The sequence below is a fragment of the Haliotis rufescens genome, unplaced genomic scaffold (assembly GCF_023055435.1).
Source record: "Haliotis rufescens isolate VD_foot unplaced genomic scaffold, xgHalRufe1.0.p SCAF_1, whole genome shotgun sequence".
In the NCBI taxonomy this organism is placed as follows: domain Eukaryota; kingdom Metazoa; phylum Mollusca; class Gastropoda; order Lepetellida; family Haliotidae; genus Haliotis; species Haliotis rufescens.
Genome location: NW_025963779.1, coordinates 14,266,111 through 14,323,683, shown reverse-complemented (window position 1 = coordinate 14,323,683; position 57,573 = coordinate 14,266,111). Strand labels below are relative to the sequence as shown.

Here is a 57,573-nt window from a genome sequence, read left to right as displayed (position 1 = left end):
CGAAGTTTTGATTGTGAGGCAATATACTATTTCATTTACTGGGTCACTTAACTTACTCTCTTCCCCGGTGTACTTGTTGACTGCCCTGTCTGGTGCTAGGTATTAAATGGAAAAACAAGGACTGGTCGGTTCGGAGTGAATATGCTGTCTGAGTGGGATATCAGCTTAGCACGAGGGACCAACACAATGTTCTGGTTTTCAGATCTGAGGCTTCGAACAGGCTTGTAAGTAGAGAGAGGTTCAGTAAGGTATGGATGGAGGTGTAAGACCATGCTTACATTTGTATGCTAAGCACAGGGTCTTAAACTGTCATCTATGCAGAAGTCCAATGTATAACTTAAGAGAACACTGGTATGATTTGGAATCCAACATGTGATGGATGTTTATTTGTTTGTTGTTTAACGCCTCACTCAGCAATATTCCAGCTCTATGACGGCGGTCTACTAATAATCGAATCGACAATACAGCGATTGACATCATGAGCATCGATCTTTGCAATTGGAATACGATGACATGTTTGTTTTGTGTGTTGTTTAACGCCGCCCTCAACATTATTCCAGCTATATGACGGCGCCATGAAATGTATCAACCAAGTCAGAGAGCCGGACCACCCGATCCCGTCCGTCGCCTCTTACGACAGGCATGCTGAAGACCAACTCTAAACCGGATTCATGGTCAATAATCAAGTGAACATGTTCATAAATAATTACTAGCATCAGTACCTGTTAGACCTTTAAACAACATTCCGTAAAGAAAGTAATAAGATATGTGCATAAACACGCACGCGATCCGTGCACCCACTGTCACCATGGTGACACGTGTGTCATGGGTCATGCACGGACGAGAACATGAAAGATTGCCAGATGTGAATTATAAACCATACAAATTAGCTGAAAGCCGTTAAAAACCAATCTAGTTAATGAAAATGTTACTGTTAATTATCCGGTTTTAGCTTAACATGCGTTTACATCGACTTTGGGGTGATATACTGATCCCATTACACCGAGGTTAACAGGCGCATGTGCATTTCCATAATCCAGAACTCATCCGTGTTTTACATTAATAATTAGTAACTGTTATAAATTAAAGCGTATGGATAAAAAACAAATTGTGAAGTATATTTCCCAGGGCCGTAGGAGAGATTGGGGCATGTCGCTATAGTCAGATGGTACCAGATGCGTGGAGGTGATTATCCCGAGGGTGTTACATGCGATGTTGTGGACAGAGATTCTGGGAATGAAATCTGATGATTACGATAGCATGGAAGATGCATATATCAAGGCATATGGCATCAGATGATGTGGACGATGATTCCGGAAATATTACACGTCACTCCATGCGCAAGGGGACGTATGCATCAGATAATGAAAACTCAGAAATATGACATCCAACGGCGTGGTGGCGCCCGATGACGTGGACCATGGTGCCAGACATGTGACACCTGATGACATGGACAATGGTGCCATACATCTGACACCTGATGACGTTGACGATTGTGCCACACATTTGACACCTGATGACGGGGACCATGGTGCCAGACATGTGACACCTGATGACGTGGACCATGGTGCCAGACATGTGACACCTGATGACGAGGACCATGGTGCCAGACATGAGACACCTGATGACGTGGACCATTGTGCCAGACATGTGACACCTGATGACGAGGACCATTGTGCCAGACATGTGACAACTGATGACGAGGACCATGGTGCCAGACATGTGACACCTGATGACGAGGACCATGGTGCCAGACATGTGACACCTGATGACGTGGACCATGGTGCCAGACATGTGACACCTGATGACGAGGACCATGGTGCCAGACATGTGACACCTGTTGACGAGGACCATGGTGCCAGACATGAGACACCTGATGACGTGGACCATAGTGCCAGACATGTGACAACTGATGACGAGGACCATGGTGCCAGACATGTGACACCTGATAACGAGGACCATGGTGCCAGACATGAGACACCTGATGACGTGGACCATTGTGCCAGACATGTGACACCTGATGACGAGGACCATGGTGCCAGACATCTGACACCTGATGACGAGGACCATGGTGCCAGACAGGTGACACCTGATGACGAGGACCATGGTGCCAGACATGTGGCACCTGATGACGAGGACCATTGTGCCAGACATGTGACACCTGATGTCGAGGACCATGGTGCCAGACATGTGACACCTGCTGACGAGGACCATGGCGCCAGACATGTGATACCTGATGACGTGGACCATGGTGCCAGACATGTGACACCTGATGACGAGGACCATGGTGCCAGACATGTGACACCTTATGACGAGGACCATGGTGCCAGACATGTGGCACCTGATGACGGGGACCATGGTGCCATACATCTGACACCTGATGACATGGACCATGGTGCCAGACATGTGGCACCTGATGACGTGGACCATGGTGCCAGACATGTGGCCCCTGATGACATGGACCATTGTGCCAGACATGTGACACCTGATGACATGGACGATTGTGCCATACATCTGACACCTGATGACGAGGACCATGGTACCAGACATGTGACACCTGATGACGAGGACCATGGTGCCATACATCTGACACCTGATGACGAGGACCATGGTGCCAGACATGTGGCACCTGATGACGTGGACCATGGTGCCAGACATGTGACACCTGATGACGGGGACCATGGTGCCAGACATGTGACACCTGATGACGTGGACCATTGTGCCAGACATGAGACACCTGATGACGTGGACCATTGTGCCAGACATGTGACACCTGATGACATGGACGATTGTGCCATACATCTGACACCTGATGACGAGGACCATGGTACCAGACATGTGACACCTGATGACGAGGACCATGGTGCCATACATCTGACACCTGATGACATGGACCATGGTGCCAGACATGTGGCACCTGATGACGTGGACCATGGTGCCAGACATGTGACACCTGATGACGGGGACCATGGTGCCAGACATGTGACACCTGATGACGTGGACCATTGTGCCAGACATGAGACACCTGATGACGTGGACCATTGTGCCAGACATGAGACACCTGATGACGAGGACCATGGTGCCATACATCTGACACCTGATGACGTGGACCATGGTGCCAGACATGTGACACCTGATGACGGGGACCATGGTGCCATACATCTGACACCTGATGACATGGACCATGGTGCCAGACATGTGGCACCTGATGACGTGGACCATGGTGCCAGACATGTGACACCTGATGACGAGGACCATGGTGCCAGACATGTGTCACCTGATGACGTGGACCATTGTGCCAGACATGAGACACCTGATGACGTGGACCATTGTGCCAGACATGAGACACCTGATGACGAGGACCATGGTGCCAGACATGTGACACCTGATGACATGGACGATGGTGCCATACATTCGACACCTGGTGACGTTGACGATGGTGCCAGACATGTGACACCTGATGACGAGGACCATGGTGCCAGACATGTGACACCTGATGACGTGGACCATTGTGCCAGACATGCGACACCTGATGACGTTGACCATGGTGCCAGACATGAGACACCTGATGACGTGGACCATGGTACCAGACATGTTACACCTGATGACGAGGACCATGGCGCCAGACATGTGACACCTGATGACATGGACGATGGTGCCATACATTCGACACCTGGTGACGTTGACGATTGTGCCACACATTTGATACCTGATGACGTGGACAACGATGCCAGACATGTGACACCTGATGACGTGGACAACGTTTATGACGTGGTTGATAATGTCGGCATATACCATCCAGTAGAGTTGATATCCAATGTATTTATGTCCATGTCGTAGCGTACTAGAGTATCTGATCAGGACCGCGTTGCATTTTTTCATTTATTAAATTAGCATTATTGGTAATTCATAGAAGTATGCTTATATGCCCCGGGGGCATCGCCGAATCGACTTCGATATCCAATTGAATAAAAGCTCTCGTAAAATATGTCCGTAACCCATCGATAATTTCCTTGTCGGTGCGCTTTTACTGGCAAAATGAAAGCTTTGTATATACAGATAATTACAAGTCACATATAATTAACACTTAGTGGTAAGTTTTCACGTCGTCTGCTGGTCTCTTAAGGACCCAAGAGCATATATGTAGCAAAATAATCCCCTCCGCTGTTCCATTTATATCTTCCGCTCAGCTCCAGCAGCCTCTACTCAACCCCTTTCCAGTTATGATTTGTTTGTTTGTTCTTTAACGCCGCACACAGCAATATTCAAGCTATATGACGGCGGTCTGTAAGTAATCGAAGCTGGACCAGACAACCCAACGACTGACATCATGAGCATCGATCCACGCAGTTGGGATACGATGGCATGCATCAACCAAGTCAGCGAGCCTGACCATCCGATCCCGTACGACAAGCATAGACGTCTTTTACGGCAAGCATGGGTTGCTGAAGACCTATTCTACCCCGGATCTTCACGGGTCTTCCAACTATGAAGTTGGGACTCTGGCTTGAGGGTTCCTTTAATACTCGTTGGTTCTTTTGTAGAATTCGTTTCATTTAACTTATGCAGAACTTTACTTCGGGGATTATATGTTTGTCTAAATGTCTTCCTATGGGGAAATATGCGTGATTGTTTCACGGTAAACATAATTTGTGCAGCCCTTTTCCCTGCGGATGATGCTCAAAGTGCATCAGTTTTACACCAGTCACTTGATAAGTGTGTACTCGAATTACACTCTCATCTCCCTGGGGAGTATCAGTGTAAGAATCTTCAATAATGGGCAAAATATCTAATATCCTCAATACATACATTTATTGCAACATCTATCAAATATCTCAATTACATTAAATGCTTCTTAAAATATGTACTACGCGTTCTGTTTTGAACATAATAAGAATCTGATTAATACATTTTCAGACATTTTGTAATGAAACATAAAAAGCCAGGGATGATAAGCTACACGTAGTCCTATCTAAATGCTTATCTTAACAACTGGACAAACCTAGCATTATGCTGTGTCATGCTTCCTTAATAACATGGACCGTGTGAGTTGGCGGGTGTTCTCCGTCAAGGGAAAACTGACGCCACTCGGATCTGTCAGTAATTAACTGTCTCAACTACTGAACCTAAAAACATACCTATCACCTTGAACGATCATCGCCTCAAACAACACTGAAATGTATGGTCCAGTTTCATGCCACATAACAACCCACTGTTTGAAACGTTTCGATGCATTTCCATCTCATGTTAGCCTGTGGAATGTGGTTGGGGTGTTATCAATTTCGTCCATCTTGCATACTTGAATTTATGTACTTGTCGCTGGCTGGATGATACGAAAAATGGCGTAGTTAGGGTTAACATGTTTATTGATAACATCACTCATTCAGTAACAGTAAACTTAATGAAACATTTACTTCAATAGCATATGATATCACTGCTTACGGGGAACCATTTCGTTGAGCAAATCTGGTATTTGATCAGAAAGACGATACGAAACCCCCTTCCATTCTTGATTCGTTTTCGCCAAATTCAGATTTTGAACTGTACCAAGGTTGATTTTGTATAGAAAAAGATGAAAATCCATGGAAGCTTTTTCTTCGTTCGTAAGCTCAATATACATTAAAGAAACGCCTGGTATCAATATTCGTTATTGCCTGTGGTCGTGTTAACAAATGACAATCACACACGTTAACACATTAAGTAAATGGATCAAGTTACATTATGTCTTCTTAACGGTCATAGACTCGGCAAATGACTCTGGGATCCTTTCACCAGCATATGCAATTTTCAGATTTTCTTACAAATTTCCTTTCTCATGCATGCACGCTCTTCTTATTCAACCCCACTTCACACTGAAGGGTAATGCGTTGCCGGTTCCTTTAACCCATCGTGGGAACTGTTTCGTCGGTCTTGCACCGAGAGTCACATCTTACGTCTAATTGTACGTGTTTTCAAACATGAAGTCATCTGGTGTGGTGCATTACACGTGCGTATGGTTTTCTGGTTGAGATATAATTAAAACAGGCTCGAGAAGGTAGAGCTAATTCACGCGGTTTAACTAATGTGTAGTTTGTATAAGATATCGCGGTGAGTTTTGTTTGATTACCTAGGAATGATTTGTTTCTTTTTGCCATGTTCCAGGGTGTATTTATTTTGTGGTGCCAAATATATTTTCAAACAGCCATGAGAGCAGACAAGAGAAACAAACATCACTTGTGTTGACATTAGTTAGTTTGATAAGTTGTGAAAGGCACATTTTCAGTGAAACTCTAATGTGATGCATGAATTTACATCTGATTTATTTTGTCTTTCAGCTGGCGCCTTCTGTAACGGTATATGTCCGATGCAATATACAGAGGAATCTAACAAAACATGGGACAGCCTATCCATATCGATGAAAACGCGTGTCATCACTGTGGCTTTCGATTCTTCCTTCGTGTTCTCAATATGTCTGTTAACTTTCATTTTATGTGTTTCATAGATGCATATATATAGAGGCATTATACATAGATGCATATAAATAGATGCATATACATAGATACATAGATGCATATACATAGATGCATATACAAAGATGCATATACAAAGATGCATATACATGTACATAGACGCATATACATAGATGCATATGCATGCACATAGATGCATATACATGCACATAGATGCATATACATAGATGCATATACATAGGTGCATAAAAATAGATGCATATACATGCACATAGATGCATATACATGCACATAGATGCATATACATAGATGCATATACATGCACATAGATGCATATACATAGATGCATATACATAGATGCAATATAGGAATATGAATACCCAAGAAGCATTGCCGTTTTCATTCACATGACCTATGCAAATCAGTTTTGGCAACTACTGAACATCATTACATAAAAAACCACTGGATTTGTATGTCAGCTGGCTGTAAGTTATCAGTTTGAATCATTATGGGAGCTGATGAAAAGACAATACAACAGTGTTCGCAAAGTAATAATTTCAAACACATTATTCTTTCGTATTATTGCCGTGTCCCTGTGACGTCTAAGCATTACTCACTGACACATTACAGTTTTTATTTACGTTTGTGATGTAATTGTGCCAACATGTTCACAACTGTAACAAAATAATTTACATAATAGACTCCCTTATCAAAATATTGACCAAAGTTATTTTCATAAATTCGTTTTTATGATGATCATTTCATCAACAGGAAATACCAATTCACGTTCATTTCAGGTTCAGAGACATTATTCACAGACCTGCTACAAAACACATTCTAAAGGACAAACTCTCACTCCTTAAATTTCTCAACAGGCACAAGCGATATCAGGGGTTGCAGACATGCAAATCGATGCAACATGATATGCATTCAAACATGCCAGACATGTAAGGGAGTGCACAATCAAATAGCGGTCAAAGCTGTCTGGTGTCACTGTTTGTTGGTTTACTTATGTGCACTCATTTGTTCCCCTCCAATCTCCATCTATAACCACGTTCTCACCAAGCTTCCACCCTCCGTGTTTCCTTGTTAATGTCAAAACATCCGGGCATTAGGGGCTAATCGGTAATCATGCACTTCGTGGAGTATAACAAATCCTGGGTCTACACTGGAAGTACAATAGTGGCATGTTTTTACACGAAAGGTTGAAATACGTTACTGGGACATTTTGTAGGAAAAAGGGCGTTTTGTATCGACACTCGCACTGCATCAGTGAAAGCAGCGTTAATGGATGTTTCACATTTCATTTCAATGTAAATGTTATACGATCTGTTAAGTGCAATTTGGGGATTACGTATCTGTATGAAGAGTTAGACATGCTCTGTTGAGGTTCATGTTGTTGAATAAAAATCACTTTATGTAGAAAGCGAAAGGGCGTAATAATGTGTATTTGGGTTACGGAAATCTAAAGTTGTAAAGTATTGATGGGACTTTTCAAATATCGATAATTCGTCAAATTTTATCAACAACTGATTTATCGGAAAAGTAAACTTTCTGAATTGTGTGCTTCCTTTACTAAACGTGGGGGGGGGGGGGGGGGGGGGGAGGGGGGGGGCAATAGGAAGAATACTGAGTTGGACTTTTTTATGTAACTGAATATTGAAAAACATTTGTTAAATTTGATTACGTCTATCTAACCATCACTCACTTCTGGCTGGGTAATTTTGGGTAAAATTAAATTGATACAATGAAGACCGCATGACCCGTACCATGTTTGAATTTTGAAAAATTGTGGGTGCGTGAGTATGGTTTTACGCCGCTTTTAGCAATATTCCAGCAATATCACGACGGGTGTAAATTTGTGCCGATAAAGCAAAATAATTGATTTTCAAATATATTATGTGTTTTAAAACATACAACCAAGTAGAGGTATTCTTTGAGTGTTGACTAAGCACCAGTAAAGTTCTTTTTGGGCATATTACAAGATATTTTCAATTAAAAATCAAACATATGATAAAATCAGCTGAGAGATGTAGTTTCTTTTACACCTCGTTTCATAAATCCTTCTTGATATCATGTTCCAGTCATTTGGCAAGTCTATAAACATGCCTTTTATTTGCCAAGTAAACACTGAAGGAAATAATAACCAAACAACACTACACGGTAATATTGTTTAAGAGGATTGTTTATTTACCCATGCTTGTGTGCCATGAAACGAGAAATGCAAAGCCTACTACAACAAATACATTATACATGTACATATATACTTGCATCCCAGTCAAGAAATAACACCAAAAAAACAAACTCAAGAAAACAAGTATTTCTGCATCCCAGGCAAGAACGAGCTCAAAAGACAAGTCCCATGAATCACCCTGATGGGACAACGGGTTTCCGAGCTAGCAAACCGTTTCCTCGTGGTTAAAACCATAACAGTGAGTGAGTGAGTGAGTTGGGGTTAACGCCGCTTTTAACAGTATTCCAGTCATATCACGGCGTGTCGGAAAGCCCGAAGTGATGCAGGTCTCAGACGTTTACCACTTCGGTGAAACCCACGAGCACGGATATAGTGCTGACAAACCTAGAAACATAATCGGGGCAATCCGGGATTCGAACCCACAATCATAGGTTTCTGGCGTGCCCAAGGGACGCAACTCTGCACAGCGAATCGCGGCGCCTTAGACGACTGGGCCACCCGTGCCCCCTAAAACCATAACACCGATACAACAGATTCGGTCACTGGTCTCTAATTTGCCTTTGCAATGTCATATTAACAACCATGAGAGTAATCAGTCTTTATTATCTACAGGAACAAATTCCATCTGACGTAAAGAGGCCAAATAGTGATGATAACTTATAAGAAAAGGTCACTGAAGACCAGTGATGACACCAGATGTTCGCTACGATTCTATATAGTTTCCTATTGGTGTTGGGAAACGATGGACATGAAGACATAGAGTTAAGCATTATTGTACCATCTCAATTTAAGCAAACTATGGTTATAACGAACTCAAAGGGACCACAAATTTTAGATCGTAATAACCGTAGTTCGTTATAAGCATATATATACACCAAATGGCCGGGACCAAAAAACAGTTCGTTAATCCGCCAGTTTGTTATAAGCGTGTTCGTTATAAACGTAGTTTACAATATGTCGAGAAAAAACATAGTATTTTTTTTATAAAAATGATGACAATGACAGGGGAAATGAAACAGGATTATCAAATCAAAGTTGGTCTTTGATTGATTCATATTTGAATATCAAGCATGTACGTGCAGCAGTGCAATATAGTATTAAGGGGAGACTATTTCTTATGAGGATGAAAAAGGTTCTGTCGTTTGTAATTTACACGAAAGTTTATACAAAAATCGATAAGTAGTCTGTAACATAAAGGCGAATTATTTTCATTTATTTAGGAATTGTATATTCGCATTGGTTTTACATACACTTTTGACATCACACCATACTACCAGGTCTGTTTGTAAGGACATACATGTGTACATACTATAGGAGTCTAAAACGAACCAATTCTCTTCCCTGATTATATCCAATCCACATGCAATTATAGCCTGGCCGCCATTTTGATGTCTCTGCGACAGGCTGGAGTCCTTTCAAGTGTTCGGCACCTGTCACCCCTCTCCCCCTTGACCCCCCTCTCCTACCCCTCCCCCGACATCCTCTCCCCACGCCCGTCTCCCTTCCAGTGACAACATGACGATAACCACATCCACAGAGGCTCACCATCAGATGACACATGGGGGAAGCCAGATATCAACGTTTGAACTTTTATCTAGTTGTTCCCATGTGTTTGTGGCGATCCTGGGATTACAACATCACGTGATTTCTTATGTATGCCCAGATAGCAGATAGCACACAGAAGCCCTACTCCGATCGTGCAGATATAATTTTGTAAAGAGGATTCTGAAGTCAAGGTTATCGGCATCATGCTGACTCAAGGGCGTTTTTTTAATCACCACTTAAATCAGTTAAATGATGCGTGAGACTTTTCCATTTAGGAGATTCAGCTGGTTGGAATAATGTCGCATGTGTTCCTGATGATTACATACACAGAATCATACATATATACATGCTTCCATGCTTGTATGCATGCACATGCACATACATACATACATACATACATACATACATACATACATACATACATACATACATACATACATGCTTTTAGTTTTTAGTCTATATGGTGTATATATGCTTATAACGAACTACGGATATTACGAACTAAAATTAGTGGTCCCTTTGAGTTCGTTAACACCGTAGTTTACTGTATATATGCAAGTTTTTATGCATTTATTGCATATATATGCATTTTGGGGGGAATCTCGACTAAACGGAATTGCTTAAATTTGTGTAACAAATTCATTCCGTAAATAGATGTAAATACTCCAGCGAGTTTGAATGCATGATTATTGTGAAATTAGTTGTGTCTGTCGGGAGTAGAGTGAACGTGTACAGTTGCAATGTGTAGAACAGTTCTGAGGCTACACCCTACTACAGTGGATGTATAGTTCACCCATAGCAGTGTCCATGTATCAACTACAACACTTTCAATGCTTACAGGCTGCATTAGAACAAAGTACTCAACCAGGCAGCCTATTTCTGAAGGTATCAAAGTGACATGTATTATATCGACAGTATAAACTGCCAAGCATCACGTATCTCCAACTGAAAGGACTAACTCCAACAGGCATCCATAAGGACATGGTGTCAACTTCAGGGGATGATGCTCCTACCTTTATCACTGTTAAAGAAGTGGGCAGCAAAGTTCAAGAGACCTTCGACGATGATCCAAGAAGAGGAAGATCTTCAACCGCTACCCTTAGGAAAATGTTGATGAAATACTTGAAATAAGTATTGATGATCGACGACTCATCACAAGTCACATTCGGTATACATCTCTCATGGAGAATAGTGTGACGAATGAACTGGGTATGACAAAGGTTTCAGCACTCTGGGTGTCAAGGATTCTGGCTCCTGGTCGAAAACGTCCCAGGTTCATCATCTCCCTTGCGATGTTAGGTTGTTTTGATTTTATAGCCATTTGTAACCAGGGATGGGGCTTGGGTTCACCTCTGCCAACCAGAGACTAAACAACTGTCAAAGCAGTGAAAACATCTTACATTTCCTCCTCCATCGAAGGCAAGGAATGTTCGAACCCTTCAGAAAATTGTTTTAGATCCGACACATAAATACATTTTGATACAAATAAACAATGTGGATAGAAGAAGCAGAAGAATTTATTTTGTACAGAACACCCTCGTAGGGCAGGGTACAAACTATCGACATATGGACATAAATATAACTATAGACATGAGAGGTAGATATACATAATGTACATTATATGGAGAGATATTATTTTCATTTACAGTATATAAACATTTATGTATGTATGACGTGGCTGGCAGCGTACACATAGTGTTGATACTGTATTGATAGAATAGAATAGAAATTTTTCTTTCCTTTTTATGGTACAAATACGCCCACTTGGGACCTGGTACAAAAAAGCATGTATATGGTAGAGATGAGAACATGGTATATATATATACAACATAAATGCATGAATTTATCTTATCTAATTAGGGCCCTTATGTTGTTTTCAGCTTAAACATGCGAAATACAGTCCTGGCAACAAGACCTGACCATTCGGACAGAACCTATTTTCAACTGGAGTGCTGGAGTATCTTTAACTTTCAATTTCAAAGCTGTGAAGACTCAGTCGGAGATTGGTAAGGGCCCTTCTGTGGCTTGTATTCTTTCACAGTTGTGAGATAGATTATCTTTTAATCCATATTTGTCATTTATCCGCCCCAGATGTCGCAGCTTATGGTTTACACCGGTTTGCACCTGGTCAGTTTCAATGAGATACAGATCTTTAAACTTTGATATCAGGCTTTTTTAAGTGGTGATGTTTCGATGGGGACCTTCAAGTATCACACTGTGGAGAAGACAATCAATGGATCAGAAGTAGATTTAAACAGCTGACAGCCCCATATTTCAGAACCGTAGGATGCTATTGGAACCACAAGGGCATGATAGAGTCGTAGAAAGATTTCTATGGATAAATGGGTATTTGTTGTCAGACTGTGTTAAATTTTGAACCAAGCCCGCATAGCCTTTCCTTTCAAGGTTGAGATTGCTTTCTTGAAAGAACCATTTTGATGACATATTAGCCGAAGGTAGGTGTATGATTCACTGATTTCAAGCGGCGCTGTCCCTACATTAAAATGAACATTCAAACTACAATAAGTTTGGTTTTTGATATATTAACTTTTAATTTCCAGTCCTCTGTAAATCTGCATAAGGTATTAATGCTGGTCTGGAGACATTTTGGTGTCTGTGACAGCAGTAGCAGGTCATTGGCAAATAGTAACCCATTTTACACGAAAATGTTATAAAAACATCCCTAAAACATTTTATGAAACGTTCCGGAAATGTTGGAAAAATGTTTTTTTCACGTGATTATGAATGGTTCCAGAAACGTTTAAGAACCATTTTCCGGAAACATTTGGTTATAACGTTTCCAAAACGTTTTTGTAAAATATTGAAGAAATACTTTAATTTGAAAACGTTTTATTCATGTGATTTTGTATGGTTCCAGAAACGTTAAAGGAACTTTTTCTGTGAACATTCGGTTATAACGTTTCCAAAATGTTTTGAAAACGAACCAGGGTGCTGGAAAAGCTCAGTCTTTGGCTGCCAATGTTCAAAACGTACACCGCCCACTCACTGTTAACAAGGTAAAAATAATTAAGACAAAAAATCAGGGACTGTACACCCTTCAGGCATGTACTGCAGAAAACACAATACCAATGACCGACATGGTAATGTCTTCAACATTCAGTCAACAAAGAACTTTAAGACTCAGTTCTGTGGAGATTTTAATTATTTTAGAAAACGTTTACACCTTTCTACATCATGATAGTCAGAATCTTCTTTCTTTGGTTTTGCCTTGATCCATTTTTCTAAAACATAAAACAAAATACGTCTGCATCATTCACAGCCCCTGGTGTATTTGGTGTATTCCCCAATATACCTAACATTTCCGTGTGTATCTCCTGGAATGCTGTTGTCTCCTTTTGCCCCTGGCTGCAGCGAAAACAACAATATTCCACATTATAACAAAGTTATAACTTGAACTATATTCAATGAGCATTATATTGTTAATCCAAAGATGAAATGTATCATATAGGTTCATAAAATTATTTTAATTCTAGAGACCAATTTGTCTAGTGACGCTCCATGCTGTGGCCAGTCTCGATCAAACTTACAAATTTTTGTAATTCAGCATTGCTTTTTTCATGGGTACATACTATGGAAGAACAAATGTGTCGGAAACTCAAAATTTAAACAATGTCGCTCATGGGCCTGCCCATACACATACAGGCTGACATGGGCTATGAATAATAAAGTGCCCGCTTGCAAACGTCCTTTGAGAAAATTGAAGGCCTTCATTGATGTAATGAATCTAATTACCAGTTACCGGTCGTCGTATGCTCACATTCTCTTCTTTAGTCCCGTCACATCAATCTTTAACTGTTGTGCGTGTGGGTGACAGGTGCAGTTTGTAAGACATAAAAATGTTCTGTACAGTATTCAAATATCAAGTGGTATGCAAGTCCATGTGCAGCTACATGTACTTATATTGTGCAGCTGAAGAAAACAACCGAAATTTTAATGTGATATGGGAAGAGGAGAAATTTATTTACTTAATGAATTCAAACTGTATACACAAATTGCTTGCCGCAAGGCTATTTAAAATGTTTAGGAGACGACAGTCGTCGCCATGATTATTAAATTACCTCTCTCTCTATCTATCCTTTCTTTTTCTTTCGTTGTTGAATTGAGGATTTTGCTAATGTTTCCTGTGAGTCTTCTGATTTCGTAGCTAAATTCCCCACCTCTCACATTATATATTATGTATATATTTTGTATATATTGCATATAGTGTCTCATGAGCCAATGTCTGGCTGGACGCACTCCATACACCTTTGTTCATCGATTTTATATTGTACATGTTGTGTGTGTGACACTTTAATAAACATTTTACTACCAATGTATTTTCCTAGTTGTTTACACCAGGGGCTTTATGCACTGTGAACTTCATTTCAATGCCACATTGAATAATGCGACTATTACTAACAATGGATCGCAACGACAGACCATCTTTGAAAAGAACTTGGTATCAAACAAACCGTGAGATTAACATTACGAGACCGTGAGAAACAACTTGTTGTATTAGCCAACTTAAATACAACAGCATCCCTTTGTATTTCTACACAATATGATATGCCACAAGCTGACCTCTGGAATACGCTTTAAATACACGTTACTCTCTGCATTCGCCACGGGTGAAGTCATTCATAGCTGATGGGAATTTGATGATTGTTCAAGTACATAAGGGTATATATCTTCCGCATATGCACATTAAAGTTTTCACTTAGATCATTCCGTATTGTGTTGGTTGGTTTCTGGTGCACTTGTTGGCTTTCAGGAATGTTATTGTCTAACCCCCTCAGCCACCGAGGCTTCCACAAAAATGAAAATCCGACAACAGGTACTCTAGGGGAACGTTGCAAGTCACGAATCGCTTAGAGAAAGCAAATTAATCTCTGCAACAGCAACTCTTCCAAAATGGCACAAGTATCGCTTCATTGCCTTTACGTAGAAGAACGTACTAAAAGAGGCTCGATGACGAGCTGATGAAATTGATGACTACTTTGAAGATGTGGAGCAGACAAATGGTATGATGAGTTGTTAGCTACCTTTGCTCATTTCCTCGTTGATCCAGTCACGCATTTCTTGTTCCGCTTGCAAAGTCAGCCACCATTTTGATTTGAGAACGAAGCGACCTCAGCCAGCAATTGTTTCGCTTACAAGCGGCTGAAAGTTAGCGCACTGTTGTAAGGCGAATCACTGTACATCGCTTGCAAGAGATACGCGCTTTGCAAAGCACCCCCAGATCACGTACTTTGTGTACCCCTCTTACAAATGTAAATTGGCACGGCTCCCATGGCCGACAGCTATGAATACAAAATGCCATTTAGAAAGTGGTTAAAAGTAACAAATGTTATATTTACACAATGCCATTTAGATACTGCTGAGATAAGCGGATACTGTGTTTGAAAACGAACTTACCCCCTAAGAAATCAGAGTTCGACGATCCAGCTCTTGCTGCACAATGTCACTTGGATGTAGGGTAAACTTGAACTGATGATGGCGGGTGCAAAATATGACGTAATAGTTTGACGTCATTCTGACGTCTTTTCACGAGACAACATGGCATTTTGTCACAACATTTTAAAATTGTTTTCGAAACGTTTGTGTGATATCAGTTTATGTGCCTCTGTGATCAGCAACAAACAAATCATGTGAACTTTTGTCTTACTCATATCTGCTATATTTTCTTTAGACATTTAGTCTACAGATTAAACTGTAACTGTTGAGAAAATATTCTATTAATGCAATACCAATCCACAGCATTATGAAAAGGGAGTGTGCTGGCTGGGGAACTTGTGTTCAACTATAGGCTGTTTGGGTCGTAATCCGTACTCACTTTAATACATGTCGATAACATTTCATGAAAACATGTTCTAGCATAACATTTCTGCAATGTGTTGAAACATTGCAGTAACATGTTATGAAATAGTTTCGCCTATGTTATAGCATGATGTTCTCGAATAACATTTTGAATAGCTGTAAAACATTTCTAAAACGTTAATAAAATGTTTTGACGAAAATGTTTTTGAAAAACTACAATGAAACCTTTTGAAAATGTTTTGAAAATGTTATGTCTTAGCTGGGAAGTTTGTTAAAGGGACGTCGTCTAGCAATGGGGCAGCAGTATCATTAGTTGATAGGTAGTCCTTCAAGTCGTTAATGTAGATATTGAACAGGGTTTGGCTACAAACACAACCTTGCTTGACTCCTGTATTGGATTTGACAGGACTAGTGACGCCATCCCATGTCTTGATGATATAGGAGACATTTGAATACATGCTGTTTAAAACATTCAGGATTTTTCCTGTATTGCCATATTTTTTCAGTTCATAGTGGAGTCCCTCTCGCCCACACCGAGTCAAATCCCTTGCTGAAATCCACGAAGCAAGTATATAGTTTTTTCTTTGACTGCCTGTACTTCTTTGTGATTGTTCTTAGTATAAACATATTGTTCTGTGGCTGCTCCTGGATCCTGCCTGGCTTGTGTCATAGTGTTTGTTCGAGTCCATATGTTTGGTTATTCTTGCATTAAGTATTGATAAAAACAGTTTTGAGAGACAGCTACCGAGAGCTATGTCTCTGTAGTTGTTAACATCATCGAGATTCCCTTATTTGTGGACAGGTACGATGTATGACTATCTCCATAGTGAGGGGAAAATGCCAGCGTCTAAGATGGTGTTGAAACGTTTAAGTATAGAGGAGGAACGCATGATCATTTCTTTAATCACCAGGTCAGTGGTCCAGTTATTCTAGTAGAGTCCTATGTTACTTCTTGGCTGCCCATTTCCTTCCTTTCTTGTATTTCTTCTGGCCTCATAGAATTTCTTTTGTAACGCTCTATCAAATTGGAACTTTTTTTGTGATCCATCAAGGCTGAATTCCTTTGTCTTCCGTTTCACTTGAACAAGCCTGACTGCACATTTCGGTGCATCAACAAACTATTTGTAAGGTCTGCTGTTGCTGTGTCTACATCACTTTAGGGGAACATGGGAACTAGTCGTTCAGTGAATGAGAGTGTGATGAACGAAGGTTTTTTGTGTAGACGGATCCTGTCTCTGACTTCCAAACGAGTTTTAAGATTCTTTCTGCTTTCATGTTAGAAGGATGAGGTCTTGATTTCTTCTCTTCTGATAGTAAGGGACAGCTGATGTTGGCAAGTATTGAACCGGCCATTGGGTGAGTGGATGGACTTTCAGCCTGTTGAACATGGTGTAATCCTCACACTTTGCAATAACATAGTCCACAGTACTGCATCCCTCATATTTCTAGGATGTGTAATGGCCAAATATGTCACCCATGATCCTACCGTTAAGAATACAAGTGTTTGTGTTACTACATGTTTGTATTAATTCCCTGCAAAACTTGTTGACAGTACAATCAGTGTTGTTCCTGATGAGGGGCAAGTTTGATGTATCCATTGTAGGTGGTAAGGGAGATTTGTCTTCTTTATGATTAGGCAGCAGGTCAAACAGGCTCCCAGTCCTGGCATTGAAGTCGCCTCCCACCACTAGAAAGCCTTTTGAGCCATAGAGTACAAGCTTTTGTTCCAAAACAACAAATAAAACAGATTGTTTACTTCCTCAAATAGTGGAGTTCTCTGGTGGAATATAGATAATACCTATGTAGATATCGTTGGCAAGATTGAATATTTACCCATTGATCTTTATCCACAGCATGTCCCCGGCGTCCTGATCAAAGACTTCTAGTGAAGATTCATATGTTTTCTTGTACATTAAAGCTGCACCATCTCTCGTTTTGTCACCTCTACTATCGGAGCTTCTTAACCTAGGGTTGCATATCATATTATAGTCTTTAAAGCTATCACTAAATACTTCAGCTTCTACCTCCTCCTGTTTAAACCAACATTTGGTGAGACCTATGAAATCAGGATATTCTATGGACTGGAGCAAATCCCACTCTTGTCCATACAATGGATATTGTCTTGTATTGATGACTGTGCATGAAAGTAACATTCACTGTTTCCTCGGAACAATTCGTAGGTTCCAGCATTAATGTGTAGCCTTAACCCTCCTCCTGTCTCAGTGATGGTCACACCCACCCTATCAACTGCCGCCATCTTAGATTGTATGGCCTGACCCTTGTTGATGGTGTAGGGTTTCTTCCTGCAGGAGGCGCAATCTTGTTTCTTGGCCGGCACCACCTAACATGTCATCATTTCTTTATCTTCTATTTGCTGACTTCTTTTCATGCTTACAGTCAACAGCTATGATGCAACGTGTTCTTGATTGTGTTACACAAGTACAGTGTTCTTGATTCTGGCCAAATCACATATTTTGGAGGAGGAGAATAAATGTCTGCTCCCTCCAAATGACCTTGACATGTAGCTATATGATCACTTTTGTGTATATGATCACTTTAGTTTCCGGTAGCACACTGGACTAAGACGTCGTTCGCTAGCCCTGCAAGGATCCGATGATCGTTGGTTCGAATTATACTCTCGCACTAAATAGTATCCTTAGTCTGCCAGAACTATACACGTTTGGGTTGGTTTCACAAACGTGTTAACCTTTATATGTTTTGGCTGCCCTCAAAGCTTCAGTTGGTTGGTTGGTTTGTTGTTTAACGCCAAACTCAGCAATATTCCAGCTATATGACGGCGGTCTGTAAATAATCGAGAGTCTGAACCAGACAATCCAGTGATTAATATCACGAGCATCGATCCACGCAACTGGGATCGATGACATGCATCTGGGATCGATGACATGCATCAACCAAGTCAGTGAGCCTGACCACCCGATCCCGTTAGTCGCCTTTTTCGACAAGCATAGTTGCCTTTTACGGCAAGCATGGGTTGCTGAAGACCTATTCTACCCCGGAATTTTCACGGGTGAGTCTCAAAGCTTCAGTTATTCAAAGATGAGCTAAACCCAAGTCACTCACTCGGTTACACGTTAGGGTAAATATTTGCCTTGATCAACACTCTCATTATTCTGTAATGTCTTTTGTAAATATGTAAGTGGCCCCTCATTTATACATCATAATTCAACGATGTGTCTTTCCCAGAAACAATCACATATACACGTGAGAAACATCTGATCTACATGTATTTCAGTATAAAGACGTACATATAAAAGCCGAGGCACATTTTCAACGGCAATAAAATCAATTACAAAATGTTCACTCAGCATCCCTATGATGGATTATGGAATTGAGGCCAAGCAGAACCACCACGTCAAGCCTCCAGGAACATGACCTTGATGAAACCTGACACCAAGAGGAAGCCATGCGGAAAGTTTGAAAACACGCATTCATGAACCTCTGGCGATGAAACTGTATACCTAACAAACCGTCCCAGAGTTTATAGCCAAGTATGTATCGGAGCAAGACTAGACTAACACTAGAATATATATTATAGAAACAAACAACTCCATTTAATTTGAAAAGGAGCCCTAGTAAGATTGGATATTCAGAACCTGGGGAAAATCCTGCTTCATTGAGCCCTTTTGCATTACAGTGAGGACTGACAGGAAGAGAAAATATTATGGTTCAGGGAGTGTGAGACAGACTAGAGCAAGGCCTGCACTGGCATTTATGGGTTAATAGGAAATAAGACGAATACTGACATAAATAGTATTGTGTAAACCTACTGCGTTTTTAAGTAGACAGCGCGCCTGGTAGTCACGCAACCTACAATCATTGTTCGCAACAGGTCACGGTGTTTGTTTTCATGACCTGCAGCAATGACTCGTAAAGCACATGAACGTAATAGTTACTGATTTAAGGGCCGAGTGATGTTCTTGGATGATTACTTTACCAAGCTTTTAGCTGGTGTTTGTTCACATCATTGTCACAGAACACGCAGCGTTTTAACACTGTCTCATCAAAATGCAACGGCACCAGTTGGCTTTTGTTGTCGGGTTTTGTTAGTGTAGTAAAATGGTTTTGTGATGTTTTCAATTCGGTGGTTGCAACTGATTCTCCCATCAGATATGGTTTGACTGTAGTGCATACTTTAAGGGACTCATTAGGCAGGCATAACATGGCTATAACTGCTATAGACCTTATTCCACAAGAAACCAGCCTGGATTGAACATATCATGACAGTGTTTTTCTTGGTGTGTTTGTTGCCAACATTTTTTGTACTTTGAATGTGAAAGGTTTTGCAGATTTTGTTTTTTCGTGCATTTGTCCTAAAACAGAGATTGTCAAAAATGAAATATTTGAATCTATGGATTTTGTGCCTCGATGATTTGTCTGTTGTTTGGCGTCACACTCGTTAATATTCCAGCAGTTTGACGACGGCCTGCACAAAATATGGACCAGACAAAACAGTGATTATTTTACTGGCAGTGCCTCACGTCGTCGGGGTATGATGACATCCAATCAACAAAGTCACCAATCCTGAGTACCAGGTTCATTAAGTCGCCTCGTACCATAGGTTGACCACAAATATCCCCTCAAATATTTACCGAGATCATATCCCTGCAACGCTCCGACAACATGGATACAACATTAACGAAATCACGTCTCTCCAACGTTACATTACTACAGATACGACATTAACGAAATCACGTCTCTCCATCGTTACATTACCACAGATACGACATTAACGAAATCACGTCTCTCCATCGTTACATTACTACAGCTGCAACATTAACGAAATCACGTCTCTCCATCGTTACATTACTACAGATACGACATAAACGAAATCACGTCTCTCCAACGTTACATTACCACAGATACGACATTAACGAAATCACGTCTCTCCATCGTTACATTACTACAGATGCAACATTAACGAAATCACGTCTCTCCAACGTTACATTACCACAGATACGACATTAACGAAATCACGTCTCTCCATCGTTACATTACCACAGATACGACATTAACGAAATCACGTCTCTCCATCGTTACATTACCACAGATACGACATTAACGAAATCACGTCTCTCCAACGTTACATTACTACAGATACGACAATAACGAAATCACGTCTCTCCAACGTTACATTACCACAGATACGACATTAACGAAATCACGTCTTTCCAACGTTACATTACCACAGATACGACATTAACGAAATCACGTCTCTCCAACGTTACATTACCACAGATACGACATTAACGAAATCACGTCTCTCCATCGTTACATTACCACAGATGCGACATTAACGAAATCACGTCTCTCCATCGTTACATTACTACAGATGCAACATTAACGAAATCACGACCCTGCAACGTTACATTATCATGGGTGCAGCATTAACAAGTTAACGTTCACGCAACGTTACATTAACATGAAAGAAATCACAGCCCTTCAACGTTACATTACCATAGATACAGCTTTAACGAAATCACGACACTGTAACGTTACATTACCATGGCTACAACATATACGAAATCACGACCATGCAACGTTACATTACCATGGCTACAACACTTACAAAGATAACGTTCATGCAACGTTACATTACCATAAATACAACAGGAACGAAATCACGACCCTGCTGTGTCACAGCATCATGTTCATAACGTTCACGAATCCCTACAATGTTGTGTCAGCATCGTGTGTTGTGCCTATTTGGTGAATATACTTTAATGATTTGGTTATCACTTTTTATACTGGACAACGTGCTTTGTATGATCAATGTAGGATTTTATATATAATCATATATTTATAGATCAGAAGTCACTATGTGATCACCGAAAGGTGCCTTTAACTGAATGACGAAATGTTTATTAATGGCAAAAATCAACAGTAATAATAACCCGTTTACTTGTGCACTTTGAATTTTAAACGATTTATGTATTTTAAAAACTGTTGGGTAATAAAATGCAAAACGCTTATTCAGCGGAATCTTGTCACAATATAACGTTCACCGGTTGCGTATTTATCATCATCATTCATAACACCAACCTTTCAGCTGCCAATTACATAGTTGACATGACAAACGACTTCTTTATCATGTTCAGACATGTGAAAATGCATGGGAGAGCAAAGGGTTTATAATAAGACATTTTTACTTGCACAAATTATTATTTCATAGGATGTTCTCATAACGAGTCTCTTATCTTTCGACAAATCAGGAACTGATCTTGGAATAATGGACAGAATGCATGTTGAAACTGTTTAAACCCATTTTCATATTCAGTTCTCGGAAGGCCATGTAAATATCAGGGATCAGTTAAATTCTGATGAAATATTCCAGCTATCGTAACATGAGAGAAATACGAGTTGTGCTTGCTGGGACCTGTTATCTCACGCTGAAAGTGGAACATGCGCTGGGGTTTCTGGAATTTCAAACAATTTTGTAAAAAGAGTGTTTATCAAGCGAAACTGGAGCTGATTGTCGCTGGAGTGTCTCTTGTTTTGTTGACATTTCCCTGGAAGGAGAGATGCAGCTCACAGACTGGTTTACCCAAAAGAATAATCTGCAAACGTTTAGAAAATATATGCTGACAATGCATGAGCGAACTTTTCGAGTCATAAAGAACTTAAACGTAATAGACACGGTGATAGACCGAAACACGAGAAGACTTATAGTAAGGTTGTACATACGACGAGTTTCGCTATAAGACCGAAATACTGCCAAACATATAAGAAGACACAAAAATAACGTTGATAAAAGAAGAAGAATGACAATGGTCTTATTAATTGTAACTGCTATTTTATAAATGATAACATATTCATGGTACAGAATATTACATATGGTTAACTTGTTGAGTTGGTTCTAACCTGAAAGTCAATTTTTATGTAATTTTGTATCTGTCTTTTATGTATTTGAAATGTTTCGGTGACCCTATAGAAACAATTGTCCAAATTGCTGATGTGGGCTTTAAATACAATGAAGATGTATATAGTACTAAACTGAAGGGTTAAAGAAGAATACACCTATGTTTGATGGTGTCTAAAACAAACAAGAAATGGTTATTTAATGGTGATACATTTAATACGGGTATCATAGTTGAGTGACCTGACGTTTGGAGTGTTTCGGCAACTGTTTTCATCCAAGTAACAGTGTTGCGATTATTTTGTTCAAACATAATTTTAAGCGTATACGTTCTTTTTTCAGTAGATTATATCAATGTTCTTTTGTATCAAATGACAAAATCGCTACTTTTGTATACAAACTAAATTGACATAAATATACGCTCAATTGTCATTGACAACGTGGTTGACCTGGAACCTATCAGGTGGTTCAGTGTCCTGGAACACTCTTCACTGATATGTCAAAACTGATCCTCCCGCCAATATTTTGTTTCAAATTCAAAAATTGGAAACCTTCAACCTAATTATAATGTGATAACACGAGACCAGCCCAGTCATGCCAGTAGCACCTAGTAGAACACGCTCTCTTCCATGACGGGGACGTTGTAAAAAGTGGTCACAAAACTAGCATAAAACATCTGCTGGAATGTTTTTCAAGTGCTGGGTCCTCCAAGAGCATCACAGAGCATCATCTGTTTCGCCCTCAGCTCCGCTCGGTGTCGGGACTCACCACTCGGAGGGGCAAGGCAGATAAAAGGTCGTCTTCGAGTGCTGACTCGAGTGTGTATGTGGTGCAAATATTTGACATGTGCTTTGTTTGTTTGTTGTTTAGCGCTTCAACAATATTCGATCTCCATGACGGTGGTCTGTAAATAATCGACTCTGGACCAGACAATCAAGTGATTGTATTATAATCCACGCAAGGGCTGGGACGGGTAACTCGGGTACCCGGGTCGGGTGGGTACTGAGTAGGACCTGGGTACCCACAGGACTACCCAGAACCGTGGTCAGTTATAGTTTAATGCCAAAATTTATCTGGAACTCCATGGTTACACTACAAGTCACTAATGTTCGCATTTCTTTCTGACTATGCACCATTCCTTCTGACTTTTCATCTGGTTGAATATAGATATAACTTAAGTCAACTTCAGTGTATGCATGACCAGATCGGTTAATACATGTATCATAATACGTTTTGCAAGTGCTGTGGTAAAAGAATGTCTAAGTTCTTTCATAATGTACTAGCCGTGCTCCAGATAGATTGTCAACACACTTAGCACCGCCATCATTCAAAGACCTCGTGTGTCCGGATTTTGCTGCCAGACTTACGTAAACATAACCGGGACGTGACAATTCGAGTGTGTTATTATTAGCCAATCACAATACAGGATTGCCACAAAACCAGTTTGTTGATGACAAGAAATGACGTGTGTGTGTGTGTGTGTGTGTGTGTGTGTGTGTGTGTGTGTGTGTGTGTGTGTGTGTGTGTGTGTGTGTGTGTGTGTGTGTGTGTGTGTGTGTGTTTTTAACGCCGCACTCTGACGGCAGTCTGTAAATAAACGGGTCTTGACCAGACATTCCAGTGATTGACATCATGAGCATCGGTCTTCGCAATTCGTATACGATGACATGCATAAACAACGTCAGCGAGCCTGAACCCCCGATCCTGTTAGTCGCCTCTTAGGACAAGCATGGTCGCCTTTTACTGCAAGCATGGGTTAATGAAGACCTATCCTAACCCGGATTTTCACAGTGGTGTACGCATTGGTGTTGGCATTGTTTCTCATGAAAATGCACAAAACATAACGTATATACTTGGGAAACGTAGTCATTCATGTATGTAAGTGTAATATATGATGGTGGATCCCCTCGTCTAACCCAATCAAATGCATCAAAAGAGTATCGGAAATATCTACATATATCATCAATGATATCGATGTCTCAAGATACGACAGTCTCACAAGTACCCAAGCATTTAAGCTCTTCCAACGTGAAAGTCCGATATAACAGAAAACGTACAGCCGACTAGTATATTCCTAAACAGTAACTGCAAGCAGAATGGAAAGGTCAGGAATTGCTAGATGCGCTTTTGGGGTACATGGATACGTGAGCCTTTTTGATGAAACGAAAGTCAACACTTCCAGTTCCTCGGATGATCAATCGAACCAAAACCGACAATGGAGCGTTTGTGCCGAAACACTTAGTTCCGCGGCACATACTAACACTGATACTCTGTTAATTCAGGCCCCGTTCCACAAAGTGATCTCAACACTTCGGTTGTCGTAAATCTATGTTTAAATATTCGAGTTATGCTCGTCTTTGCGCTGAGATCGTTCTGTCGAACGAGGCCCTCGGCGGTGGCGATTAACATGGATAAAATGAAATTAGTGAGGGCGTGGTTTATGACCTCATAGTGTCATTAGATAGAGTAGGTTATATTAATTACAAACATCTGACGTTTATGCATCTGCCAGTTCGTCATGTGTGTAATTCTTATATGGGCCCACGCCTGTCGTTGATATATTAATTTTGAAAGCAAGAATGTAGATAAGACAGTAGCCTTGCTCCAAGTCTGTACTGAATGATAAGTCCATGCATGTATATGATTCTATCCTTATAACCGGCATAAGCGTACAGTCTTTTATGGGGACAACTTGTTATTATTTATATAATCTGGGAATTTGTTTTAAACGAATAATCATTTCCCTGGAAACTTGTGCAAGTCTAATAAGACAGTTAATTATAGGCTACATTCCTAACAACGTGATCATAGAAAACCAACAGTGTCCATAGCCACATCAAAAACACAGTCTCCAACGTGTACACGCGTATCCTCCATGCGCAATAAGATAATAAACACAAATACAATATACCAAATATACATGCAGTGGAGGATAACAACTGAAAACAAAACTTCAACATGTATTTCGACGTCACATTAGTACGATTAACTAAAAACAGGCCTGTGCTGCAGCTGTCGCCCAGGCACCTGTTGGACTCCAGACAAGATCGTAAATCATTGTCACGTCCCATCACCTGGAACTTACATTATTGTTCATATGAGACATTCACTAAACCGCCACGGTATTTATGGAGGGTTGGATTTATAAGCTGGAAAACTGCGAATGGCAGATCCAAAAACTTGAGCCTCTTTATCATGAAGCCCATCACAAGCCACTTGGCGACCGGAAGTCTGGTGCCGCCATCTTGATTTTGTAGACTTATCTTTATTCGAGTGTTTGTTTTTTCTTAAAGCTGATAGATTTCTTCGTGACTTGTTTATTCTTGTTTAAACACTTTCTCTACTTTGGCGAAAGCCACGGATACGAGTAAAGTGCTGAGAAGCCAAGTATCGGGGTAAGGCTGTTCCCGGATATCGTTGGAATACTAGTATTGACGAAAGCGATCTTATCTTTGTATTTAACTTTTTATAAGATAGATTAATCTGAAATTAATCTGGGCGTAGTTACCCTGGGTCTTCGTGTTCTTGGCCTGTCTGATGTAACTCCATTTGCTACTTCTGTGGTAGTCACCAATCAACCCATTTATACTTCCCAAAATAGCTTTAACACTTTTAAAGCTTTTGAGAAATTCAAAAGTATGGGTATGGTCTGACAAAGCAAGAATCACAAATGGGGCATGTTTCGGCCAATGATTAGAGTATTCTTGCAAGTCTAAGGGTCCAACAGGAGTTATTTCTGCGACATGCTATTTCAAAACCCAACATTCAGAGTGATATTTATGAAAAGAAAAATTGAAATAATACAAATATAAATTCCTTCCAGGTGAAGGCTATCACTTGAAATCAAAATGACAAAGCAGATTTTAGTCAAAGACACATCTCTTGGGGTAGATGTTGATCTCTGTCACCATTCTATGGTATTTCTGGAAAGGAAAGTTAACTTACAAAGTTGTAATATACGTGAGAGGCCTAATGTTGCTGATAAAGCGCAAAGATATACACTCCCACTGACTGCTCACTAACATTCATGTAATATTAGTAATATTCAAATAAGTGTACTTGTTCTTGGTGTGTTTGACGTGGATACATATATATAAGCAGCCAACGTATTATGATCAGGGTCCATTGGTATCCCTTCATCAAGTGCGAATCAGGTCCTGACACATCTGTTTTATCATGTATCACGCCCTATACAGTCGAACCTCGCTTATCCGGACAATTGCTTTTTCTAAAATGTTGTCCGGATAAACGAGTTTCTGGATATCTGAATACCTCGTTAACTGACCAGAAGTCCTTCCCCTACCTCAATTCTACCGATGCATATGTGAAATGAATGGCAAAAAATATGATTTATGAAGGATCGACCAATTACTAATAAAATGCATTGTGCTGTATAGACCCACACAGCATGATGTGACAGCGCACTGCATTATTGAAACGGTTGAAGAAATGCATATGTAGCCTAGTTTAGACAATGCACTTGTTTTGTGTATAGATGTGACGGCGAGGTTAGGGCAACCTGACACACATAAGCATTAATAGCCATGTTTACCTGTAGTAGTTGACTGCCAAGGTTGAACTCATTCATGTGTGAAAAATGTTGTCGAGTCATCTGTACATCTTCTTTGTCGAATTGCATTATTAAAGTACATCAAGATGAGGCATCATATACATTCATATATATTTGTTGAGCACGAAACCATGAAGTGTAGCCCGGACATTTCCTCGAAACTATGGGCGGCCATGAAGCTTCAATATCTTATATCACTGAACTTTGGTCAAGGTGTATTCAGTAAACAAAGACCTGAGGCGCTGTATTTCCTTCATCGAACACACGCTGCGTTCATCACAGTTTGTGACTTTCTGATCTAATTGGGAATCATGCAGTTGTAAGGCTTACGGATACTAACGAACTAGCACTTGTTTGGCAGGTAGGTTTTGTTAAGATTTGTTATCGTGTTATCTCTCTACCCTCTAGTTCCTTAATCACAAATTAAATCCTAAATAGACTTTCGGCCTTAACACTGTGGCAATTTTAGACCCTCTGTTTCTGTATGTACTTGAGCTCATTTCCCTTGATGTTTACATCATCTCATAAGACTAAGTCATCAATGATGTCAAAGCTGTCTGACATGTTTCTTATGAACAGTTTATGAAGCTAAACAATGTCCAAGTGACTTAAGCACAAAAATACGCGCTATCCATTTGATCGACGTTTGTATGTGATTTTGGGGGAGAGGAGGTGCTAACTGCTACTTAAAAACAGAGATCATATTAGATTACTAACGAGATGATGATAAGGCTCAGGTTATGAAACAATCTGAACTCACAGTCTTGAATTACTACACAATACACTGCCTGGGACCCCAGCTTCAATGACTACAGTGTGCAAAGATTGTTTGTGAATGAGATAAGCTATATTGTTAGATTTAGTTCTCAGGATATTAGTTGAAATGCATGACGTAGCAGTCCCCTCATGCACTCAATATCTGCTATTTCAGTATCCAAGTATCTCAGGCGATATTTCCCAGACAGTGGAAAATATTCATCCTTATTCCAACACAATATTTACAAGCAAATGAGGAAAAGAGACAAACGATTTCTGTGATGAGTGTGTGTGTGTGTGTGTGTGTGTGTGTGTGTGCGTGCGTGCTTATTATATATCGCGCCAAATGCACACTTTACTGTCTGGCATAAAGGGAAATCACTTATTTTTAAGTTTTGCATGAAAGTATAATTAATGGTAGAGAACCTTTAAAACATTTTAACCACATGTGGATAAACGCCCATCTTAAGGAACAAAACAATTTCTGTAGGTTTGTGTGCAATAGCTTTAGTAAATGGATAACGTATATTTCTAACGCGCAGCGACATTTCGTTGATGACGTCATGTAGTATGCCGCCTTAATGACGTCATAGTTAAAGAAGATTGTGGCTCTACACCAATTCACTGTTGCTGCAAGCAATACACGACCTGTAAGGAAGATGTGGTGGCTGTCGAACACGACGATCCATGATAGGGGTATTCTGTGGTAGACATGTCTGGGAAGCGTGCAGGTCACGGCAACACGTTGACGTTGTCGACTGCGAGGATGTTCTGTACGATTCGGGCTGTGTTGGGTCTGGCGTTGTCATGCTGATAAAGGACACCACGTGGCAGCTGTTGTAGACATGGTAGGACACTCGGACGAAGAATGTCTTCCATGTAACGCTGAGCTGTCAAATGTCCGTTAACGATGACCAGTTGTGTTCTCTCCGACCCACAAATTTCTCCCCACACCATAACCCCTTCCGCCATAAGGCATGAACTCATGAACGCAACATGCCGCCGTTCGTTCTCCCCTTCGGTATTAGTGAAGACGACCCTCTGCCAGTCACGTCGCTGCCAACGACGTACAGTCCGGGCCCATCTGAAACTCTGACGACGATGTTGCGCTGTCAACAACTGTTCTCTGCAAAGCCTGTAAGCCCTAATACCTTGAGCACTGAGTCGCATGGCTACTGTCTGTCGACTACTCATATGCCCTAATGCCTTAAGCCGATGACGTCACTGTCAGGAATCGATTCCGGAAATGCAAAGTACGCAAGTACCGGTCTTCAGTGGGCGTAGTTACCCTGGGTCTTCCTGTTCCTGGCCTCTCTGATGTCTGTAACGTTGCATCAACAAGGGAGCAACCAAACGTTCTAGCAATGTAGGAACTGGTGACTCCCTTCTGTTTCATACCTAGGGCCTGCTTGCTTTGTTCGGACGTCAGTCGTAGCATTTCTGTGGTCATTTTTTATTAGTGTCAGTGTCTGACATGCCGTGCGTATAATTTATATACCCTTATTGCACGGGTAGTTTCGGCTGGTGCTGTTAACGTTTTCGCATTTACTACTAAAAAACGTGCCGTGGACGTGTATCACTTTCTGCATAGACCATTTTTTATGTTTTGACGATGTGTTTTGCATTGAATTAGTTTTAAATTTTTAAATTTAATTTTGAAAGTATTTTTAATTACGTGTCTAATAACAATTCCAATACACTAACATTAAGTCTTCCCTTTGAGAACATTTTTTTCGGTCAGCAAATGGATGGTCAAATGACCATTAGTCGTTCAGGCGCAATCTTGTTACCGACACATGATTTCGAGCCCCTCAATTACAGTCACGTTAAAAATAGATGCACAAGACGATGTAGTCCTGCACCATGACCGTGGAATATATTTATTTTATGAAAAAATTATAATCTAGAAATGCATACAAAAGCAAGTCTAGCCAGCTGAAGCTAGCTCTATTCTGAAATCAGCATAGGGAATTTTTTTTTATTTTTAGAGTCAAGATGGATATTGTGTAATATAAGATTTCAGAGACTAAATGTTAGTCTAAAGACGATGAGTCACATGACCTTACACCCAGGAAGTGTACTGACATCAGCCGATACATTATAAGTGCATACGATTGTTCTGAAGCAAGATTATCATCAAATCAAGTTTGATTAAAATGTGCATTAGTGAAAAAGTTGTTTTTTTAGATATGTTTTCATTACTTATTGAATATATTACCTGGTGTAGCTTAACTCGTGACATAACATAACGGCAAGCGGTGAACATGTCGACGTGTTCAGTGGGCTTTGAATCGTCTACCTTGATTACTTCATTAAGTGCGTGGTTGCGTGTTGTTTTTGGTGCTTTTTTTCGTATTAGGTCATCCGTGATATAATGACGTCAATGACGTCAAAGCAACCCAGCGTCATATCTCTCTCACGACCGTGAGAGTTCACGAGAAGAGTAAGTGCCTATGATTGTGGGTTCGAAATCCTGTTCGCCACGATTATGTTTCTAGGTTTGTTTGCACCATACCCGTGCTCGTGGGTTTCACCGAGGTGGTAAACGTCTGAGACCTGCATCACTTCGGGCTTTCCTCCCACATTAAGCTGACACGCCGTGATATAACTGGAATACTGTTAAAAGCGGCGTTAAACCTAACTCACTCACTCAGATTTATGGGTGTTCTTGAGTACTTCACATGGAAGGCGTTAGCCGGAGGTTTCCATGTTAAAATTTCTGGTTATCTAATATCTATGCCCTACATGAACCCGTCTCACATCAGTAGTAATTGTGAATAAATAAAAAACATTTGAGCAAGGTCATGATAACCTGTTAAAACTGATGACATGTTTCTTAGAATTCGAAATAGACATTCAAATATGTTCATTTTTATTGCAGCACATACATGTACATTGCTTCGCTGCACATCTGGTATTTCTTTGGTTAAACCTGTTACGTTTTGATGTGAAGTAATTTGACAAACACATTTAAATTACATGTAGCTATAAACTTTGCAAAACGGTGATAAAGCACATTTTTACAGATCGGGTTTCCGTGAGATTCTGATTAATCACACACTAATCTGTAATAGAGATACCATGGTTTTTTACACACAAAAAATTGTAATTCTGTACCACTGTCTGAATCTGTCGCTGCTTGCCGTTCGAATATAGCATGCGAATATTTTACAGGACATTAACGCTCGTTTAAATATCCGTTTTAAGCTATATTTTTTTAGTTTATTTTAAATGGATTCCGATAATGGATGTGGATTTTATAAAGGAAACCGTCAATAATACTGAAAACTAAATCGATCCTGCTCCTAGTAAATCAGAAATGCTGTTGAAAACTCTTCAACGAATGTCTTTCGACAGTCAATTATCGCTTTGTAGCTGTAGACAGATTTACAGAACGATAAGCAACCTGTCACCATCCAATTAAGCATGTGCCTCAGTTAGCGCTCGAAGAGAACCTTTGAGATTGCCATCAGCAGCTCCACATCACAAGACGTCGCTGCAGGGAGTAGCATCACGGCATTTTTTAACGAGGTCACTTTTTGATAAGAGCGGGACCTTTCGTTCAGTCTACACAGCTAATACACACAGGATGATAAGAAATAAAACGACAGTCACATCATTGTGATTTACATGTGTCTGGATGCCATCGCGCAGCCATGGAAGGTCACTGCTACCAAATTTCAAATTGGTTTAGTCGTTCAAAGGGCTAAAGCACACATACACTATCCCGCTTGACATATATGTCTAAGTAAATGTGTATGTATGGCTTGTATACAGGAATCTCAATGATGTACTGTTGACACGAAGTGCTTTTTGAATATGTTAATTGATATGATTATTGATTTATGTAGCATTGAAAAAAGGTAAAAAGGAAAAACATTTGCATCATAAAAAAAATAATTTGTGAAAATATTATGGATAATAAGTGATGGTGTAACACTCCTTTTGTTATGTATCCACATTGATATTATGTGTGTTACATTGATATTGGACTTATCGACATCAGAATGTTTATGTATAATATATTTCATATACAGTGTATGTAATTTAACACTAATTAATAATACACGTCAACACCACAAGGCTATATACATTTAAACCACTGTCACGTGAAGAAGCCTATCTCAAAATGATCACCACCGGAATGTGCATCTTCTTTCCTGAAATAGGAAACCATTTGTAAGGGCTTGTTGTGTTTTGTAATGAATAAAAATTACTTAACTATAGAAATAATAATGTATGACGCAATGTTTCGCGTCTTTCCTTTCCTAACTCTGGGCTCTGATCAGTAAAGAATTGTTTGGGTATACAGAACCAGACGTCTTGAAGTAAGGGTTTGGTGGTCAGGTTCAGTGAATGCGTTTCATCGTAACTTGATAGCGTAAATAATAAGTGAATGATTAGTAATTACACCAATCACTGGATTGTCTGGTCCAGATTCGACTACTTAAAGACTGACGTCATACAGATCAAATAGTGGAGAATCTGCGCAAACAAACAAAGTAATTTTCCTTTGATTTTGGTACATCCTGGACAATGGTAACCCTTTTTTATTAATGCCTCTATCATATGCTTTCCATTAAATATGACTTTGCTATATTAACTATTATGAAACTTTGAAAATATTAAAAGTAAACATGATTGTGGCTTTTTGCAATCAGTTCTTTTCATCTGTTTCATGGTTAGAGTAGCACGCGGAGAACAGAATTGAATGTCATTGAAGCATGCTAGAAACACGTGTGTCTTATCAAGTGTTGGCTACAAGAAGTAGTAAACACCGTGTTTGTACAGTTAATCACATCCTCACAGAAACATTTGTTAATGGCAGATGTTGATACAGCAGTTGCTAGATCGATACAACGGCTCAGATCCTGTATCTAGTTCACCACTTTGCTTAACGCGTTTCGCTTGTGAAAAGATAAATGTTAACACAAAACAACCAAGTGAAAATAAGTCGGGGAAACAGAGTCGATAAGCCTGCCTCCCTAACACACAAGCCACAAACGGATTCAGCCAATCGCTAACACTGGAGCATCGTGAGAACTGTGAGTGACAGCCCGGATATGACGTCATCGTCACCGTGATACGCAACATGTGGTTGACAATGGGCACTGATTGGTCGAGGCGACAGCCACGAAAGTGTTCCGCATGGAGTTCTTATTCATAAACACTAGTCACAGTGTGGCGCTGCAGCACTCAGCCTAACGACGCACTACTTTCCCCGGCGGAAGATGATCACCGTAGCAGCTGAATAACTTCCCTGATGAGAGATTTGTGCTTATAACATTCATTTGTGGAGTTAGCTCTTCTTAACTCACACGTACAAGGATAACCCGTGCTTTAACTGGTGAGTACGTTATTGTAAGCATATTATATGTTGCCAATACCTCAATAGGATCAAGGACCATAAAATAGAAGGTAGAACATCCACTCTTTCCAATGTTATGTACTTTTTTAAAAATGAAAAAATGAATAACTTTAAGTATAAGTAAACAGTGTAATAATTTTTGTAATCGAAAATCAAAAATGATTTAAGTGAAAACTTAAATGAATTAAATGAATTATCTATTTTCATATGCATATCTTAATATAAAAGGCACCAAGAATGGTAAAGGTTGATGGTGAATGTGGACTTGTACACTATTCCATTTCCAATTCCAAGTGAAGGGAGATTATTTAATGAGAATCAAATATGGAAGTAAAATAGGAAAACAAGACAAATTAATGTCCCATTTAGGGTAAATGGCTTCGGATATCAATTCTTATTCATAGAATATTGACTCCCAGTGTATTGGCACCAGCTGGCCCACGTCTACATTACCCGGTCGTGGCGAGTCTTCATTGATTAATGAGGCATCCTAGCCTTCTAACACCCCACACAAACATCGGCATTAGCGTCATTGCCGTTAATACTTAATATCTAGATCTCTTTCAGATGATTTCCCTCCTCATATAGCTATCGTTTGTGCTATAATGCTGATACAGGAGACCCATACGTCTATACTTAAGTATTGTTGTGACGAGATCATTATGTTTATAAGTTCAGCTTATCAGCTTCGTGGGTATATTTTTGTTTTTGTTTTTTTTGTTTATGTTTGGGGTATTTTGGAGGTTGCCTTACCCTCAATCAAATGAACTATTTTAAAACGTAAATGCATGGAGTAATTTCTTTTGCCTTATCGATTATGAAGATTAAAACAATGTTTATGTCGAAGGTCATAATCAGGACCTTTGTCAGTCGTACAGGTTTATATTATTAAATTAGTATATACTCGTATTACTGTTACATCACGTGCCTATAGATCACTGCAGTACATCAATAGTAGGCTTACATCCATAAAAGTTTGTTTCGATACATGCTCGATCATTTGTGACTTCAACAAACCACTGACGTAGGGGAAGTAGCAAGTCTGTACAAAATCAAGAACATTTTTAAAAATTAAGCCACAGAGCGTTCATTTAAAGGTTGGGCTACGACTGGAGATATGTCTTCTGCTCTGACAGATTATCTCCTACTTCCCTGTACTCACTTCAGCTGTAGGATGTGAACTGATCAGGGTTAGTCATCTTTAGTGTAACAAATTTCCTACCAACAACATTGAAAGGAAAGACGCGAAATGTGGCCTCGAACATTATAATCTCGTCAGAAATGACACTGTTTTCATTTTCTTTCTAAAATGACGAGATTTATATTTGTATGTTGATATTGTGTGAAATTTCAAAACACAAGTCTCGAGTGACGTGTGCACGTGTTCACTTTATTTATTTTTGAAAAGAAACACTCTTTTTAACTGAGGTCCCCACATATAATCTGATCAGGTATCTCAAGAGCAGTAAGAAGAGTGCTAAGTTTAACCAGCCTTCCACAGTACGTGAAGGCGCACTCGTGGCCCTGTCTCATAAGAAGCCGGTATTCGTTGCACAGGGTTGCGTTCCTAAGCTGAGCAGGATACTATGATTTTTGTTCGAATCCAATATTCGCCCTCCCATATTATGAGTCATGGGTTTTCAACAACAAAGTACTAAGCGTCTGATACTTGCATCACTATGGGTGTCCATCCCATATTAACTTGTTGCGGTTTGTATTTATTCGAAACCCACGAGCTGGGATGTGATGCTGATAAACCTTGAAACATTCAGGTGAATATGGAACTCGAACCCATGGTCATAGGTTTCTGGTAGCTTAAAGGCTACTCACTACTGTGAGTTGCGGTGAAGAGTCATTCCATGAATTCCCAAGTCTAGAATGACCATTCCCCATTGTAAAGAGGAATGAAAAAGAATCAACTAAGAGGAGGTCAGTATAGTCCATAATCAGAAGCCATTGTGACCACTTGATTCCCATACTGATTATAGTAATGCGACATACACGAACGAGTGTCTTCCACAGACTAAGCAGTGATACCCAGTAAAGCTATGGCTGCTCAAAGGGTTATGAGAGATGTGTATTTATCAGTTTGTATCAGTCCAGATGATCATTTATATGCTACACATGGCTTATACACGTCTATTCCCCTATTGCCTGGACTACTATAGTCCATGAGAAATGTTTTTGTATAAGGTTAAATTAAAAGGGGACCTTCGAGGACTAAGGAACCTTCAAGTCTGTTTACTTCACAGTGGAGAAGGGAATAAGAGTTGAATAGAGGTGACTTCTTTATCAAATATTTGCTCTGGGGTCTTATGTCGACTTATGTCCTCTACCGTAGAATGGGACGGTGTATCGCGAAATGTCGTTGTAGATATTGCTTCCTGATAGTGAGCTGATATGAGGTGCATTACACACAACTGAGGCAGGATAAAATTATGTTCAGCTGACTTTGCTGATGCCCTTACCTGTTGATGCTCTTATCTTTTGATGCTCTTATCTATTGATGCTCTTATCTTTTGCTGCCCTTACCTGCTGATGCTCTTACCTGTTGATGCTCTTATCTTTTGATGCACTTATCTATTGATGCTCTTATCTTTTGCTCCCCTTACCTGTTGATGCTCTTACCTGTTGATGCTCTTATCTTTTGGTGCTCTTACCTGTTGATGCTGTGATAACAATCACACTGTGAGGATTCCGGAATAGACGTGGTAGTGAGTGAATGAATATGGTTTTACGCCGCTTTTAGCAATATTCCAGCAATATCACCATAAATGGGATTCACACATTGTACCCATGTGGGAATCGAACCCGGGTCTTCGAAGTGACGAGCCACTAGGCTACCCCACTGCCAAGTGTCGACGTATAATTGATTGTCGTAAAAGTCCACTGAAATGGATCGGTGGTCAGGCTCGGTGACTGACTGGCTGACTGCACTTCGACGAACCTCCACAGCGTGGGACGTTGATCATTCTTTCAAACACTGGTTTGCCTTATTCAGACTCGATTGTTATAATCTGACGTTGTGTGTCTAGAATATTGCTGAAAATAACATTCACTCTGATTACATGAACTCGTTACAGGCAGCTTAACGTCATTGCTGAGCACAGCCAACAGTGGAAACGATCGCGTTTAAGTAATTGTAACGAGTGGTTGTCTTCCCTGTTTCATTTGATAAGACAGTTTGGGGCACACGAAAACGAAACATTCACCTGATAACCTATATTATCTGTTTCAGATTATCAACAAATTCAAGATGGCTTCCAGTTCGTCCATGATCTTCTCGGATACGACACCTTTCGGTGTCGACAACACGACAACGGAAGTGACGTCATCAGTAAACATCAGCGATGAGGAGAAGAACCGTTATCTATCCCACCTTGACGACACGACGTTTCCCTTGATGATACCAGCCGTAGTATATCTGGCCATCCTGATGCTTCTGGGTATTTTCGGAAATATTCTTGTGCTGATCGTGTACCTTAAGAAATTCAAACCAAGCCCGACCCGTGTGTTTGTGGTGTGTCTGGCTGTGTTTGACCTCATGACTTGCATCATTTCACTCCCAGGGGAGATCCTGGACTTGAGGTTTACCCATACGTTCGACTACCCAAACCTATGTAGAATTCTACGTTTCAACAACACATTCTCCGTGGTGTCCTCAGGATTCACGCTCATAGCTGTTGCTATCGACAGATACAGGAAGATATGTCGGCCTTTGAACAAGCAGATCACCATCAGAGTCGCGCGCACCATGGTAGGGATCGCTGTGTCCGTATCACTAGTCCTCACCATCCCGACAGTGATAGTCAACGGCAAAATCACTGTCATAACAGACAGAGAGGGAATAACTGGTTTCGACTGTTCCTTTGACGATAGGTGGCACGATACTCTGTTCCCCTTGGTCTATACTGGAGTCTTGTTCCTTACCTTCTTCGGTTCTCTGTGTGTCCTGGTGATTATGTACATCCTCATTGGTAGGACTGTTTTTATTCATCGGAAGTTCAAATTCCGCCCCGCAACGGACAACAAAAACCAGTCTCCTCAGAATTCGACGTCCGAAACTGAGCTGTCGTCTGGAGATGGTAAGGAGCGGAATGGGAAGCGGTACCTCCTCGGCAATGGGAAGAGCTCAGATCAGGGTAAAGGGACCAGGATTGCTTGGATCTCGCCCCGAAAAACAACGCCACCTACCGTCAACGGGTCAAATTCGAACAAGGTGAAGGTCGGCGTTGACGGGTCGTCCGAGACAAGTCATACCAATCTGAATGACACCCCCGGGAAACCGAAGACAGTTATTTTCACCCGCAGAGCTGAGCAACCATCCAATGGTGTGAAACTGACCAATTTTGTTAAATTCGACGGGAAAAGAAAACACAGTGCCGCGAAACCAGAAGGAAAGTCAGGGCCGAAAGCTTCAAAGACAACGCTTATGTTGTTCATCATCACAGCTGTGTTCATCATCAGCTTCTTACCTCATCTGATCCTGATGATAACTCGTGGCTTCAAATCCGACTTTCTGGAGTCTTTACATGGAGCAGGGGTCATGGTGTATAATGTATTCCTACGCTCATACTTCATGAACAGTGCAGCAAACTGCATAGTATACAGTTTTTGCAACGTCAAATTCAGAAATGAGTGCAAGAAACTAATCGTCCCTTGTTTGTCGTTTAGGAAAAAATGACTAAGAAACAATTCATCCGACTTTAAATGAAAGACATGTGATGAAACCAAAGTACATGGACAGAACAGTCTTTAAACGTAATGGCTGCACAAAATACATGGTCAATCATCGGTTGTCAGATTGTGATATTTATGTATCTATATAATGAAACTGTGAAACTGAATATGTTCTATGTTGTCTACATGAACCAACCACCGTGAAAGCTTCGCGCCAATTTGTAAATAATCACCACTTGGCAATTTGTTGATGGATGACGTCACAACGATCAACAAGGAGGCATGACTAATGAGAACGTCGGCCATTAATGACATATTATGTGTAAAATAAATTGTTTACACGGACTTGATAAAACTCCACATCACTTGTGACCCACGTGGTGTTCGCGTGCTGCTGTTAAACACCTGTCGCAGTGTGACGGGCATGTTGACAGCCTTTCTCAGACGCGTGATTGATATATAGAGCAGTGGGTTAATACGGACCTTGCGAATGTGACATTGATTTGTGTTTTATTTACGTGGCCGAATATAAGTTTGTATTGATGAACATTGGACACAACCGACACAACCGATGACACAGAGGGTCGACAGCAAGAACGACGCATCGGTTATCTGTTTTAATTATACAAGAGTTATATATCGTGACGCATGCATGTGTCACAGTGACATAAGTGTGTATTTCAGTGACAGTTTGTTGTTATCTGGGGTTTTTAAGTTTCATATTTTCAAGTTTTCACAGTATAGGAATTCGATTGGACAGTGTTACCATGATGACATATATTCACAGTTGAGAAAGCTGTGTCATATCGCGTTCATTACCACTTATGTGTTAAGGTAGAATTTCTTTTTTTTAATTATGGTCTGTGTTCGCCTTGTAAATTTATCTCAATTATCCTCACAAGAATCTAACGTCAATATTAACTTAGGGTTTACCATACCGTCGACAAATGTGTGTTCACATGCAACTTTGAAACATAGACGTTGGGGTGGGAAATAAGCCTTCATGTAATTATCTGGACATGGCGGTCTGGTAATCGAACGTAATTGGGGTAGAACGATGTGGTTTGGGGGAGGGAGGAGATGGAGCGGGGAGGGGGTGTTTACTGGATATTACTTACATGGGAGTCCTGTTATGAAGGTTAAATACTTAATGAATTGATTTAGCGTGGGGTCTTAATCATATATTTTACTAAATGTGAAAATATATGTTAATACATTGTTGCGATTTATAGAGTCCATCGTGCGTGTCACGTGTGTGAAAATTGATATATTTTGTGAATAAACATGTCATCGTAAATTTCAATTTTGTTTTCCTCACATGTTTCTATGAGCGTTTCTACAGGCTGTGTACGTGCATTCTATTTATATCAAATCCATAGTATTACACAATTCAGACCTAACAAGTGTACCATGTAAACAAATAAATATTAGGGACAAAATCAACGTGGCCTATACATGGAACTGACACACGAAAGTTGTGTGTGGTCTGAATATTACATGATCACTTATCAAAAACCTTTGTGTTCTGTCCTTTAATAAAATGAATGTTATCATCATTTTTAAAGCATATGTAATGTTTGAATGTCCATGGGCACGGGTGGCTCAATTATCTAACTTTTCGAAAGTTCCATAGTTGCGCCCCTTAACCGTGACAGGATCCGCTAATCATGGGTTAAAATCTTAGATTCGTCTTAATAATGATGCTTGGTCAGTCGTTGGTTTCACCAAACCATCTTGAACCTGCATCACTTCACATCCGTCTGGCAAACTATGACATAACTGACATATTCTTCAAAGTTCTACTTATTCATTCACTCGATGGTCCAGTGCCTAAAACCAAAAGACGTTAAAGGGTGGTACTTGTTGTTACCCTGTCTGGCGCTCGGCATTAAGGGGCTAAAACAAGGACTGGTCGGCTCGGAGTCAGTATACTGTGTCTGAGTGGGGTATTCATGTTAAACTGCGGCATTGTATCTCAGTGAGCTAGCACTATAAATCGGCATCAGTCCGGACTAGTACAAGCAGCCACACACACACACACACACACACACACACACACACACACACACACTCACGTGCATGCACGTCGCTATATAAGTGCAATAATCTTGGACGCGACGTTAAACCCCATTTCACCTCACCTCATCAGTGCTTAAATCGTAAATTATTCGGAAAGCAAATGGCCAGCTATACACTACTGTTTATTTGGGAGAAGATGCATGTAAACCAACAGAAGCATTCAAGAACTTCGCGTTATCATGAAATCTATATTAAGTTTGTTTAAGTCGGAAAGTCCTCTTCGGTTACAGCGTTATCGGAACGGTCTGCATTCAGAAGTCCTAATCCTCCTTGAGAAGTAATGACATGACTGATCCAACCACCCTACACTGGTTACAGCGAGATGCGTTTCAAGTTAAAACATTTCATTTAACCTCTTTTCTCCGAAAACACTTTCAATTTGCGTTCGTAAAACGCATGACTGACACTTTCAGAAACGGGCGATCAAATTTCCTTGCGACATCATCGCAATCTGCTCGCGCTGGCTACCTCTTCACGTCGCCCGTCAGAACAGCTCAAATCCCCGGACTCGTGTCCCCGAGCCTCAGTTGGCATGTGGTAATATTTACCCCGCAACATGTGGCAATGACTTCAACCTCCGAGTGTTTATTCCTCCTGAGCTCATTATTCTAGATTGTCGCCTTCCTTCATATTTTCTCACGGTTGTGATATAAAACCCAACCACTCGCCTGTGTTAAACTAGCATTCACAACAGAAACCTTAGCTCTGGCTAGCGCGGAGATACCGAGATTTAAGATTATTTATCCAGAAGCTGAAGGGTGGTTGTAGGAAAATATGACCGTGGAAATAATCTAAAACAAACATTTTAAGGACATAGGGGTCGCCTTCAACTACTGTCATTTGAATCGGAGATGATAGAACGAACGGGAACACCAACAATGCATCAATGTTATGGCTTGGCTTTCAACGTGCTTTGACAGTTCTCAAAAGTAGCTTGGGAATCAGATAGTAGTCTGGGCTGAGAAGAGGCCGATAACATTGCATTGAATTGGAAAGAAAAACAATTATAACTGCTTAAAATTTTACATTTTTTGCTTGTGAGTACGAGTGCAAGCTGCTGGCTTGGAGCTTTTGAGCTTAAAACAAGATCTTGTTTGATGTTCGGGGAGAATTTGAAAATAATCTTTAAAAATAAACATTGCAGGCGATCGGTGTAATTCATTGTTTCTATAACATTAAACTTACAGGGTCTGAGGATACGGATCGCCGTATATAAATTGAAGTGTATATCAACCCACAGCGCCTTGATACAAGAAACTGCGGTTGTATTGATGAAGGCGAAAACAAGGGTAATACAGTGGCGACATAGCTTTGATGTGGTGGACCCAGTTGAAATGCCGGAGTACCTTTTGCTTAATAAACAGTTTGTGAAGACAAAATGAAGCTCTTTCTGAAAAAAACTAAAACACATCTTCCCTGAAAGGATTATACAATATGTTCTGAAATATACTTTTTTGTTCTTGCGTAGTACAGTACTCCAGGTAGATGCCGTATTGGCGTATTTTACGCGCTGGGAAAGAATACCATACACTCTCCAATGTCATTAAAATCAGAACTTAGTTCTCGCTACCGCTAAACAAAGATTAGTCTGTCTTACAGACCCTGATACAAATATATATATCAAATACAGCCCATGCAAGTCTATAATGTTTGGCAAGTCTAGATCACTGCAGTATCTGAAAATGAAGAGAGTCACTGGGCTCCTTTTTATTATATTTTTATTAAGATAACTGAACATCTGTTTTTTTATGTACGATATGTTCATTTCAGAGACTAGATTTTAGTCTAAACAAAGATCTGAGGACATCCTATTACGGGTCACGTCATAACGACCTTTCCCGAATTTTGACCGACCAATGAAGTGACTGACAAGAAATCGACATTAGCCAATCAGAAGGCAGCTTTCTCGAGCTTTTCGACACTAGTTTCAAACTGGCGACTACGCTTCGAAACATATTTTGACGTATTCTCGATTAAAAAAATAAAACTGATAAGAAGAACACTCTGGAATTGCTTATAGATGGCCTAGATTGTATAGTTATAATCATAAAACCCGTAACTGTCGTTCGGAATACCCTGTGTTAAATATTTCGTGGTTGCATGATTAGAAAACACATTCCGACTGTCACTTTCATGATCTTGTAACCGACGCGCTGATTGGTCGGATTAAAGGTCGCTCTGACGTGACCCCAAATGGGACGTCCTCAGATCTTTGTTTAGCGGTAGCGAGTACAAAGATTTGATTTTAATGAGATTGTACACTCTCACGATTAATTGTTACCGTACCTTGTCTATTTATTCTCAAATAAACGGGATATACGTCATTTCTTGTCAGCAGCAAATTGATTTGGTGCCAATCCTGTATTGTGATTGGCTAATAATAACACACTCGCATTCTCTCGTCCCGGTAATGTTTACGTAAGTCTGGCAGCAAAATCTGAATGTGCAACACGAGGTCTTTGAATGGTGGCTGCCTTAAGTGTGTTGACAAATTATCTGGAGCACGGCTAGTACATTCAGAAAGAACTTATTTTATGTTCTTTTTATTTCTGCCAGATACGTTTTCTTTTAAGAACGGAGACCATTTGGGGGTTTTGTGTGAAGCTGTTTAAATATGGTAAATTAATACTAACTGTAAGATTGATAAACATTATAGACTGGAAGTTAACAAACAACCAAAGTGGTGACAGAACGAATGGAATTCAACTTGCCAGGACTGCCAGTCTGTCCTGGCATACATCCCCCTTTACGATATCTTTAAGGGGCATGTTAGAAGCTGTAGAGCCCCGTGAAGATCCGAGTTAGAAATGATCTTCAGCAACCCATGCTTGTCGTAAGAAGCGACTAACGAGACTCGCTGACTTGGTTGCTTGATGCCATCGTATACCGATTGCCTGGATCGATGATTATGCTATCAATGGATTGTCTTCACTGGGTTGTCTCATCCAGACAGGATTATTTACAGTTTGTCGTCATATTGCTGGAATATTGCTGAATGGGGCGTTGAACAGCAAAAAAAACAGACAAAAAAGAAGCTGTAGTGACAATGAAGACAGAGTTGAGGGATTGATTTCAACTTCTTATTATTTTATCCTTTCAATGCGACGTTTGGGTGTGCACGCGGGTACCGTCATCGCTTGCTTGATGCAAGTACAAGAACAAGCATCTGTATCGAAACGTCGCGTTAAACTAATCAAATAATATGACATCCAGAAGTGAACACTGCCCTCGCTTTCATCAAAATGAATCCAATGACATTAAGGAGTTAGTGGGAAAGCAGGGATCGACGACGCTTTAAAGGACATTTCATCACACCGTCTCAGCCCAGGTGTGAGTAACGACCAAATAAATCGCAGACGTGTGCAGATGTTGATGAAACCGGTTTGGTGCTGACCGACCCTGGATCATTATAATAATTCATTTCTTAATATTAATTGAAATTACGATGACGAACACGCATACATACATACATACATACATACATACATACATACATACATACATACATACATACATACATACATACATACATACATACATACATACACACATACATACATACATAAATATAAAGTGAGTGAGTGAGTTGGGTTTAACATCGCTTTTAACAGTATTCCAGTTATATCGCGGCGTGTCAGCTTAATGTGGGAGGAAAGCCCGAAGTGATGCAGGTCTTAGACGTTACCACTTCGGTGAAACCCACGAGCACGGGTATGGTGCTGACAAACCTAGAAACATATATACATACAAACACACACACCACGGGATGTTTTTTTAGGCATTCTACAAACAGGATGCATTCAAGAATGTGTGGACATGCCAGTAAATGTCTCTGTTTGATCAAATGAAAAAATAAACCATACATTGCCAGCGTAAACTTCCTTGTATAACGTAAACTCTAACATTGAGGTCACTGTGACCTGTAACTGGAGTTGGAGAGCGACACTCAGTTTCCAAGTATCCAATAGACTGGGTAAACAACACCGTGATGCTGAACTGTGACGTGGGAATCCGTTTGTTCCAGTTATTCATTGCCATCAACTTCCGTGTAACAGGAAGCAGCAAAAAATAATTTCATGGCGTAGAACTGCATCTAAATATTCAATTACCTGAAAACATGCAGAAAACAGGTGGAAGTAGACTCGCATATAGTCCCCGACATAACGTTTTAGACTAACACTTAATATACATGTATAATTGAAAACATTTAGCAACGGGCCCCAGTGAGATGGGAGCCTGTGGAAAATGTAGACTTGATTCTTTAAGGACATACAGTACAGTGATGGTTCTGTGGTCTTTGACAGCGACTAACGCGAATGTTGAGGTACATATATATATTAGGTTCAGACAGTAAAGAAACTTCCGACAGTGTTGGTATACAGTAAACTACGGTTATAACGAACACGCTTATAACGAACTGACGGATATAACGAACTTACGTTTTTGGTCCCGACTATTTGCTGTAGTTAAGATGTATATATGCTTACAACGAACAACGGTTATAACGAACTAAAATTAGTAGTCCCTTTGAGTTCGTTATAACCGTAGTTTACTCTAGTTGAATATGCTAGTCGCCATAACCTCTGTTGTATTCATTGCAGGGATGTAAAGATAAGACCTTAATAGTCAGTGACTTCGCGCTTTGAGTGAGTGGGTGAGTGAGTTGGGTTTAACGCCGCTTTTAACAATATTCCAGTTATATCGCGGCGTGTCAGCCTAATGTGGGAGGAAAGCCTGAAGTGGTGCAGGTCTCAGACGTTGACCACTTCGGTGAAACCCACGAGCACGGGTATGGTGCTGACAAACCTAGAAACATAATTGGGGCGAACCGGGATTCGAACCCACAATCATAGGTTTCTGGCGTGCCCAAGGGACGCAACTCTGCACAGCGAATCGCGGCGCCTTAGACGACCGGGCCACCTGTGCCCTCCTTCGCCCTTGAACAATATGTCAGTCATATCACGGCGTGTGACTGTAGGAGGGAAGTCAGAAATGATGCAGGGCGTTTACTGTTTCGGTGAAACCCCTCGAGTATGGATAAGGTGCTGACAATCCGCCAAACTCAATCAGGATGAACCTGGAATCGAACCCACGATCACAAGGTTCTGGCAAACGCAAGGGACGTAACTCTGCACAGCGATTTGAGGCGTCTTATACTTCTGGACCATAATAAATATATGCAGGATGTTGTGTTGACATAAACTGTTGAGTTATACGTAAGTGAATGAACGTGAGGTATAGACAACGCGTATTTTTCACCAGCAGCATCCCCTAACAATCTGTGGGTGGCCGAATGATTTATAACATGGGAAGAAAGAAATCATACCTTAGTGTAATGTTGATACTAAAAACGGGCTGGTTTTTCCATACAATCAGTTCGTGAACACGGTGCTATTCATGTGCAAGCATGTGTGAGTGGGTGAGTTGGGTTTAACGCCGCTTTTAACAATATTCCAGTTATATCGCGGCGTGTCAGCTTAATGTGGGAGGATAGGCGAAGTGGTGCAGGTCTCAGACGTTTACCACTTCGGTGAAACCCACGAGCACGGGTATGGTGCTGACAAACCTAGAAACATAATCGGGGTGAACCGGGATTCGAACCCACAATCATAGATTATGGGCGTGCCTAAGGGACGCAACTCTGCACAGCGAATCGCGGCGCCTTAGACGACTGGGCCACCCGTGTCCCCTGCATGTGTGAAGTGTATATATACTATTCAAAAGAACTTAAAGAACACCCGATTTTTCATTTAACTATAATTATATGTAATCATAGCCATGACGGATTTACTACAGTCATTTAAAAAAATCGTGTTCTTCAACTTCTTTTGAGTAGTATAGTTTCACAACTGTACGCCCCGCCGTTTTAAATGGCTGAAACACTACCAGTTCATAATAAACTGGCAATCAGATGAAGACAGACCGCTGAAAGTAAGGTTGCATCAATTGTGAAAAGACTTTGCATGTCCCAATCTCATAATTTCTTATTTCAATAGATTATTTGTTACTAATGTGAAACAGTCGCTTCAACAACGAATATCCTACACATCATGGCTCCAAAACCCTACGTTCATACAGTGGGATAGGCAGTCTTCTTAGTGTTACAATTGGTCAGATGTTGTGAGGGAGTGAGTGTGTATCAAACCACTCATTATATCAGCAATATGACAGGGCAACATGAGGGGAATCAACAGTCACCCAGATTAGGAGTCGAACCCGGCCCGCCACGTGGTAGATGAAGATGGGCACGCTACGTAAATACCAACACACGGTAACAAGAGGCGGTGACACGTGCCTCTGTTCACCCAGCAGTGAATGGATACCTGTTTGGATGAGTTGGCCGCAATTTGACAAATTCAAATAGCATGTATGCTGTACTCCCTCCCCGTGAGCTGTATTTTGATCCGTTGACCGGGTGATAGAGTAACATTATCAGCATCATGTATCAGGAATTGGGATCAACATCAGCATCAGCATCAGTACCAGTAAGGTCGTCGTCATTATTATCACTAGTTGCAGCAGCAGCAGCAGTAGTAGTAGTAGTAGTAGTAGTAGTAGTAGTAGTAGTAGTAGCTACAGCAGCTACGCCTCCACCACCACCATCATCATCATCATCTTTGTTCTCCAACAACATATGCAACCGAAGGGGTGCAGCATCAACAACACGGTTACTTTCGAACCTGTAAAATCGATAGATTCGGACACCCTCATAAGTAAGAAGCATTGCTGCGAGGATGCCTATGTATGCCAAGAAGGATTATATTTCCAAACAGCGTCATATTGTAACCCTTGTGGATCCGGTTTGGGCTTCGTGCCCTCAGAGTGCTAAACTAACATCTAGTCTCTGAAATGAACATATCTTACAGACAAAAACAGTAAAAATTACAGTTGTAGAATTATCTTAATAAAATATAATAAAAAGGAGACCTGAGACTCTCTTCATTTTCAGTTACTGCAGTAATCTAGACTTGCCCACTATTATAGACTTGCATTGGCTGTTTTGGATATATTTGTTTCTGGGTCTGTATGACAGTAGTTAATGTAGATGAAATATATATGCTATATTGAATTTCTTGTAAGTATTTATCTGATTGATTGAGCAAAATCTGAACGTAACAACTATACAACCAGGTTCTAATGATTGGGGGGCACGGGTGGCCCCGTCGTCTAAGGCGCCACGATTCGCTGTGCAGAGTTGCGTCCCTTGGGCACGCCAGAAACCTATGATTGTGGGTTCGAATCCTGTTTCGCCCCAATTATGTTTCTAGGTTTGTCAGCACTATACCCGTGCTCGTGGGTTTCACTGAAGTGGTAAACGTCTGAGACCTGCATCACTTCGGGCTTTCCTCCCACATTAAGCTGACACTCCGCGATATAACTGGAATACTGTTAAAAACGGCGTTAAACCCAACTCACTCACTCACTCTAATAATTGTATATACATGGTCTATCAAAAACCAAACGATGTTCACAAAACCGCACGCCATAAATTCCAATTGTAGATCCATACATTGGACATAAGTGTCAATGTCCCTGTGTCATTTTGGCTCCCCAGCTGACCCAGCAACTGATCGTGATATAACCTGTTTATCATACAATGGCTAGGCTTCTCGGCAGAATAAATCCAACGGATAAAAACGATAACCGTTGGGGTCATATGCGGATACAGATGCAACTATCATAGGTCAAGTACATGTAGGGTTCTAATTTCAGTGTTTACATTTAAACATGGCGTCGCCCTTGTCATTCGGCGATCGAGTAAGAATTAACCATCGAGAGTCTGGAGAGATGAGGTGAAATTGGGTTTAACGTCGCGTTTAAGATTATTGCACTTATAAAGCAACGTGCATGCGTGTGTGTGTGTGTGTGTGTGTGTGTGTGTGTGTGTGTGTGTTTGCGTGTGTGTGTGCGTGTGTGTGTGTGTGTGTGTGTGTGTGTGTGTGTGTGTGTGTGTGTGTGTGTGTGTGTGTGTGTGTGTGTGTGTGTGTGTGTGTGTGTGTGTGAGTGTGTGTGTGTGTGTGTGTGTGTGTGTGTGTGTGTGTGTGTGTGTGTGTGTGTGTGCTAGTCCGGACTGATGCCGATTTATAGTGCCAGCCCACTGAGATATCATGCCGCAGTTTAACATGAATACCAAACTCAGACTAATACAGGATATTTACCATCCCTAAACACACAAGCATGATAACCTCTATTCCTAATACAAGATATTTACAATCACCAAACACACAAGCGTGATAACCTCTATTCCTAATACAGGATATTTACCAACCCCAAACACACAAGCGTGATAACCTCTATCTCCTCCTCAAGTACCATGCAGTGCCTCACAGTACAATGCACAGAATGAAATCTTCAAACGATAAATCCAAATTAGCAATTGCAAGTTACGACTCATTAATCTCAACTCGCAAAATAGTCAATATCCATTAGATAACATTATCTATAACTTCATATCGGGGACCATATGTCAATAACAATAAACTGTAAACTGCCATAGATTCATCTGTAATATTTACTCCATATCATGTGTTTTCATTAATGTTTAGTTTGTGTATTTGTTGTTTAACGCCGCACTCAGCAATACTACAGCTAAACGACGGCGGTCTGTAAATAATCGAGTCTGAACCAGACAATCCAGTGATTGACATCATGAGCATCGATCCACACAATTGGGATAGACGATATGCATCAACCAAGTCAGAGAGCCTGACCACCCGATCCCGTTAGTGGCCTCTTACGACAAGCAAAGTCGCCTTTTACGGCAAGCATGGGTTGCTGAAGACCTATTCTACCCCGAATCTTCACGGGTCTTTTCATTAATGTTCATGAATCCCGACGGGATCGCTCCCTACAATTGTGTCCCAAGTTTCAACAGCTACAAAAGTGTCCAAGTCACAGTAACCTTAAGCTTGGTGTATCTGGTGACAGTCGCGAGGCCGCAGTCATGCATGTATTGCGCAGTGGCACGGCCTCCAAGGGAATGTGTGTTAAGTTTATTACAAGATGGGGACAGGCCACACAAGAACAAAACCACATGGCTTTGCAGCGGATATAGGACAAATGGACTTGTAATATGTGCATCCTGAGAATTTATTGGAATTGGTTTGACGCCTGGTACCATGATTGATCTGAAAACAGTGTTAGCCTTACAACACATTGCGGTGTCACGAACGGACTGAACTAGCTCGAGAAAATGTTTATTTTCGTTCAAAACAAGAATGGTGTCCAATGTTGACACTGGTGTTGGGTGATTTAAATATATTTAATAATGCTCAGTTAAACGTGCAGGGCATCTCAGTCAATACCTTCACAGAAAATCTTTATCACAGAGTACATCCGCGGACAGTAATTACACCACTCAAAAGAAGTTAAAGAAAACCCGATTCGTTCATATTACTACAGTACAGTATATTATTAAGAGGAGATTAAGGCTTAAGGCTGTTTGGTCACATCTTTGCTCTCAAAGCAACAAGGCGAGGTGAGGTGAAATGGGCTTTAACGCCATCAAACGGCTTATGATCTGCTGTATCTTATCGATAGAGATGTCCAACTTCAGCATCACTGAGTTTTTATGTCGTAAAACCAAACCAAAGCCACATGTATGGTTGTTCAATAACAGGTTTTATAAATAACTATTCCTTGAAACTCACTTGGAGTACTGTAACTCAAACCGATCAATGACAAAGCTGTACAGATTGTTCCAGGGCCCTCTTGCACAAAGCGACCTTAGCGCTAAGACTATCGTAAGACTATGTTCAAGTATGGGAGTTACGATCATCGTAGCGCTAAGATCGCTTTGTGCAAGTGGGCCCTGGTGTGGTTAAAGTGTACCAACTAACTGCAGAACAATTACCTGACTCCAAAATGATGAACCATTCTTAAATAGTCGTAATGCTAAGATCCCATAGTGTAACGGGGCCTAGGGCCTCAGTCAGTTCATGACCGTGACCTCAAACGACAACAGATCTGGAACCGGTTACGTATACACCACTAATACAAATAAACAGCCGTGGACTGACCGGTGTGGAGTACCCCTGTGACCAGATGGTAAAGACGTTGAGACCACAGGCCAAACAAACTTCCCAACATGTCCCTAACACACACCTTGGTGACCTCATGAGGTTAAGTAGTTGCTGCGTGTGCACCACCGAGACGGGTAATGAGCGTCAGCTGGTACGCAGGTGTAGGAGGGGCAATTAAAGGTGGAGGAAACTAGGTCAAGGTCAGTTTTGAGGATTGGTGGGAAACCATTTAAATCAACAATCGTTTTTTTAGTTTTCCGATTTTTGTAAACTTCATACGCCCGGGTTGTAAGTTGATATTTTATTTTGCTGCTATATCCGAATTCAGGAATTTATGAAACTAAAAGACGTGCTTTGTTGGTTAGTTATAAAGAGGGGGGAGTTTGGTTTAAAGTCGTTTGAACCGTATGAAATCAAAGTTATATCAGTGTGGCAGCTGCATATATATTCGAGGGATGTGTGTGTGTGTGTGGGGGGGGGGGGGGGGGGGTTCTAGAAATGATGCAGACCTCAGCCGTTTACTACTTGGGTGAAACCAACGAACATGGATTTGATGCTGACAAACCCAGAAACCTAATATTAATGAATCGAGATGAGAATCCACGAGGATATGTTAATTAATGGCACGTCGGGGGGGGGGGGGGGGGGCACAGCTCGCCACATGGCAGCGTGGCGCCGTCGACTACTTGACCACCCGTGTCCTCAGGTCATGAAGACCCGGACGGATGTGTGGAATGACACCACGTCACATAGACCGGCAGCAGAGCTCTCTATCGTGACCAAACTATAACAACATCGGTATTCCTGTTTGAACAAATACATCGTTATACAAATAAACGAAATACCACATAAAGAACACCGCACATGTGCCTGGAAATGAGACATCCAACAACCAAAAGAAAACTTTTGAACCCAGATTGAATTGGTCCAAGAATATTGTGGCATCTTGCCTTCTATAAACATTACCCTTTGGAATACTGTGACAACATCCTGCTAAAACACATAAAATTGGCAAGGTGCCAAAAACGGAGCATGCCAAAAATGCAAATAAATCTATGTGATATCCCAGCGGTCAAGAAGCGTGTCCATGTTTATTGACCTCCAGAAAGCCATGACTATGCAAACGGGCGGAGAAGAAGGGAGCTTCGCAAATTGAAAGTGGCATCTGGAAATGTGGATGTGTGTGGTAAGACGATATAGTCAACTAACGACACCTGTTGCTGGGACGGAGATGTGTGAACTGCTGTGTTTTATTCATGCCGAGGTGTCACCCGATCCAATTTAGTCGTCTATTGAGCAGACTAGACTTCCACGAGTCTCTTTGGCAATAGTTATTAGTTTAAATAATATTTTCTAGATCACCACTTATAATAACAAGTTGTCCTATAAAAGACATGCGTCCTTGTACTGTCAGCTTTAGTCTGTCTTACAGACCCTGATACAAATATAAATCAAATACAGCCCATGCAAGTCTAATGTTTGGCAAGTCTAGATAACTGCAGTATCAGAAAATGAAGAGAATCACTGGGCTCCCTTTTTATTATATTTTTATTAAGATAACTGAACAACTGTTTTTTTCTGTACGATATGTTCATTTCGGAGACTAGATGTTAGTCTATGTCCGCTTATCTAGACTCGCCTATTATAAGAATAGAATTACTATACATCCATGGAAAGCTCTAAGATACTTTGTCAAGTCTAGATTTCTTTAGTTTCTGAGAAAAACGTCCCGTGTAGGTCAAGTTATGACATATAATAGTCATCAGGACGGAAGTAACCTTTTATTCGACCTTTTGTTTACTGTGTCACAATGACACGTGCAGGAGCTGTCAGAGAATTAAATCTCTACTCAGGTTTATGTTTGCATGATAACCTTTTAACCTCACTGACGGTTGCCTTCAGCTTTTACAACCCAGCGTACATCAGACCAGACACTGTCGCTATGTTATAAGCAGTGATATTGGTTTAAAAAGATCATTTTGAACTTTCCTCTTTTCTAAACGGATTTCCTTCTCGTATATATCCTTTAATAATGATTAAGATCAATTATCAGTCATGTTCTGTTGATGTCAAACAGTGCATAGTGACCTCCAAATGAACAGGAAATCCATGAGACGACCGATGGGTTGGTGTGGCATCAAAATTAATGATGTAATTACCTGAAAATGTATGTCTTGAGTAATTATTTTCTAGAGAATTATGATTGTCAAAATCTCATTATTTACATTAACAATATCTATGGTACATTTAAAATAAGCAATATATTAGCATGTTAATGTCAAGTACGTCCCCAAATCTTGATATATTAATTAAAATATATAAACAAACAAATTATATTTTTATAGCATATGACGAGGTTTCACTGAATTTAAAACAAACACTTAATTTACATTTCAAATGTTTTCAGATGAAAGTCATTATATTTTAACCTGTTATAATTACATTGTTAATCTGACATGAGAAAGACGAAGATCCGACCACCGAACTGAACAACATTTACTGAAGGGCAAAAGAAAGTATACCGAGTTTGGTGTTTTATGTAACTGAACGATGAAAGATATGTTGGTAATTTTATTATGCCTATTTAACCATTCCTTCAACAGTTTGTAAAAAGTGATTATGTGACAGTGTAATTTTGCGTAAAACAAATTGGTGTGTTATTCGAATTTATTTTTTTAATTCTTGAACGTTTTGAATTGTTTTATATCTTTGAAAATAAATCGACGTAAACGTATTTTTTTGGTGCTCACTAAGCGCCAGTAGAGTTCAATTTTAATATAATATCAATATCGCTAACTTAGATATTTTAATTGAAAAATAAACATATGATTTAATAAACTGAGAGGTATAGTTTTTGCCTTTCGGTTAATGTTCATGAAAACTCAAGAAAAACGTTAACAATAAAGATACTTTTCATTCAACGTTACACTTTTGATCATCGGAATAATTACATTAACGTCTGAAGAAATACATCGTCATCTCCACATTGCCACCTACAGACTCCCCTCCTTATCTTACAGTAGGGACCGCCTCCGTGGTCTTGTGGTAGGTCTGGGGTTCGATCCCCGACCGCGTCATACAAAAAGACGTTAAAAGATTGTACTTGTTGTTACCCTGTCTGGTCGGCTCGGAGTCAGTATACTGTGTCTGAGTGGGGTATTCATGTTAAACTGCGGCATGGTATCTCAGTGAGCTAGCTTTATAAATCGGCATCAGTCCGGTCTAGTACAAGCAGCCACACACACACACACACACACATACACGTGCATGCACGTCGCTCTATAAGTGCAATAATCTTGGACGCGACGTTAAACCCAATTTCACCTCACCTCACCTCTTACAGTAGGCGTTTGGTGGTAATGAGTGAGCACATCTGCCGTGACAAATCTTCCTGTCCGTGTCAGGTCCCATGTACAGTATATGATATGACCCAATACGCACTTCCCCACACAAGGGTACAGGAGACCATCAACACGCCCGCACGAGGTGACTAGTATTACTATTATGTAAATAAAGCGTTCATCCAAGATGTTCCCCTGGGAATCGAACAGATCCGCCACGTATTTGACAGTCACACATTATTGGGAGTAATGTCGAGGTAGACAGACGGAGGCGGCCGAATTGACGTTGTTTCTACATAGCGTTACTCATGAGGGACGATGAAGGGGCTTCTGACATTTGTTTACTTCACTTTGAGAAATAACGTTATTGGATTGTATAGATACGTCCCATGTCAAGATAAATTTTAACAGTTGCGACGCCCATATCGTGGGTATAATGTGTGGAGTCCTGTCTTGTATCTGGAATATTGCTAAAAGCGGCGTTATGGTTATTACTCGTACAAAACTCCCGTCTGATTGGCTAGTGGCTGTAAAAACTCATACAAGTCGTTCGGACAGCCTGTGCTAAAATTATGACGTCAACATGTTTCATATTACGTCAACTGCTTGTCACGTCATTGTTTGCCCGGGGCGGTCGGATAGCCTAGTGGTTAAAGCGTGGTTAAAGTGGTTAAAGGCCCGGGTTCGATTCCCGACATGGGTATACTATGTGAAGCCCTTTTCTGGTGTCCATCGCCGTGATATTGCTGGAATATTGCTAAAAGCGGCGTAAACCCATACTCATTTACTCACTCACTCACTCAATATTTACCCTGTTTTGAGTTTCCACGCTGGCAGACGTAAGTTAGATCTGCTACTGTGAAACACACACATTTCACAGAAAAAAGTAACATCCATTTTTAATTGAAATTCTTGAGTATTTATGGTCTTGCAACTGGCCAATATGACATCGTCTTTTGTTGGTTACCAAGCCATGTTGGTATCACTGGTAACACAATGGCCGATGCTGCTGCTAAAGCAGCACTCAACAAATCTGTGACACCACTTCTTATCCATTACACTGATTATAAACCTATAATTAGATCTTACATCCGTGATCTGAAGCAAAAGAAATGGGACACCCAAGTAGGTATCAATAAATTACATGAAATTAAACCAAATATTGGTTACACCTACTTGGGCTGTCAGTCCTGATTTGAAGAGGTCATTATGCGACGATGTCGTATTGGCCATTCTCGTTATACTCATGAATATTTGTTAAAAGGTGAAGATCCTCCGTTTTGTATCCCTTGTGATAAAAGAATCACGGTCAAGCATGTCCTGCATGACTGTATTGATTTTACCACCACAAAGGATAAATATTTCAGTGTAAAAACAGTGAAGGACCTTTTTAGTAAAGTTCATTCTCATTTAATACTATGTTTTTTTAAAAGAAATAGACCTTATTCATAAATTTTGATGTACTTACTGTATTGTTTTAAAAATTGGTAGTGCAATTTGATAACTTAGATTGTTAGTTGCTGTACCCTCGAGGGGGGGGGGGGGGGGGGGGGTGTGAAGTAGCGTCAAATTATTGTCCCCCTAAGAGGGTATGTAAGTCCCATATCATTCGAAGTATTTGTCTGCATACCAGGCGTTTAAACGTAGTATATTCGTTTTTTTAATCTCAGGCTTAACTGGTACACTGTCGCCAGTGACTTAAGGGATGATATAAATCCTGCTGGGGTCCATGCAGGAAGCAAAGGTACTGTAAGTCCTCATGGTCCCCAGTATGGTGATCTCACTTCAGTGGCTGACGATTTCTAGCCCATTTTTATATTGTGCTGTTCATTAATGCTTACTGCTTTTTTAATATTCTCAACTAGTTTTAAATCAAGTTTGTGATATTCTAGTTATTGTACTGTCCATCGTTGACAGCTTTTTATTTAGTCTAAATATATGTTTCATAAATGTATCATAAATGTATAACTTCTCGTCACGATATGGCTGAAATACTGCCCATGTGACGTTAAATAATAACTCACTCACTCACAGAAAAAAGTCTCTCTATGATATTATGGGTAAGTTCCTCGGTAGGATTAAGTCAACGGATAAAAATGGTTTCCGTGGGGTCATGCAAATAAAAAAGTCATTTACGTGTAGATACAATTTTCAATGTTTACAAAGAAACATGACGTCGTCCATGTCAATCGGCGTTCGAGTGAGATTTGAGGGTGTGGCTTCAATTTCCATATCTTATATTGTAAACCTCTGCGTAGTCCTGCACCATGACCGTGGAATATATTTATTTTATGAAAAAAACATAATCTAGAAATGCATACAAAAGCAAGTCTAGCCAGCTCAAGCTAGCTCTATTCCACAGCATAGGGAATTTTTTTAAATTTTTTAGAGTCAAGAAGGATATTGTGTAATATAAGATTTCAGAGACTAAATGTTAGTCTAACCTCTGCGGTTTGGAGTCTTTCCCGAATTGTAAACAGTCGGAGTGGGCTTCTTTTGTCCCTGTTTTATACTTCATTGTCACTGCATGTCGTAACGTTGTGACAGTTATAATGACTGGGCGAACTATTTGCTGTAGTTATGCTGTATATAAGCTTATAACGAACTACGGTTATAACGAACATAAATTAGTAGTCCCTTTGAGTTATAACCGTACTTTACTGTATATGTAAAAGGAGCGTGTCACTATGAAATATTACCTGTATACTGTAAAATGGTAAAATTATGAATAATTCTTTTCTTCTATGAATTATATATATACATGTACCTGACCTTACTTAAATGGGTTTACGCTTCTTCCTCATGGTGGGATGGGACACCAAATGTGATTCAAGAAGGAAGTTGCAGAGGTTGTCACGACGTTCCGGAGAGAGGTTACCGACCCTGAATCAGGAAGCAGCGGTGGTGGTAACGCGCCTTTAAAATTTGTCATTTGACTTTGTCGATCTGTATCTGTAAAGATGTTATCGATGTTGCATTGCATAGAGTGTCATGATATTCAGAAAGATGTACAATCATATCCCATTTGTTTACTTTTATGATGATAGAGATACAGGTATATTGAGTAAATGTTTGGTTGTAGCTTCTTGACAGGTATGGAAGACAATATTTTGGGTTTATAAGCATATAGGTTCGATAATGTGAAGCATTACCTAATCTATATAAAACATAACTTTAAAATGGTTAAAACAATGACTGCCTAAAGTTTATGGTGGACACAAAACCTTACGTGCGTGCGTCTGCTTGCAGTTATTTTTTAAATATTTTGTTTCAGAAAACAGACATTCACTTGGTGTTCGTATAAAGGTGATGATGGTCTAAAAAAGTATTAAACCTACCACTTTGCCTCCCACTTTCAGAGTAAAGAAGTCACCTAAACGTTTCCTGTCTCAAAAAGCATACCACACATGTCTGACCTATCAAGGATTGTAATTATGGAATAAGAAGAAGAAGAAGAAGAAGAAGAAGAAGTGCATTTATAATGCGCCAGATTCCATTCACCAAGTGGATGCTCATAGCGCTACACTATTATTACCCGGGTCAATGGATCAGTCAGCACTCGATTTTCAATCTCAGCTCCCTTGGGAGTATACAACCCAGGCTGCCTGTGAGGCGCTAGAAGGTTAACAGCCACATTAACATCTCATCCTACCGGGTACCCACTCACTGCTGGGTGAACAGAGGCACAATTCGAACAAAGTCACTTGCCTAAGGAGACACCACATGTGCTACATGTGCTTCAGTGTGGGGCAGGACCGAAGCCTTAGAAACTCTCAGGAGTCAAGCTTCTGAACGTGGTCATCCATCCAACTACTCTCCGAGACCGACGTCTCATTTGTGATCTGTGCGCTGTGTACAGAGCCACGTGCCACCACGAA

At 40.5% G+C, this 57,573-nt stretch overlaps 2 protein-coding genes and 1 long non-coding RNA gene across 4 annotated transcripts; 2 read left to right on the top strand and 1 right to left on the bottom strand.

Annotated features, from left to right (window-relative positions):
* Positions 1-1,380: 1,380 nt before the first annotated feature.
* Positions 1,381-3,840, top strand: LOC125383489 (sarcoplasmic reticulum histidine-rich calcium-binding protein-like). Its single transcript, XM_048402067.1, has one exon. It carries the CDS (start codon positions 1,381-1,383, stop codon positions 3,838-3,840), a length of 2,460 nt encoding a protein of 819 aa, XP_048258024.1.
* Positions 3,841-11,836: 7,996 nt separating this feature from the next.
* LOC124148681 lies at positions 11,837-16,100 on the bottom strand. The gene is made up of 3 exons (XR_006863001.2): positions 15,604-16,100; positions 15,231-15,348; positions 11,837-13,430 (listed from the first exon to the last, which is right to left on the bottom strand). It is a non-coding gene; the product is annotated as an uncharacterized LOC124148681 (long non-coding RNA).
* An 11,396-nt stretch (positions 16,101-27,496) lies between these two features.
* LOC124148665 (orexin receptor type 2-like) lies at positions 27,497-39,811 on the top strand. 2 transcript variants are annotated; one of them, XM_046519907.2, is made up of 2 exons: positions 27,497-27,810; positions 36,812-39,811. In XM_046519907.2, exon 2 carries the CDS (start codon positions 36,830-36,832, stop codon positions 38,255-38,257), a length of 1,428 nt encoding a protein of 475 aa, XP_046375863.1. In that variant the 5' UTR covers positions 27,497-27,810; positions 36,812-36,829; the 3' UTR covers positions 38,258-39,811. The 2 variants fall into 2 exon arrangements, with proteins under 2 accessions (XP_046375863.1, XP_046375855.1); XM_046519899.2 differs by lacking the exon at positions 27,497-27,810 and adding an exon at positions 33,191-33,552.
* The last annotated feature ends 17,762 nt before the right edge of the window (positions 39,812-57,573 follow it).

What these genes read in the sequence shown, in the direction of transcription:
- LOC125383489 (XM_048402067.1), top strand. Translation starts at nt 1,381, where the DNA reads ATGACATCCAACGGCGTGGTGGCGCCCGATGACGTGGACCATGGTGCC.
- LOC124148665 (XM_046519907.2), top strand. Translation starts at nt 36,830, where the DNA reads ATGGCTTCCAGTTCGTCCATGATCTTCTCGGATACGACACCTTTCGGT.